Here is a 72,089-nt window from a genome sequence, read left to right as displayed (position 1 = left end):
TAGAAGAGGAAGAACTGGTACTTACTGAGCACTCATTGCATGTTAGGCACTTTGCATGGATTATCTTATTCAGTCATTTAAATAATCTTCTGAGGCAGGCACTAATATTCCCCAGATTTTCAGATGAGAGACTCAGGCCTAGAGAGGTTAGATAATGTCCCCAGTGTCACACACCCAGGAGGACGGGGCTGGAATTGGGCCTGGATGGTGTCACTTGTTCTAGTGGTCCACAGCTCCACAGGCTGCCAGCGTATGCCTGGGTCACGTTAGAGTGATACTGGACCAATGCACAGCTGGTAACAGATAGACATTTTTAACTTCTAGACTATACCAAAAAGGGAAAGGCTTGGTACCTGGAACCCTCAGCTAACAGGAGTTTTATTCACTCAGTATTTTTTTGAAAAGAGAAATATTCCCACAGTGCTAGGAAGCCATGTTAGAATCCACATGAGGCTGACTGTAGTATGGGTTTATCTTTCCATTTCACAGTGCCGTGTCTCCAAAGTGTGCAGGCGTCCCTTGAGAATGACACCCTGGTTCCTAAGTGACAGATGAAGATACTGAGGGTAAAGTTACATCAGTTCATTTCTATAAGTGTGTGTCCAGCCCCTTCTACCCCAGGCACATTATTATATTGCTGCACTGGAGACTCAGAGGAGAACTTGGGTAGATCACCTTGCAGTTGGGAGAGACAGACGGCAAACTAGTGGGCAAATAAAATAATTTCACTTCATGATAATTTCTCTGAAGGAAATAAGGTGATATGATCAAAAGTGGTCTGGGTGAAGGGACTATTTAAGACTGGGTTTTCAGAGAAGGTCTCCAGGAGACCAAGTTCCAAGGATCAACCCAGATGCTCCTGCTGGCTTGGAGCTTTCTCTGGACTGCACAGGCTGCCTTGTTCAGATCCACCAAAGCCACCTCCTGACCCTAAGAGCTGACAGTTACAATAGGTGCTGGGGTCCTCTTACCAATAATACTTGCCGTGACAACCAGGCAGATTTAATTTCTAAGGCAAAGTAAATACTATAATAGTCAAATGGAACTCAGTAGTAATGAGGAGGAGCCTATATGATACAAACAGTAGAACATATTGACTTATCTTTAATGACTCTCTAGCTCCCCAAACCAGGAAGGCCTTCAAAAACATCTTAAAGCTCAGACATTGACTAGGAGAAGGCATGACAATTTTATCTGAAAGATAGTCTTGGAGGCTAAAAAGACCCAATGACAGTATAGTGCTTCCTAAGCAGAGATGGGGCCCTGGAGAGAATCCCTATGACAAAGGTCCACACGAGTGGTCCCCAGTGGGAGTGGATCTGCTGAGGAACCAAGGAAGGGACAGTTGGATCCTTGAAGGCTCATGGGGTCTGCTTGAAGAGTAAGGAAGGAGATGAGTTAATGATTTCGGATATTAGTTCCCTCTGTGGTGTTCAGTGCCAATGGGATATGTCCTTTGTGAGTGAATGAATGAACGAATGATTGAATGAGTGAGTGAATTCCTGGCAAGATGCCTTGTTTGGCTTGAGAGAAATTCTGATTTTGGTGGAGATGAGCTCTGTGGGCTGGAGTGAATACCGAAGGAGGCATTGACCTGTGTGAAAACCTCAGGGGTTGTTGATGAGGAAATTAGGGGCCAGATGTGTTTGTGGGAGGTTCAGGCAAGTGCCTTCTCTGTGGATGAGTTTCCGGAGCATTTACGTCCTGGAAGAGCCATCATTTCCTTGGGACTAGAAAGCTTCCAGAAGGACCCAGTCTCAGAGGTGGGAGCCCTTGGCCCAGCCTGCTTGAGGGCTGGGGGTCGGCTGTGCAAGGGTGGGGCCACTGGCTGGGCTGGACCTAAAGGCTCATCCCGGGCAAGGGTCCTCTTCCTCCTCGTGGGATCGGAGCCTGGTAAATCCCCCCTTCAGCGCAAGAGGGCGCTGTCCTTTCCGCAGGTAACGTGCACCTGCCCAGCTACAGGTGGGGAGATGCTGAATCTGAAGACCCTTCCGGGACTTAAAATTTTACGTATGTTGCATTTAAAAGGCTGTGCTGAGTTCGCAGGCTTGTAGTGCTGTGGAACATGGAGAAAGGACACTGTGTCTCCGGGCTGGCACGTGAGAAGTTTTCCTTACAAGGGGGGAGGCTGAGCATAGTGATGTGACCCTTGGACACTGCTCCTGGGATCTGCTTTCAAGGGGACCATACCCACCTGCTTAGGGTCATTCCAGGCTTGGAAACACCTGGGAGGAGGAAGTCCAACCCCGCCACCCACGTGAGCCCCAATTATCACATTACCTGCTGCTGCCTGATGGCCCTGAAAGGAGGTGGCAGGTGCTAGGACAAGCATAGACCTCCAGGAGGCCTGTTTTGGGCCCACAGCTCCAGCAAGGCCTCACCTCCATCTCCCATCTAGAGTGGGACTCATCGCTTTGTCCAGAAGGTGTTCTTTGCTATACGGGTCTCTCTGTGCCTGATTTGGAGGAGCTTCACAAATGGATCACGCTCATGCCCCCTGCCCCACCCACAGCCAGAAACTGAGGTGGAAAGTTCTCTCATCCTGTCACTGCCCACCGTTCCTCCCTCCTCCAGTCCCCCTACTCCTAGTGCCTCCCCATCAAACCATCTATCTCTAAGTTCCCTCTGTTCATGGTGTTGCTGCTGAGACAGTCAAGGATGCGTCACTTCACACAGACAATGCTCTAGGGTGTCAACACATCCAGGCTCCTCTGCACTGTGGTCCTGGCTCCTTTCTCTGGCCTTTTACCTCACAGTCTCCTTGCCTTGGGAATGGTCTTTCCCCAGGTCATGGTGGGCTTATGAAGTTGTCCCTGCTGGCCCTCCTCTGAGCCACTCCAGGTCCAGCCTGCCCTGCAGGGTCTGACTTTGTTCCCCCTTCCTCCTCCGAGCTATTACTGATAAGCATTACTCTGAAATCTTATAGTTGGTTCTAGTGTGATATTAATTTAACCCTTAACATGTACTGTCTTATCTCCTTCCTTAAATAGAACCCTCTTGAGACCAGGGGTTAATTATCTCATCTTTAAGTCATCAGCCAATTACACATAAGACACATCCATGTGTGTGGAAAAAAAAAAAAAAAAAGACACTAATGAATCTGACAATCACCAAGAAAGAAAAAATTTGTCCCAGAAAGTTGTAATTTAATGAACTAGGATCCATATTAAGAAGTTAGGACCATTTGTAGAAGGGAGGAAATAATGAAAGAAGAACAGAAAGTAATAAAACAAACAATTACGCTAGAGAGGATAATGTAATCAAAGTTGTTTGGAAAAGACTAATAAAAATGATGCATTTCGGGAAAGATTGAGCAAGAGATAAGTGGGAAGCTCTTGGTGGTTCTTAAGCCAAATGCCATCCAGATGTTGGGCTGAATTTATGAAAACATTCCAGTCTGAACCTGCTGATTCATTAACATTTACTTAGCACTCCTGTCCAGACCTCTCCTCCCACTGCACTAGGGTCTTAGGCCCCCAAATCCAGTGTGCTGAGGTAGAGGAGGAGGAAACTGTAGGAGTGGAGCACATGAAGCTCCTGCAATCAGAGATCCTCAGCAACTTGGAAGATAGAGATGCCATTCCTGAGTCCCTAAAGGACCACAGGTCATTAGAGATCAGAGAAGAGCCAAACAAAACTCAAGCGAGGAGAGAAACTCAACCCCACTCTTGGAGACAAACGTGTGGCATTTGAGGAGGTGACTGGCTGAAACTCAGCTTGAGGACAGCACTGCCTTTGAAAGAAGAAACCAAGAGCAGCTTTACAAAGCCTGCCACTGAGCTGAGAGAGTTAGCCCAACTTGCTGAGCCATTGCAGCAGAATTTCAAAGCTTGGCTTTATAAATAAATAACTTACATTAGAGAGACATGTGCAAGCTTTATGGAGCATTTATTTTGAAGCATCTCCATTATGAAGCATAATGGAGATGCTTCTTAGTTTGTTACAAAAAGAAAGAAAGAGAGAAAGCAAGCAAGCTAACAAGCATTATCAGGAAATATAAAGACCCTAGCAAGGCACTTGGAAGTGGGCAACATGTGAGAGAGAAACTTTCACTGACGCCCTTGCCCTCCCCTTGTCTACCCAGCCAAGGAGACCCTGCAGGACCACCCCCGTGGGCACAGAAGAAAGACTATTTGGGGCGTTCAGCACTAACGAGGGCCAGTCCTCTTCATGGCTGTCTTTCAGCTGGAACTAGGACATCTTGCAATTCATCAAACATCTGCTGGGAACCTGATGTATGTCAGGTATTGGGCTGGGATCTAGGGATGCTGGATGAATTAGATATAAGTCCTGTCCTTGAGGAACCCACAGTCTATCTAGGAAGACAGTCACCTGAACACAAACGTAGCGGCCAGTGTGATAACAGGCACAAGGTACAGAGGTCCTTTTGAGGTGAGTGAATGACGGAGTAAATGAATGAATAGAGATGCTAGCTTTCTAGTTTTAAGTTCTCTGGCTGTCCTCTGCTACCAAAGGCATATTGGATAAGAGGAGCATAATAATTATCGCCCACAACACTTTTAAGAATGAAAGGGAGACCTGTGAATAATTGCACAAGGGCAAGAGTGAGCCAGGACTGTCCTACGTAAACTGGGGTAAATGGTAATTCTAATTATGGGAAAGTGAAAATACAAGGAATCATAACATGTGAAGAATATTTATTCCTCTTCCACTTATTCTTTTTGTTTTAATTGAAACATTTTGTGGTAAACCATACATAACATAAAATTTACCATCTTAGCCATAGTTAAGTGTACAGTTCAGTAGTGTTAAATACATTTACATTTTGGGGCATACAATCTCCAAAACTTGTTTAATCTTGCAAAACTGAAACTGCAAACCCATGAAACAGCAACTCCCCATTCCTCCCTCCCTCAGCCCCAGGGAACCACCATTCTACCTTCTGTCTCTATGTATTTGGCTACTCTGGGTACCTGCCATCATACAGTATTATTAATTTTTGTGACTGGGCTTATTTAACTTAGCACAGTGTCCTCAAGTTTCTTCTATTTATTTTTGATAAGTATTACCACAATGTCAAATTCACACTTGCAATGGCATCACTGAGAACTAAAACTACATGTTATGACATCGTTGCTATTTTCAACTGACTAGATTTAGTTTTAGCGTTCTTTATTTTTGTTTTATTTGCATTGGGTCAGCTACATTTCAGGCATACTTAGATGCTTGGTGTGAAGGTTCTACTGTGAGAAAACACAGGTTGTGCAAAGCTTCAAGTGTGTCATGCCTGGCACCTATTCGGAGAATGGCCAGGCCAATGCTTGCTGGGGCTGGCATGCTGGGCCTATCGACATGCTATTTCTTCTATGGTACCTAGTCCACGGGAGATTTTGTTGGTTCAGAGATTCTTGAATTTAGGACTCATGGCTATGTTATCAGTCTGTGTAATCCTCAACTTTCTTATGGAATGTATGACTTTTATTTGAAAGTATGTTGTTTCAAAGAGCAAATTACAGAGCAGCATATGTATTATGTAGATAGGAAGATAGATGGAGAGATATAGATAGATATAATGACTGAGCATGCATTAAAAGTCTGCAAAGCTACAATCCAAACTATAAAAGTACCTAACTCGAGGGAATGCATTTTTTAAACTCAATATGATGTTATACTGTATTTATTAATAATTCTATATTTTTAATGAAAAGTCTTCACAAGGCAGGCATTTGGACTCCAGGATATACACTTATCCTTGAAGTCATTCATTCATCTATCCATTTACTTATCCAATCAGCCAACAAATGCTGCATGCCAAGGACTATTCTAGATATCAAGATGTAGCAGAAACAACACAGACATAAACCCTTACTCTGGAAGAATTTATGTTTAAAAAAGGAAACAGGGGAAGAGAGTAAACAAGCAAGAAAACAATAGAATAAGTCTGAGAGAGAGAAAAGCTATAAAGACAATAAAATAGTTTAACGTGGTATAGAGTGGCTGGAGGTGGGATGTGGGGAAAGGATCCTTTGGTTAGTGTTAAGAGAGAACCTTCTGAAGACATAATTGCAGAAGAAGCTCTCGGAGAACTGGACAGAGAACATTCCAAGTAAGCAAAATGGCAAGTTTAATGTTTAGGTTGCTGGGGTAACATAAGCCAAGATAGAAAGGTTGCCATGGGCCAGAACAAGGAGGGGAGAAGATTGTGAATAATAAATAGATCACTGATGGGGATTAAGATTGTCTGGAGATTTATGAGAAAGGCAAGAACTGGCTGGTTAAACATCCAAATTAGGGCCTTTTAGTGGATGGTGCCTGAGGCCTTGGGGTGGCTCAAGGAGATGTCAGCTTCATGGTCCTCCAACGCCAAAACTGAAACCACTAGGAGTTCGTGGACATTTTACAAAAGACTTTAGTGTTTTTAGAGCAGTTAAAGCTTCACAGCAAAACTGAGAGAAAAGTACAGATGTTTCCCATCTATATACACCCCCCCAGATGCATAGCCTCTCCCAGTGTCAGCATCCCTACCCAGAATGGTACATTTCTTACCACTGATGAACCTACATTGATATGTAGTAATCACCCAAAGTCCATAGTTTAGATAGGATTCACTCTTGGTGCTATATATTTTATGGGTTTGGAAAACTGTATAATGATATGCATCCATCATTACTGTATCACACAGGAGTTTTCACTGCCCTAAAAATCCTCTGTGCTCTGCCTATTTATTCTCCCCAGCCCCAACCCCTGGCAGCCACGGATCTTTTTACAAGTCTCCTGTCCAGAGTCCTTACCCTGGAGTTTCAGGGCCCACTTTTAGGTCCCCGCAACGATAAGTGGGCACAACAAGTGATGCTTACAGGGAATTGATGGATCAGGTGACCGTAAGAAAAACACGGTCCAGATTATGCAGAAAGAGCTGTTTGGAGCCAATATCAAGGCCTAGGAAACCACATGACTGTCAAACCAGGTGTTTAAATTTAATGAACATAAACTGCAACCTAATAGCCCTCAAGTTCCCTGCAGGCAATTTTCCTTCTAATTACCCACCAGCCTGCGTGTGCTCCAGGCCTCTCCACAGCCCTCACGTGGCATGTGTTTCTAGTATATGTTACTCTGTATTTCTTAGATTAGTTGCTTTTGCTTAGGATGTTGACCTTGGGGCAATTTTAAATTGCTGTCTTGTAATATGATCACATAAGAACATCTGGGAAATATTTTAAGTTTTTAATTGATAGTGGTTATGCACATAAGTTAATACATTCGAACCAAGATTCCTGTTCCTGTTTGCATTCCATTTATATCTTCCATCAACCAAGGAACACTGGATCTGAGACGTTTCCCCTAAGCAAGGGAGAAAGGACACGGCTTCAAGGAAGGAATCAAGCCTGGCTAACACTTAAAGAAGGGAATGGTACCTGAGATTGCCAATTTCTGCTTTTCTTAAAGGGTACACAGAGGAAATGTTATAATCTCGAATAAAACAAAATGTGTACACACACACACACACACACACACACCAGTACCAATAGCTTCCACAAGGGAATGCCATGCTTCAAAAAGGAGGATTTCTGAACCTCAGACCAGACACCACCCAATTTTTCAATCATCGTCTCTCTTGCCCTCCCAAGACTGAGCTGTGAGAGCTAAGATTTGCTTACATCCATGGACCCAGCTCAGTACTATTGCAATAATCATGGCCCTGCCACACAAGAGCCAATGCAGAGAGCTCTGAGACCTGGGAAGGGGCAAGCGGCCTTGGGGCATGGAAAACTTGGAGGATTCTTGTATTGTTTTATTTTTATTGAGAATTAATTGACATACAAAGAGCCCAAACATCACCTAGAGCCTCTCCCAGAGGTGCTGCTGGGCTAGCTCTGTCAGTATCTACCAAAAGTATCCACCCATGAGATGCTCCTAAAATTATAATGTACACTAATAAGGAATAACAAGATCACACTTACCTTAAAATAGGAGAACAAATTTGTAAATTTTTGGATTCTATAATAGAACCAAAAAAGCACATCAATTAAAAATACTCTTTCATGGTATACTTTCTGGGGGGGTTGATTTTATAAGCATAATATTCCCTTATCCTTGCTGTAAATCTTCTTCTCCCAGATCCTGAGAGGCAGTCCACACGGTGAAGGTCTGGGGACAGACAAGAGTGGCCCTGGTCCATCTTGTTTCCCTGCAGGACACAGAAGCCAGGCCACCTGCCCCACTGTGAGAGCGTGCCCCGTGCACATCCCTAGGCCTCTGGAGAGCTCCCCAACAGACTCACCCTCACCCCCTCACCTCCCTTGTGGAAATACTGATCCCAGAACTCACCTTGAGGCCACAGGTGGTCACTGTCCTCAGTGGCCTCCCTCGTTCCTGGTGCTGGAGAGAGGGACAGGAAGGTAAGTGAGAATCCTGGGACCTAGAAGGGACAGAAGAAATGAAGGAGGGTCCCATCCTAGACTTCGGCTGCCTGTTTCTTAAAGTAGCTTAAATTAAACACACTTCACACCATGAGATTTTTTTCAATATATATTGTTAACTTTTACTTTAAGATAATGGTTAGGTTCACATGCAGTTGTGGGAAACAATACTGAGAGATCCCCCAGTTTCCCCCACTGGTGACATCTTACATAACTGTAGTACAATGTCACAACGAGAAAATGGACATTGATCCAACCAGCGACTTCACTCAGGTTTCACCAGCTTCACACGCACTCATTTGTGTGTGTATCTCTTTGTGTTTAGCTCTATGCAATTTTTCACGTGTGGAATCGTGACCACCACCACAAAGTACCGAGCAGTTTCCTCACCACAAGGGGCCCTTGTGGTACTCTTTCATAACCATTCCCATCTTAGCAAGGTGAGTGCCAGAGCAGATGTGAGACATGGGAGGTACTGAGTGTGACTGTAATGATACAAACAGTGTCAGCAAATGACATTTCCTCTCCTTCCCCCAAGAGGAAGCGTCAGAGTGGAAGAAGCCTGCCTACCGCTCAACATCAACCAGCAAAGAGGGCACAGATGAGAGAGGAAACAGGTTTTTCAGCATATTCCCCTGTTAGAGTCTTTGCTGTGCTACATTCTGTCCTTTGTTTGGGGGAAAGTCATATAACTTCCCAGGCTGTGCCCATGCCTCTGGAGAGGGGAGAAGGGCTGCACCCCTGCACAGAGCTCGGGGCTCAGTGGGCACTCACTCTGCAGGCCAGGCAGCTCAGGGGGCCACCCTGTCTCAGCAGATAGCTTTTGAGCCTCAGACCCACCCCGCTCACAGGATATTATGAGGACTCATGGAGCACATGTTGCCAAAATCACAGATTACTTTGGATCAACCGCTCATCGGAGAGAAGGACCAGCCAGTGGTCATTTGTTCCTGGTGGCAGATGGCTTCACTTGTGTGCATTTCCCATCGACCCAAGTCTTCCCCACCAAACTGAGGCCGGAGACCTCAGAGGAGGAAGTGCAGGGCAATAGGCCCGGGTGATGGAACATTCTCCCTGGACCTCTTCAATGTGGATTTGGGAGAACTGTTCCCAGAGCCCCAGCGCCTTGATGCTCAGATCCCAATACTCAGCTGGCCCCTTGTGCCTCACAGACCCATTGTGATGTCCAGATGCCTTCACCAGCATATCCCAGGCTTGGCACTGCTACAACAGGGAAACATACCAGAAACCTCCGTCCCTGGCTTCACAGGTCCTGCAAAGGTGTCAGACATTTGGTTTTCACAAGTGCATTCAAGGATTGCGTCTCTGAATCTCAGGGATAATGCCAGAAAGTGACATTGCTGCCACAGTCCAAGACTCAGATGTGAGTTACTTTTCACACCTACCAACCCATGGAGGAGTTAAAAGAATCATTCCTCACTTGGGTGAGTGAGGCCCTTGTCAGGTCTGCAAACACTCGCCCATGGGGTATCCAATCCAGTCCAAGTCACTTAATTTAGAGATGCTTATTCCTGCCTCAAATTGTCTTACAGTGTCAGGTGCCTAGTGGTGCCTTTAAAACTCTTTGGAAGCAAACAGACTCTTTGGAACAAGAATCACACTCACCTGGGGCCGAAAGTGGCTGTGGGTGAAGAAGACACCACCTGCTAGGTCATTCAGCTCTTACTTCTGCCACGAGTTCACTGATGGCTTCCCTGGTGCCAGATTTGCTTTAGTCACACCCTCTGCTAGCTCGTGGCCTTTCGGAATCTCCTAGTATTGTATTCTGGTCACCAGGCATATCTGTGACCTTCCAACACCGGATCTGCAGCTTGCTTTGTTACCTGACTCTGTGGGATGATGGCAAAGCACAGCTGTCTCGTTGTAGTTCAGTGACATAGAGGAACGCCAGGAGGCTACAAGGAGAAGCAGGTTTCTTTCCCTTTTTGTTTTGAGAGATAAGCTGTCACCGTGCAAGGCAGTGACATAGGTGCCCTGGATGGCTCTCTCCTTTCCACTAGATCAATTTCCAAGCAGAGCTGTTTCACTTGTGGGCTCTTTGGATGAGATTATCTTTGTTAGATGTCTGCATATGGATGTGGACCTGAGTCACACTGACCCCATATCCAATAGAGATTGTAGTCCACATTCCTCCAGAATTCCACCATCCAATATGGCAGCCACTAGCCACATGTGGCTGCAAATATTTAAATTTGAATTAGTTAACAGCATAAAATTAAAAATTTAGTCACACTAGACAGATTTCAAATGTTCCATAGCCACATATGGCTAGTGACTTCCATATTGGGCACTGCAGATTTAGAACATTTCATCGCCGCAGTCCCTTTGAACAGCACTGTTCTAGAAAGTTCTAAATAAAGAGAAAGCATGGTCCCCTTGCCTTGAACGGTTTTCATTTGAGGTCTGAGAGAAAAGAGGTTTGTGCTGCTTGGCCTTTGAGTCCTGCTTTCTCTGTTAATGGCTTTCTTACCAGTTTCCACTACTATCTGAGGGCCTAGTCTGTGTTGCACGTGGAGACCCATGTCCCACACATTGGTCGCTCAGGTGCTGGTTACAGTCACAGATGCTGCACTTACTCCTCCAGAGCTGCTGGCTGGGATTTCTGGAGAGGGACCCATGAATCTGCCCATTTAAAAGGAGCCTTGGGGTATAAAGAGGTCGGTAGCAGTGAGCCCAGCTCCTGAGTCAACATTAGGCAACTCTGTTCCAGGAAGAGAAAATTCAGAGCAGAGACGCCACCTGCGCACCTAAGCAGGGATACTCCATTCCAAATGCGAAGCTATCATTTCCCCTAGAAAAAATAACTGCTAAATTTTGCTGTTTCCGCAGAGAACGCTCCATGCGTCCCACCCCTAGCCTAAATCATCAGGCCCCCTGCAGTGTTTGTAACTGGGCCCTGGGACCCAAGAACACCTTGGCTTCCCTGTCAGCTAGTCCTCTCCCTCGATCCTGGGCTAGCAGCTTCCTGCTAGGGCTTAGGCCTGTGTTCTCTTTCTTCTTCTGACATCATCACGATGACAGGATGGTCTGAGCAGCTGCCGGCCTTCAGGCTGGACCCATGAAACGTCTTTGGCTTCACGCTCTGCAGGCCCAGCGCTTCCTCCCAGTCATCTCTGGAGCACAGGTGCCAGGCCAGCCTTTTCTCCTTCGTTTTCCCAAAGCAGGGTCCTGACTCTGGGCACCATCTCCTGGTCCATCATCTTGAAACTTGCCCTTGGTCTCTGACTCCACATCCTTCCTCGGCTCCCATCTAACACTGATCCTAGTTTATTTACATGCACTGAGAACGCAGTGGGGACCAGGCTCTGTTCTAAGCTATTTCCATACGTTCACTCAGTCTTCATGGCATCCCAACCGGGCAAGTGCTGACACAGTCCACATTTTGCAGATGAGGAAACTGAGGCAGAGAGAAGTTAAGCAAATTACCCCAAATTACACAGGTAATTAATGATGGAAACAGGTTTCAAACCCAGTGAATTGAACTTTGGCCCAAATTACATTAACCAATTGTGGTATGGCCTTTTAATGATTACCGATTGCTTTGAAAGTTTTTTCAAAATTATGACCAAAATATACACTTTTTCTTTCTCCCACTGACAACATGAGTCAAAGCTTTAAGAGAAAAATAAATGAGACAGAGAATTTTGTTGCCATCCAATTGCATGTCATTTTAATTCTCTCCAACTCAGGGCAGGGGTCCTGAGGACAGCCCCATGCGGGAGAGGCATGACGTTGGTTGGAATTCAGGGCAGGATTCCAAGGTAGCAGCCTGATTGCTCCCTGGGTGTGCCTACTTGGCCCAGAAACAAACAGAAGCAGGTTCTAGTTGGAAGTTTCTCACCTCCTGCCTGAGAGTTCTCCCCAGGACTCTCCCACTTGCCCCAGGCCCAGCGGGGACCAGGCTGAGATGCAGGTGAGGCCCGTGGCTGCTGCACAGTGGGGACGTGTGCTTCTCTGAGACTGAGGAAGAGAACTCTGCTCACCCTCGGCATCCTATGGGACACAGAGCGGCGCTCGAGAGGAAGAGATGGCCGACTCGGAAGCCCGCACATCCAACAGTGCCTGGATGTACCCAGGGAGAGGCTTCCAGAGCAAGAGCTGCCAAGTTCAGAGGCAGGCTGGATAGAGCAGAGACACCTTCTCGAAGGCATGGGCTGGACAGAGCGGAGAAACCTCCAAGGCCTGGGCTAGAAGTGGGCCTGATGCAGTGCAGAGCCTGGAGGAGAGGAAACAGGCCAGTGGGGTTGGGATTTGGGCCTCTCAAATCCTGCCTACGTGTCTGTGTGCCGTGGGAGGAGAGTTCTAAGGGCCATTGTGATTCCAGCTGCGAGATGCAGGCTGGCCTCAGAAAATTGAATGCAGAAAGTGGGATGCCGTGCAGACACTCAGAGCCAAGGCTCAGTGGGCCTCTCCTGGCTAGAGGCATCCTCTCTCTGGGTGCCGGAAGCTGAGCCATGTTCCACTGCAGTGATGTAAGAAGGGACAACCAGGCTTTCTCTCTCCTCTTAGCTACTACTGCCTAGTCCCTTGGGCTTGTGACTTTGACTCCATCTTCTGACCGGAGTGACGGGGATGCGTCAACAGCACATATCCCTCCCAACACCCCACTTTATCCTGGGTATCAGATGAGGTAGTGGTCGGGGGAGTACCCAGGGAGCTGGCGGCAGGGCCCAGCACGTGTGCATCCCTCTGCCTACCTATGAGGGCAGGAAGAACAGAACATGGGCTGCAGGGACCGGAAGATTTTAGAGCCGTCTCTTCATTTAAACACTGGAGGCCGGGCAATTTTCCATCAGGCGAGTCAAGTAATTGAGTTCAGGTTAGATTAAATCCAGACACATCCCATGTTTAGTGCCAATTACTCACTGCCAGCAGTGAGGGGTGAGGGGTCTGCACTGTGTCAAGCCGAGCCTTCTGGACTGACTGTTCCTTGAGCTCAAGGTGAACTGACCTGAAATTATACAAGTCGAGGCCCTGGCTTTGTTTCACCTGGAACTGGAACTTAGCTTGATCTGCTGCAGCCCAGGCAGATGGCTTATTCTCTCCGTGTTTACCATGGAGGACGGGGCACTCAGGACCCTCTTTCCCACCTCGCTCCAGACTGGGCGGGCAGCGGATTCCCATGGGTGACAAAGAGGGGAGGAACTGCAGCCCACCCTGCCCTTTCATTCATCAGAGCATGAGATGCAGGCTGGGCATGCCTCCCATGGACCCCTGTATTCTGCATCACGGCCCAGAGTGGTGCAGCTCATGAGGGCAGGCGGGCAGTCAGGAAGAAGATATGCTGTGATTTGTCGTCTAAGTTCACAGCTTGGGAGGAAGACAACCTAGATTTAAGAGCCTGGCTTTCCACCGTGAAATGGCTTAAATCAAGCCATGGCTTTAAGCCAGGGCCTGGGTAGCTCCAGATGCACCCTCTTTGGAGGAACTCTGCTTTCACACAGCCCCAGCTCACTGCCGAGGCTGGAAGCTACATGCAGGGAAAAGGCCACCGAGAGGAAAGCAAGGAGTCCAGAGGAAGGGCACATGGGTTGGTGAGCCTGGTACTCAGAGTGAAACAAAATATTAATCCAAACTAAGGAGAATGCTGGGGAGAACCTTGGAAACAGCAGAACCCTGGGAAATGGAACCTGGGGTTTGGCAATGTGGCTTTTCACCCCCCTGCAGAAGAGGGGAGGCATCCGGTGGTGAGCACAGTGTAATTGTGAGCCTCTGGCTGGAGTGACAAAGGCTGGGATGAGAGCTCTGTCTTTGAGGATAGAAAGCAGTTTGGCTGGGATATTTTTTTTTCTCATTTTTCAATGCAACATTTTCCCACTGTTTTTAATTGCTCTTTTAGTGAATAAAGGCTGTGTATTAGTTATTTATAGCTGTGTAATAAGTTACCTTAAAATAGAGAATCTCCAAACAGCAAACTAGTGTTGTATGTGTATAACGCATGTTTTGAGGGTCCGGAATCTGGGAGCAGCTCAGTTGGGTGGTTTGGGCTCAGGATCTGCAGAAGGATTGGAGCTAAGACATTGGTCAGGGCCGCTGTCATCTGAAGGCTGGACTGGGGCTGGCGGATCTGCTTCTAAGATCGTCCCCACCGCCCACCCACCAACCATGGGTATGGGATGCAGGACTTGGTTCCTTGCTGACTGCTAACAGAAGACCTCATTTCTACCTGGTGACTTTTCCAAAAAGCTGCTCGGCCTTTTGGCAAGTCACTGTATGGCAGTGGACTTTCTCCAAAGTGGGAGATCCCAGAGAGAGAGGAAGAAAGACAAGCAGGAATCCACAGGGCTTTTTGTCACTCAGTGTGTCAGGCAGAATTCTGTAACGGCCCCTTAGATTCTGCCCCCTGGCGCACATGTGTAATACCCTCCTTTTGAAAGGAAGCAGGACTCATGTAAATATGATGGGATCTCGCTCCCATGATGATTATATGGCAGCAGGAATATTGTGATTAAGATCCCTAACAAGTTGACCGAGTTAATCAGAAGGGAGATTATCCTCGGTAGGCCTGATCTAATGAGATGTTCAACCAGGGATTTGAAGGAGCGAACTGCCTTATTGTGGAGGGCCCCATGTGTCAAGACCCCAAGAACAGCCTCTAGGAGCTGAGAGTGGTCCCCAGCCAACAGTCAGCAAGATTATGGGGACCTCAGTCCCTACAACCACAAGGAACTGAATTCTGCCAACAACTTGCATGAGCTCGGAAGAGGACCCCGAGCCTCAGATGAGATCTCAGTCCTGGCCACCCCTGATTTCAACCTTGTGAGCCTCTGAGCAGAAGACTCTGTCACACTGTACCGGGACTTCTGATCTCTAGATCTGTGAGATAATAAATGTGCATTAAGACAAGTTCATGGTAATTTGTTATGCGGCAATAAAAAACGAATATACTTGTTCTCTGAAATTGCACCCCAGCACTTCTGCCTTCTCTCTACTTGCCAGGAGGCAGTCACTGAGTCCACACACTCAGGGGAGGGGTTTGCTGTTTGAAGGGAGTGCCCAAGTATTTGTGGACATATTTCAAACCACTGTAGACTCACAGCAAGTGCAAGTGGGGGCATGTTGATACACCCAACACAGGTGAACACTGGCCAGTGCTTTGAACATCCTGAGTGAACTCCTGGGGGACTTTACAGGCTTAGGTAAGGCAAGTGAGAGTTTTCTGTTAGGAAGTGACAATCCCAGCTGTGATGTGGGTGGTTGGTGCTTACTTTTTTCCGTTTTGATATTCCCTGGTGAGCAGTCTGTGGAGTAATTGTGCAGAATTGGGATGAGGATGGAGAGTTCCTGTCGTTAATTTGAAAGTTACAATATGTTAATCAGCCCCAGTCTGAACCTTGCTGAATTTGGGGAGTGTTAGTACAGCACCTTTCCCAGATGGGACAGGGTTAGGACTAGAGAAGGGTTCAAACGACAGCCCACAGGCAAAATCTTTTGGGACTCTTTGAGCAGGACAAAGTCAACTGTCTCCAAAGCTATATTGCATTTCTCTGCTCTAAAATAACTCGTGGCTTCGGATGAAATAGTCTTTGACGCTTGCCATCATGTCATTCCTTGAAGCCTGCCATCATGTCAGTCCTTGAACCCATTGGAAGTTTTCTGAATTTGCTTGGACCATTAGAGATCACGCAGTAGAAACATGTATGCTGCCTGAGGATTTCTGAATTACAAAATTTTAATTTTTAATTACAGAATTTCTTACTATATGGCTACATAGATGAAATGAAAAACAAAAACCTTTGCATTGTAGTTTCTCCCCCTTAATCCTTTCTTTTCTGTGTTCCTAAGGACTAAATACCTCTGAGGCTTCTGAAGTCTGGGTTAAAATGGTAACTGCAGTGAATGGTGGTCTGGGTGGGGGACAGCCGCCCAGAAAACCATCATTGTTATGAACAGACAGGGGCCACATGCTTGAGGCTTTATCTTCCCAAGAAACAGAGAAGAAGGAAAAAAAAAAAACTGGATAATTTAAGAACATGTCAGCAATCTGGCTAAAGTGAAAGAAGTCAGAAAGCCACATGAGTTTATAAATAAGCCACAGGTCCTAGCTGGATTTAGTAAAAATCTCTGAGGGCTTTGCCTATTCACAACAGCTCCCAGTTTGGATTCTCTTCATTTTAGCCGTGGCAGGTACCTGTGTGGGACTGGGTGGGTGGGCACGGGAGCACTGGCAGACCGCCATGGGGTGGGGAGGGGTGGTCAGGATGGAGGCCCCAGAGGGCTCAGTCAGGGGGAAGCAGGACCACCTCCTGGGCTGCGTCCCCACCTGTTATCATCAGGCGGTGATGGTGATGGTAGCAAATATGATAGTCATGCCTCGCAAGAGGAGAGGGCTGGGGGACAGGGAATGCACTGGAGGGACTGTATACCTTTAATTTCTGAATCCCAGCCCAGAGGGGGCCATTCCTGCTGGGTGCATCCACCCTTCAGATCTTGGTGCAGAAAGGGAGCGACAGTCCTCAGCAACGCCCTGTTTTGCCTATTGTGCGTCTAAATATCTTTATGCATTTGAGACCCAGGAAACAGGAGGAGGAAATCATCTTGGATCATGGGGTGACTGTCTTCTGTCGGAAGAGAGTTTCTCCCTACGTAAATGCATTGACCTATGATCGTTGCCACTTTCTCAGGCTGGATGGAGGAAGGTAGGAAGTGCCCATTGAGTCTCTGGGGCTTCCTGAACCCACGGGGAAACAGAGTGGAGAGTGAGGACTTGCCTCAGATTGTTCCACTTACAGCAGGTGCCAGCACGACCAGCCTGCCCACCATGCTCCTCTCCTGGTGCCCGGCTGCTCAATCCCCTGAACGTGTTAAGAGTTTAGCTTTAATATACGTACATTTTACCATTTAATTCTTGCAAAATCATAAAACATAGAGATTATTTTTGTCCTTCTTTAAAAAAGCTACCTGTCTTGTCCCAGGACAGAGGGCTAGTAAGTGGAGGAACCAGGACTTGAGCCCAGTGTTTCTGCATCACACCGCCATGCCCTCACACCCACGCGCTCCCCCAAATATGGCTGCTGCCCTTTGGCCCAAGGAATCCCCGGGGCCAGACCTAGCACACAGAGTTTTGAATTGGCCTAGCAGACACACACAAGGATCAGGGTGGTGTGAGAGACTTAAGTCTACACAACTCAGCACTTGGCAAAGAGAAACACACTTTGCCTGGGTGTGACTCACTGCTGACTTGTTTATTTGGGGAGAGTTATTTGTGTGGGCTGTGCTTTTGACACCCTTTCGATATCTAACATCTGGCATCTGTTCCAGCTCCATGAATAGCGTGGGTGTGTGTAGCGGGGTGAATGGTGGCCCCGAAAGATATGTCCACACCCTAAACCCCAGGACCTGTGAATATCACCCTATATGGAAAAAGATGTGATTAAGTTAGTGACCTTGTGAGGAGGAGCATATCCTGGGTTATCTGAGTGGACCCTTTATAAGAGAGGGAGTTTGACACAGACCTACACAGAGGAGAAGGTCCCATGAAGATGGTAGCAGATTGGAGTGATGTGGCCACAGCTCAGGAATGCTAAGGCAGCCGCCAGAAGCTGGAAGGAGCAAGGAAGAATTCTCCCAGGGGGGCTTTGCAGGGAATAGGGATGGCCCTGCTGACATCTTGATTTCAGACTCCTGGCATCCAGAACTATGAGAGAATGAATTTTGGTTGTTTGAAGCTACCGAGTTTGTGGTAATTTGTTACAGTGACCACAGGAAATGTGGGTAAAGACCCCTTCCCCAAGGACTGCTCCACCCGTACTTAAACTGCCCCGGGGAGGGGAGGGTCCTGGCTCGCCACTGCTTGACTGCACCTGGACAATGAACCATTGCTCAGGCCAGCTCTGAGGTCACCCCTGGCCCCGTGTGACATCAAGTCACCTATCCAGACACACGAAGGTGTCATGGGGGTGCTACCCAGCACTGTGTACCCAGGCGTGAGGCTTACAGGGAGACTGAGAGAATGGGATCCTTCTTAACATACTGTCCTCCAACTCTGTTTTTAAATTAACACTATATCTGGGACTTCTTTCATTCTAACACCGGAAAAGCCGTCTTTGCAGGGCTAAGTGGTATCTCATTGCAGGAACCCAGAAGAAAGGCAGAGAGGCAAGGTTTGGGCGAAAGTTAGTGTTAAAGGTTAGGATTAGGGCTTCCCTGGTGGTGCAGTGGTTGAGAGTGCGCCTGCCGATGCAGGGGACACGGGTTCGTGCCCCGGTCCTGGAAGATCCCACATGCCGCGGAGCGGCTGGGCCCGTGAGCCATGGCTGCTGAGCCTGCGCGTCCGGAGCCTGTGCTCCGCAACGGGAGAGGCCACAACAGTGAGAGGCCCACGTACCGCAAAAAAAAAAAAAGGTTAGGATTAGGATTTAAAGCTAGTGTAGAAATACAAAAATTGGCCTAAAATATCAGAATGAAAGCCTTCTGTCCAAGGAAACTGAAAAGAAAGTAGGAAACTAAAAAGAAAGTAGAAAACTGAAGAGAAATGCTGATGTAATCAATATGGCAATGAACTGAAAACCAAGGTGATTAAGGAACCAAAACCTCAGGCCACATAGGAAAAGCAGGTACCAGGGAGGATATCAGGTGATAGGCCTGAAAAAGGCTTTCAGGAAATGAGTATTCAGAAATTCACAGAGAAAAGAAGGGATTAGGGAGAGAATTTGAAACAATCCTCACCCCTGAGGTGTGTCTGTGCCCACACACACAGCCCAGGGGGGGAATGGGAGCCCTGAGGTTTTAGCACCAGAATTGTACGTGAGCTCAGGCGTCCTGAGACCAGGTGGGTTATGTCTATAGAGAACACTTGCAATGGCAGAGGCAGGGCCGAGAGAGCCGGAGCCTGCCTGTCATTGCAGGAAGGTGGCGGTGACTTCGTGAAGGTCCTGGAGCAGGGAGCTTCCTGGAGGAGCCCCTGAAACACTTCCTCCACCAGCCGTGCTCTCCACGGAGAGCCTCCCCAGCAGTGGCCCTGCCCCTGAACCTGATGGGAGTGGGCTCAGTGGTGGCCTGTGAGGAGCTCAGGTGTGCTGCTTGGCTTCTGAGAGCCCCAGCTACCGTGGGCCCCTCCTGACCCTCCCTGGGGAAAATCTTGTTTTTAGATCTTCTGCCCTTGCATCATTGCTCCACAGGGCTGGACATGACTCTCCTTAATGTCTGTGGCGCCTTGAAAGCACCTTCTCAACACATCTGGGTCCACATGACAACGGAGCAGCTTTGTGGAATCTTAGGCTGCTTTCCTCCTCCAAAGGTCTCCAAGAACCAGGACTGGGGATGGCTGTACCCTTCGAATCTGCTCATATGGTGAGTAAAGCAGATAACTATTCTCATCTTTTTTCCATTTTTTGTATTGTTTAATCTTTATGGTGATGTCTTCTAAAAATAATCAAAACATTATAGATAAAAATGTGAATTATTCACCCAAATTGCTTACCTTCTCCCTTAGTTTTACTTTCTCCCCATTCAAGCATGTGTATTTCATCAGAACAGGGATGTGATAAGGCAGGGGAAAAAGACAGCAGGGTTTTTCTGGACTTGGTTACGAGGTCCAGTGGAAGCAGCTGAGTGGAACTGAATGGAAGCATCTTGGTGAACCGTCTGGGTAGCAGGAAGAGTTAAAAGTACTCCATTATCACATATGGGGAGGGTGGAAAGCTACCATGCCCTTCCCCCGCTCCCAGAACCATCAGCATTGGGGTATAATCTTTCAGATCGTGATACGATGCATAACCTGTTTTATGCAGATAATGTTTACTCTACATATTTTATTGCAATTTAGTTTTTCACTTAAGATCCTGTTGAATCTTTCCATGTCAATCCGTATAGAACCATCTTGGTCTTTCCAATGAATATCAGTTATTATTAATCCAGTTCTCTGTTGTAGCATAATTTATTGATTGAGTCACCTCTCATTGGAAAGTTGGGTTTTTGCAACATACCCGTGTGCATGTTTCTGTATAATAAATTCGTAAAACTGAAATTTTTGGTCAAAGCCTAGAGTATATTTTATTTGAACAGACTTGATGATATTTCCCTCCATAAAATTTGCACCAGTTTATAGCCCCACTGATAGTATATAAGAAAGTCTCAGACTGGCCTCTTCAGAATTTCAGAAACCCAGTATCAAGACAGAAAGTTGCCCAGAGCACACAAGGCCATCAAGATATTAGGACAACTCATTTAATGGGGGCTTTTCCTAAGGGCACTATAGGAGTTCAGGACTGAATGGAGAAGAGTAAAGGGTGGAGGGATTGAGTGAATCGGGCCAGAAACCTTTAGTTAGCTGCCGTGACAGAAGGAAAATATACATTCAGCTAAGTTAATTAAACCAAGCTGTATTATTTTTCTTGGCATCCTTTGCTTCCCTCTTACAACTAATCTTTCTGGAAGGCAGCCTTCATTCTGGCCCTGGCAGGAAACTGATACCTCACCTAGGAATCGGGAATAGATCCCCTTTTTCTCCTTGATGTTGGATTCACCCAACAGATTCTTTGGTATTTTTGTAACTGTTTCTTAATTTCATTTCACACGTGCTAAAGAAGTTTTTGACTTTTTCATGTGTCTTCTATTAAAGTGATTTATGGAAAACATGCTGAGCTGTGGCTTTTGGAAACAACACCGCCTGCCTCATAAAACCATATCCAAGAGCATGTGGGTGAGAGAAATGGCAGGGCTTCCAAGGGCTGGCAAAGTGCGTCCTCAGAGAGGGTCCTTGTGAGCAACACTGGGATCCCTCTTTGTGGACGATGGAGTGTTGGTGAAGCAACAGCAAAAGATGTTTATTCTCACCCTCCACTGAGGCTTGAGAATTCTTTTCTATGTACCTGCCACCCCATCAAGAACCAGTAACAGAAAGTCTTGCAGTTTGTGCTTTGTACATACTACCTGGATTGACCAGCTTGTTTCCCTATTTTCTTCCACGAACATCTGTCAGTGATCAATAGAACGTGCTCAGTACAACTGAGGAGCCTGGGCCAGGAAAGCCATGTAAGCCCAGGATTCTCCTACTCAGCCAGCACGTGCAGCTCCTGCCTGGCTGGGCTATGAGGTCCCATAGAAAGTTCTCTGGGTCTTGTGTCCAAGTGATCTAAGCTGTGGCGCCTCTTCTCTAGGCAAAGCTGGATGGGAGGGTGGGAGGGGTAGGAGGAGAGGGGGTGGTGAGGTGAAAGAGGGCATGGTTAACAGTGCCCTGAGCTGCCATCTGGAGAAACGGGAAGAGAGGACAACTGAGTTTAGTAATCAAGAGGTTACTCAGATTTGCCCAAGAGTGGCCTCTGGGAATGGTTGAAGCAGGAGCCAGATGTGCAGAAATCTTGCAGCAGATAAGGGGCCAGATCTGTATTCTGTATTGTTAAGGACTTCACTCTATTAAAGAACATGAAGATGGGACAGTGTTTGGAGTCAAACAGAAAAGGGTCTCCACCTGGACTCCACGACTGATTATATGTGTTATGACATATACAGGCACACCTCATTACCTGCATTTCGCTTTATTGCGTTTTTTACAAATTGAAGGTTTGTGGTAACCCTCCGTGGACCAAATCTATTGACATCATTTTTCCAACAGCATTTGCTCATTTTGTGTCTCTGTGTTATATTTTGGTAATTCTAGCAATACTTCAGACTTTTTCATCAGTATTATTATATTTGTTATGGTGATCTGTGATCTGTGATCTTTGGTGTTACTACTATGACTTGCTAAAGGCTCAGGTGACGGTTACCATTTTTTAGCAATATAGTATCTTTTAATTAAACTATGTACGTTGTTTTTTTAGACATAATGTTATTGCACATTTAATAGACTATAGTAGAGTGTAAACATAATTTTTAAATGCCCTGGGAAACCAAAAAATGTGACTCACTTTATTGCAATATTCATTTTTTGTGGTGTCTGGAACCTTACCTACAGTATCTCCAAGGTATGTCTCTATATATGTATATGTATATACATGCATGTGTGATATACAATATATGCATGCATGTATATGTATATACACATATGTGATACATATATATATGCTATATGTAAAATGTAAAGATATACATGTTCCAAAGTGTACATAAATGTATATATAAGCAACCACACGTTTTTAATCTTCCCCCACCTCCTTTCTGCTGTAGTTGTAGTGAGTCCTTGCAGGTGTGTGTATGTGTGTTGAGATCCGGGAGGAGGGTGGGGGAAAGAGCAGAAAGAAAAGCCCTGCTTCCCGTTCAGTGTGGTCCTGCTCCCGTGATGTTGGGGGCTACCTGACACCCAAAGGCGACCACCAGGAAAAGCACCTGTTGCCCTCACTGACACTCAAATGCAGTGACATAGCCTCAGCTTTCACTGGTCTCTCAGACAAAGGAAGAATAGAAGGAGAGTCATTGAGACGTGTTGATACAATCAAGATTTTTCTCAAGCAAGCCCAGGGCTGACTTGTGTCTTGGAGGAGCTGACTCCTTCACAGCACATTAAAAAAGTCAGCTATATCTCTGCTCTGTACCACAGGCAGCCAGGAAGTCCGAGAAGGCCGTCCATGGGCTGCTTCCGTTCCCAGAGCCACGTCTCCCACCGTGCTCCTGGCAGCCTGGCCTTGTGTGCTGCTGGCCCGCACAGCCTCCAGAGGAGGTCTGCCTTCCTGGCGCCTTTGATTCTGGTAAGGCTCTCTGTTCAGCTGCTCTGACGGTGATAACACATCACTAAAAACAAAGGAAGCATGCTTGTCTCTTGAAGCAGTCGCATTCCAAAGGGAAGTTTCCAAGCTTCCGGGGGAGCCTTTGTTTCATCGGTGGGCCTGGGTGACTCAGGTCTGTGATGGTCCCCACCCAGCCTGGGGGAGCAGGCAGGGCTAGGAGGGAGATGCCTGCCTCTTAACCTCAGCTCTGCTACCAAGCTACCCTGTCACTTGATGCTCGTTTTTTTTCCAGATGTTAAGTGTTCCCACCTGTAAAATCAGGGCACTGGGCTGAAGCACATTTCTCCTGTGATCATTTGTCTTTCGGGGCAGTGGTTGTCAAAGTTAGTGGGCAAGTGTTGGTCACCTGGGCCCATCCCCAGAGCTTTGATTCTGTTCATCCAAGTAGGGCTTGAGAACCTTACATTTAACAAGTTCCCAGGTCAGGCTGATGGTGTTTGTCAGGAACATACTTTGAGAACCAGCTCCAGGGCAATAATATACATTTATGGAAAAGTAGACTTTTTCATATGGATCCGAAGTTCAGGCCTGGTATCCTTAATTGATTTGGGGCAGTTTCCTGTAGATTTTACATGTTAAAGTGTAAACTATCCAGAGAGTGGCATAATGAGTTCTGTTAATATATGTCTTTTCTTCACCTTTATAAGTAGCCTGAAACTGAATATGGTATTAACTAGACCCATGATTAATGGGCTTTTCCATAAGTTGGCCTGGGGCTATGTTCTAACAATGGGAAGGTAAGCAATAGTTATCCAATCCTGAACACCCTGTGGCAAGTTTCTGACATACAGTTTAAAAGTGTAGATAAGAATAAATTGTATTTTTTAAATTCTAAGTTATTGTCCTTAACTTTGTCAAAGCAAATCACGATTATATCTAGATTTTGAGTATTTGAGGTAATCTGGGTGCATATTCAGTGCTTAGTGTAAACTTTATCTTATTTGATCTTTATGCCAACCCAGTGAGGGAAATTCTATTATTCTAGCCTATTAGGATCCTCGGTGAAGTACACTGAGGGTGTAGAGGATCAATCGCTTGTTCCAGCTCAAGCAGCTATGAAGCGATAAAGATGTTAATCCTAAAGTTGTCAGACTGTGGATTCGTTTTCAAAGTGCGTCCCTGGCCAGAAGGGTCAGCGTCACTTGAAAATTTGTTAGAAAAGCAAATATTCAAGCCTCACCCCAGCCCTTTGGAATCAGAACTCTGGAGCCAGCAGTCTATTCCAACAAGCCCTCCAGGTGAGGTTGACGTATGCTGAAGTTTGAGAATTGCTGTTCAGGAAATCAAGCCTTTAACCACTGTACAACCCACTTTCTCAAACACACATTCTGTGGGAAATCAAATCATGATTAGTCCTGGTGCTTAATGAGCCATTAAGTGTCTGTATCCATGAGCAGATTGAAATTAAAGGCTGAGCCTCTCATCCTGGGTATGGGCTTCTGGAATCCACCCAAATAGGTCAAAAAAACGTTCTTTCCTTTGTGCCCTGCCAACCACACACAGACTTTCCGCAGAGCTGTTGGCTTTCTGCTCTTTCTGCCTTTGCCAGTGTAGATAAGATCCACATCCCCTTAGTCTATTTTAATTTATAAATATTTTAGAACCAGTCTATAACTTGGCTGTCATACAGAGCAAGCAATCTGAGAAGGGGGAAAAAGAGTGATTAAAGATAAATCTTCATTGTTGAATTCTTCAGTGAAGGCAACTTGATTAATTGATAAAACAAATAATAGCAAAATGGATACTGAAAAAATAAATTCAGGGGGCTGATGCAGAAATTAATTTGGAACCCAGTTTCAAGAGACAAATGTGAGGGAAAATTAGATGAGGATGGTGAACTACACCTACTCTCATTCTCATCTCCAATTCCAAATCCTGAAAAGTTACAGAAAAGGTATTTTATAAAATCAATATTAGAGCCAGAAAACGAACAAACAAAAAATACATTTCTATAATGGATCAGAAACTATGAGGAATCCTTAAAAGACAGAAAGTGAATGGGATCATTTTGAAGAAGGGAACTATAAGCCAAATTCACACAGAAAAGGACTTTTGCAAAAGGTGGATGCAGCCCACCCGGTGTTTGAAGCCCCAAAGGTGGTGAGTCAGGAGCCGGAAGGGAATCTGGGGAGACCGACAGGGTGATTGGCTGGGCACAAAAGGAGCAGCTGGGGGTGCAGACCCTCCCCTCTCCCCACCCTGCTGCTTCTGTCAATTAGGAGAGGGTGTGAGTTGAGTACCTGAGCCCAAGAGTCAGGGTAGTGACCTGAATGTCTGGAAACACCCAAGAGGCGCTGGGAAGCTCCTCACCCAGGAGAATAATGAGGAGTAATGAGTGGAACCCTTGGCCTATTGGTTCATCCCAAGCCTCTGCTGCTGGGTCACAGCAACTAGTCCCAGCATAGAGGAATGCCAGATTCAAAGATGAGCGATACCAAGAGTTACCAAGCAGCTGAGGAAGCCCAGGACCAGCAAGAGAGGAGCCAACATCTGCAAACAAGATGTGCGAGATTCTGTGTTGGGATAATTCAAGTTCTCAGAGAGAGCCAAGACACTGTTGATCCCCATGAAACAAGCATAGGCTGCTATTATAAAGAAATGATCACGATTCTTTAAAAAATGTATGTATGTATGTATATACACATATACATACACAAAGCTATTATTGTAAAAAAACTTACTATATACTCAATATACTGCATGGTAAAACATACATAACTAAAGAAAAATCAAGCTAAGAAATTTTTCCTGAGCATAAAACAAAGGAAGAGTTGGGTATAATAATTTAAAAGTCAAGAAATGTGAATAGATGTCAAAGTTCTAAAATTTATTGGCAAAGTTCTAGAAGGTACGAATGTGAGAAGTATAGGAGAGGGAATATTAAAAATAAATACAAAATTTTCCAAAGCTTAAGGGAAAAAGATGAACACTTAGAAGAGTCCACTGAGCGCCAAGCTATAAAGTAAAAGTAACTTAAAAAGAATTTGTGATAAATTTGATGACATCAAAATTGAAAGTTCTTATATGCTGAGACAGTGTAATCATTGTTAAAAGACAAACCGTAGACTGGAAGAAAGTGTTTATAAAATGTATCATCTCCAGAATATATAAAGTACTTTTCTGTCATCAATGAGAAAGCAAATAGTCAAAAACTAGGCAAAAGCTGAAAGCAGTTCACAGGAAAGGGAAGCCAGATTGACAACAAACATAAAAAGCTGTGTAGCCTCCTCCATGACCAAGGACACGCAAGTTAAAACAGCAAGGAAACCGTTGGTTTGCTCATCATATTTATAAAAATTGAAAAGGAATGTGGGTATTATTGGTGAAAGTATCAATCGGCAAATCCTCTTGAGGAACTTTTTGGCATTATCTGTTAAATTTTAAATGTACGTTTCTTATCTTGACATTTCTAAATCTAGGTAGCCATTTTAGAGAAACACTGTGTATCCATCAAGATGTTCATTGCCGTATTGTTTAAGGTAGGATAAAAAGGAAGCACTTCAAATGTCCACCAAAAGAAGTGCCACATGGAATTGGGGTGTATTTTATGGAATTGGGGTGTATTTTATGGAATTGGGGTGTATTTTCACTACGCACTGCAATGCAGCAGTTTAAAATTAGGTACTTCTGCATGTTCTGATCTGGAAATACCTCTAAGGCATAAGTGAAAAGAGAATTTGAAGAAAGTGTGTGATATAATACTATATATGTTAAGAAAACTACATATTTTTGTCTGTGAAAATATGTATAAAACGATAAACATTAAACTGATAACCCTTGAGGAGGAGGGCCAGGATTAGAAGTAAAATCCAGGACAGTGGTGTCAAAGGGGACTTTGACTTGGCGTGTGGTTTGCAATATTTCAGAATGGAAAGTTAAAAACAGTCCATTCATGTATTCATATAATCACTAAAAAAAGAAGGTAGAAATTATGAGAGAGAAATCAGAGACAGTAGGATAGATCCAAGAGCACTGATCTATTTGCTCACAGGAGCAGGGCTGAGCCGGTGCCTGCGAGGGTCCTCAGAGAGGAGGAGCGGCACTCAAGTCTCCTGGCCCTACCTGGGCCATGACCAGCGTCTTGCTCTGCAGCTCCCCTGCTCCACCAGGAGCAGAGACGCAGGTTTCCCTGCATCGACCGGCATCTGCACTCCCTTGGAGTGCTGCCCCCCTGCAGCTGGCTTCAGAGAGGATATGGGGGCACCCAAAGACTGCCCTCTGTTTTACTGGACCGCGAATCAGACACACCAGCCTGTCTCAAGTGCCCCTCGGTTCGGCGAAGGCCAGATTCCTGATGGCTTGAGGTTCATGAACCAGAAACACAGCATAGGAAAGCACACCTGCCAAAAGTAATGCTGAAGACTAAGAGTAGAAGGGAAATCCTTTTCCTGAACGCCTCATGGGCACACCTTGCCTTTCACCTGGCCCCCTATCGCCCAGGGAGAAAGTGAGTCTTTCCACACCTCCCTCCTGCACTGAGTCTCCGGCCCACCCAAATCGTTTCCAGGACTGTCCCCAAGGCCACCCTTTGTGACCCTGCATGTGCCATCTTTGTAATAATTGACAGGAGGAAATCTCACAACCCTCAGGACATAAAGGAGTCCACCCCTAACCCATGGGACCTTGATGTAGGGCCTGGGGTCCCTGGGACAATTTTTTGGAACACCACTACTCACTTGCATGCATCTCCCCCAGACTGTGGGCTTCTGTTCACCACATCTGAGAGGATGCCTCCTGCTGGGCCAGGGAGGATAGACGGGCTGAGTGGGTTCCAGTCCTCTTGGCCTGGTCCCCACCAGGACCTGCACGGGGTGAAGAGAAATTGCTTCTTCCAGTGCAAGATTAGATGCACAGGGCCCACATACCACACCCAAGTGCACACACACACGACCTCCTACACAGACTCACTTGCACCAGCCACACACTATACGCACCACAGGTGCTACACATGTCCAGTAAACCAGACACGTACATTATACACTAACACACACACACAAGACACATGCCACACACCTGTCACACACACCACCGCAGACGTGCTACATATACCTATCACACTATACACAGACACAAAGTACGTTACACACAAATACCCACAACATACACATACTACATCACACATGTATTACACCACATACGCACTCACACACACACACACCACGTACACATATGCCAAACACATCAAACGCAGTACTCTAGGCATGTGGAACACACATCACAGGTGCACACACACAACTTGCTCTATTGATAAGCATCACATGTCACAGATCACATAAACTACACACAACTCAAACACATACAGAAATACCTTGCCACACAGAAATGCCACACATGCCATACCCACTACAGGCATTTGCATAGCACACACGCCACAAACACACCACACATCTACACACATGCACTGCATACACATATCACACACATACACAAACCATATGCACACCAGAAAGTACACACACCAGGCACCCAACACATACCACAGACACCACAAACACATTCACATGCACATAGCACACACACTTCTAAAAACAAGTAGCTTTCATAAATAGCTCAGTCTACATGCACATCAATTAAAAGAACAAAACAGTTCTAAAAGAAACACAGTATTGGAATGTGTTCACCCCCTTTTATGTTATCATGTGTTTGGCTCATCGTTTTTCATTCCCAAATAGGTTCTCTGTGACAAAGGCAAAGACACACTGAACTAATTTTCCCTCAAACAAGGGCAAATTCAAACTTCTCGCCAGCTGCCTTGCCAACTGTGGGACATCCAGATCTGATATGGGAAGAAGGGAGGGAGAGAAATACAAGATGTCTTTCTCTTCTAAAGCCTGTTTCATGGAAACGATTTCACTTTTTACAATTACAGTGAAATATAAGATCAAGGTTGTTTTCGTGTAATGTTTTGTTTTACAAAACTGAATTGTACAGTTACAAACTGAATTGTAACCACTGGAAAATATAAATTGGATGTATAACTTGCCAACTTCTGAACAAGCAAAAGGAAAAAAATATTATTGGGTCAACACACTGAAAGTAAAGAAGATAAAACAGAAATACTAGAGACAAGATAAATTTAGAAGATGAAATAAGAATATGACCCAATCGATCAGTTATCAGAATACATTCAAAAAAATACATAAGCTAAACTTCCCTACTCAAAGCCCAAGTAGCTCAGAGTGCTTCAAAAGGCAAAACCTAGATGTTCCTAAAGAGAAATGAACAGAAAGATTGATACTTTGACACTTAGGAGATGGGTAAGGATCTAGCAGACATATTTTATATAGAAAAAAAGTATAAAGATAGTAAATGGGGAAAATTATGTTTATTGATAAAATATACAATCAAAAATTAAGACATTGTGGTCATGAAATTTGCATTTGAAATACTGGTTTCAGAAGAAACTATGCAAAATGTAAAACATGTAAGGAAATGAATGTTTGGTATCAAAAAGTTTTAACACATCGCACAGAATTTTGCAGATCACGGTACTTCCCTGGTGGCACAGTGGTTAAGAATCCACCTGCCAATGCAGGGGACACGGATTCGAGCCCTGGTCTGGGAAGATCACACATGCTGCGGAGCAACTAAGCCCGTGCGCCACAACTACTGAGTCTGCACTCTAGAGCCTGCGAGCCACAACTACTGAGCCCACATGCCACAACTACTGAAGTCCGCGCACCTAGAGCCCATGCTCTGCAACAAGAGAAGCCACTGCAATGAGAAGTCCATGCACCGCAACGAAGAGTAGCCACACTTGCCGCAACTAGAGAAAGCCTGCGCGCAGCAACGAGGACCCAATGCAGCCATAAACAAACAAACAAAAACACACATAAATATTAAAAAAAGGAATTTTGCAGATCAAGGAGATAAAAAATGAAGACATAGAGGGACTGATGGTATAATTAACAAACTTGCCATACTAGCTACAGAGGAAATTTTTATAAGCCACAAAGAGATAAAACACATTCTTTAAAAATATTAACATGTTAATGAAATATTTATAAATAATGATCATGAACTAGGCCCAAAAGCTTTTGTAAGTTCTACTTTAAATAAAGTAGAAATTTTCAAGCCTTATTCTTTGACCACAGTGTAATAAAATTAGAAAGTAATGGCCAAAAAAATATCAGTATTTAATCACATGGAAATTGTAAAACTACTCTTTCTATCAAAGAACCCCAACCCCAAGAAGGGAGGGCTTTTAAAAATGCAAATTACTGTCCACCCTCCTTCAGATTCCATATAAATAATACAAGTCACAGATGATTTTATCAGACCTTGATGAGATACTTAAATGTAACGCTATTTTAAAGATTCCAAAACATAGAATGTTTTTTAAAATTGTCTTAACTGGTTATATAAGGCTAGTATCACACTGAAGCCTGAACTTAATAAAAATAAAAAGCATCTATAGAAAAAATGCACTTATGAATATAGATATAACATTTATTAATGAGATATTTTCACATTAAACCTGGGAACACATTCAAATAACAAAGTAACATGAACTAGCCAGATTTATTCCAAGGAATATGGGAATAGTTTATCAGCATGAAGTATGTTAATATAATTTATATTTTAAAAATTATATTTGCTAAAGGAGAAAATCCACCCCCCAATCTCATTTATTGCTTAAGTGACAGATAATAACTGCTATTGATAATAATTCAATAACTGCTCCTGTGTTCTCCCCACATTATGGAGAATATTTGTCACAAATACCCTGCCTGTGTTATACTTAGCTGTGAAACAGAGGGATCTGTGGGTAAAGTAAAATAAGGATGTCCCCACTCGGTATTATGTCTCAGCATTGCTGTGGAGCCACATTTTAGCTACTCCCAGAAGGAAGGAGACATAAATAAATTACATAAATATTGGAAAGGAAGAAACAAAATGTTTATTATATTTAATGAGACTATCATAATTCTCTGTAATCTGCAAATATAACAAAACGCCAGTCAACCTCCCAACGTGTGTATGTGTATTCCAGAGTTTTTACCTGGAAGCAACAGAAGTGCTGAGTCAGAGAGGTTCCCCTAACAGGTGTCACCATCTCTCATCATGATGTGATGCCCACAAGAAGTGCCACAGAAGCACATGGGATGAGGTACATGTGTAAAGATGTCTCTTTAAATCTATGGAAAAAGGAAGGATTAGCCAGGGGACGTGTTGTGACAGGCTACTAATCATTTCAGGGGAAAATATTGTTAAATTCATACCTCAGACTGAAATGAATTCCAGATGGGCTAAATATTTTAAAGTTAGAAAAAAAAAAAAAGGAGAAACCATAAAGGCAATAGAAGAAAATATAGAGTGAAAAGTTGTATGAAAATTTAGATAGCGAAAGTTCTTTCTAAGCACGTAACCAAAATCTGACATATTCTAAGGAAAAGATTAATACATGTTAATACATAAAAATTTTAAATGTGCTTTGAAATAAAACAACCATCTGCCAGATATAAAGTCAAGAGATAAGGAAAATTTGTAAGAGGGTGTGGGCAGGAAAGGACTTGTCAAATGCGTATAAAAGGATTAATATAGCTATTATATAAAAAGGTCTTATAAAACATTAAGAAAAAGGTAAACAACTGTTTTTAAAAGCAGAGAGAATACAAAAAGGCAATTCAGAGAGAATATAATGAAATGCAAATGATCAATAAATGTGAAAAAGCCTTAGTGAGATATTTATAGCCCCAGATCAGCATAGATTTAAAAAGATCTTAAATGTTAACAAGGACCGTAGCTGTTCGTGCTCATAAACTGCTGCTAGAAATAGTGTTACAGCCTACCTGCAGGGCAAGGGCAGGAATTCAAAGCACACTCCTGCTGACGCTAGGGACTCCAGCTTCAGGAGCCTGTTCTAAAGAAATAATTCAGGGACCCATCGTGATGCTTTTTTTAATTTGACTAAAAAAGAAAAGGACAAATTTTAAATGTCTATCGATATAGTATCAAGGAAATTGTGTAACCTCTGTTCTACAAAATATTATAAAGAAATTGACATATGATCTATATTTACTAACATAAAGACCTACCCATAATGGCTATTAAGTAAAAAATATGATTAAAGAATAGTATGGGGCTTCCCTGGTGGCGCAGTGGTTAAGAGTCCGCCTGCCGATGCAGAGGACACGGGTTCGTGCCCCGGTCCGGGAAGATCCCACATGCCGCGGAGCGGCTGGGCCCGTGAGCCATGGCTGCTGAGCCTGCGCGTCCTGAGCCTGTGCTCCGCAACGGGAGAGGCCACAACAGTGAGAGGCCCGCGTACCGCAAAAAAAAAAGAATAGTATGTATAATAGAACGAAAATAAGGTGTGTGTGGGTCTGTCTAGAAAAGCATGACCCCAAATACCTTCAGTGTTTAAGTGATCGGACACTCCTATTGATTTTGGGAAACACTCGTGTAATATGAAATGAGAAGACAAATTGGTTATAGAATATCATCTCTAGCCCCCCACAGCCTCAAAATTCTCGCTATATATACAACGTGGATTTTAAAATTACAAGAAAAATCACTAAAATATTAACTGAATTTTTTGCTGCATGGTATGGTTTAGAAAAAGTGTTGTTTCCTCCTTTGAAATTTGTATTTCCTCAGTTTTCCAAGGTGGGCACGTGCCATAATCCAAGGAAGATGTTAGAACAGAGGGAGAAGGGAGAGAGCAGAGAGTCAGAGTGGGTCTTTCTTGGCACCAGTACAGGCGGCCATCCCCCACAGTCCAACTCCGGGTCGGGAGTCCGGAGCAAAGAGGGCAGGTGCACTGAGCCTGCACAGGCTGGCACAGATCTGATGGCCCAGGCCAGGAATGCATATGCCGGGAGGACTGACCCAAACTTTGGATCTTTTCCCAGAGAAGCGCTGGTACCTAGGAGAGAATTCCTGTTAACAATCCGACTCTGAAAGGCCCGGCTCCCGTAGACATGTGAGCGCTCAGGGTAAAAGCTTTCAGCTGATGACTACCGAGGTGTCTTTAATCCATCCCCAAAGATGACTTTCTGTGCCACATTACACAACGGAGAATTAAAATTCCTTACTGAAATGTCGTGGACACAGGCTCTGCTCATATGGTGGGGCTTTGCTAAAGTCATTTCTCTCCATGGTCCACCCTTGGATGTCTACTCCCCAGCTCCGGGAAGGGTGGCAGGCAGAGTTCTTCCTGAGTGAGAGGCTATCGGCAGGCCTGTCTGCCCCCGCAGCTGCTTGCCCACTTCCTTCCATGAACACATGCCTGCCTGACCTCACCTGCCTGAGTCTGTCTGGAGTTCCTGGAAGATTCCTGGTGTTGGGTAAAATAAGGCCATTCAACCTTGCCAGAGGTAAAGAGAGTAAGTAATGTAGAGATAAGTTTGGACGTGAAGGAACTCATCAAGAAGCAGAGTTCTTGAGTCCCCACGCTGTTCCCATGGCATGTGGTGTAACTTCTGTCTCGGCATTTTAACTGCAGGCTGTGGATCCTTGTGTTGATAGCGTGTCCCCAGACACACTGAGTTCCTGGGTGGCAAGGGCTTTGTGTGCAGCACAGCCCCCTGCACAGAGCTTCATTCATCTTTTGAGCCTAAACTTGTCCATTGAATGAATGAATATATAAATACATAAACAAATAAAGAGAGGTGCTTTTAGATCCAGAGATTACAATGCAAATCGATTATTACTGTTCCTGTTGTTATTACTGGCTCACCTCAGCAGATATTTATCTGGTTACTTTTTGCTTGAACAGAAGATGCCTAATTACCAGAAACTAAATGATTCAGCACTGGGCCAGACTTATTGACAGACATGCCTTCGGACTTGAGCCTATGATCTGTTCCCCGGAATTACATGTGGTCAATGGTTCTGATTCTCCAGAGCTGGTTTACTGACTTGTACTTCTTTGCTTGAGATGCAGCTAAACTGACTGCCCATTACTATTGGAGTTAAGATCCCTGTGGCCAGGGTCTTCTGGGTTATGATGGTCGTGATGACACTAGGAATGTGTATGTGTGTTTGCATTCTATCCTAGAGAAAGAGCAGCAAACGAGTGGCCAAGTCACTCAAGCCACCTGCTTCCAGCTTCCCTGGACCTAATTAATCTCCTGTTGTCAGCAATCTGTTGGCCCTGAGCCATCTGCAGGGGAGGCTGGGGCCAGCTCAGTGAACCAGGCAGAGTGGGAAGCCAAGAGCCAGCACAGGAAGTCAAGACTTGAATAATGAAGAGGAGTCAAGTTGAGAGCCTGCAATGGTCCTAGACCTTTGGGCAGAGTGGCAAGTGGGTGGTGATCCTTGAGAGAAGAGCCAATCCCAAGATTTTTAGCAGCCCCAATAAGGAAATCTTAAGGTCTATGCCAAAGGAGGCCAAGACAGCATCAAAGTTTAAGACAGGATATCAGGGAATCTTTGCAGGAGGTGGGGAGCAGCAGCTGTGGAGATGCTCAGTGCTTCCATCTGAGGGCGCTGCAGGTCCTTCTAGATCAAAGCACTCAGTTCGTCTACAATGTAGTCTCTTAAATATTCTATTAATATAGGATATTAAGAGGAATCAAAACTTGCACCAGGACAAAAATACCCGTGTTGTCTGACACATGCTTGGCATTTTTCCAGCTCTCTCTATTTATTACTGTCACCAAGTAAATTGAAAAATTAAGAAATAGAGATATAGTAAATAACCAGATATTCTCTTCCCTAACCCCTACCATCTCCCCACTCTCATAAAAGCCAAAACCTCTCATGCTGTGAGGCTTAGAGGGTCTCTGATGAGGTGGTGGAAGAAAATTAATGGGTTCTCCACCGGAGCGATCGTTTGCAAAGAGTAGTGAATTGCTACAAGGAATTGGCTGGCTTCCTCGGGGGAGCAGAGAAAATCACTAGTGGAAATTAGCCTCGGTTCCCTTCTCAGGAGCTCCTGGTCTGGCCGCTGTAGTACGCTGATGCTGGACTTGCAGTTCGAGCAGGAGAGTGTCAGCTACATCACATTAATTGGGACGAGTAAATGCACAACCGACAGAAGATGGGGGGGCTGAGATGACTTGAAGAGTGGGGAGAGGGAGAAGAAAAGTAGAAGAAAGTGCCCAGAAATGAATACCCTCATTTTACAAAAGAGAAAGTGTGTCAAAAGTAACTGGAACTAGAGGTAAAGGGGGAGTGTGTTAAAGTTACAATTTAACAATAGAGATGCTAGAAATAACAACAATAATACAAATAATAATACAATTCTCTAACATTTCAAAGAGAGAGGAGGGAAGGGGTTGGTTGTAAGGGGGCCAAACCCCTCTGCATCTCCAGCAGAATGGGGAGCGATAAGTGGATAATGCATGCTATTTAGAGTTATGGGGAGATACTTCAGAACAATTACCAACAGAAAGAGTGAACAGTCTCTGTAGGCTGGTCTGGGCTATGGAGGCATCTGGTAAGAAACTGCCACTTTGTATTATAAGCCTTTTTTACTATTTGATTTATTACTATGAATGTATATTATTATAATTTTTAAAATGACATAGGACCAATTTACAGCATTTGACAGGCATGCTGAAAGGCAAGTTGTTGGCTATCTCCAGGAATTTTCTGACCTTGGGAGGGGGAGTCCCTCCAAGGTCAGCAAGGTCCTAAGACGTCAAAGCACCAGAATAAATAAAGTAAGAGACATGGTTAATATATCCTCTGAAATAGTTTCTTCTCTCAAAAAATATCCAGTGTCCTTTGCCTGCATCCGTAAAATAATATTACCAAAAAAGTACTGATTGCTAGATATTCTCACACTGGGTGGTGGCTCATAAAAGCCATGAGCCTATTAACCATTGTTGATGGGCGATGATAAAATCTTTTGTTGATATTTTAGCTATTTACTCAGCCTTTCCCATCATCCTCTCATCTGCCTCTGAGCCAGAACAGCACCCAGGGCTCATCCAGGGGGCAGTGCACAGAATATAACCTTCTGGCTTGAATTTGGTCAGCTCAGAAAAAACAGTGTGCCAGCCAAGTCCACGGGAGTGTGAGACATTACACTCCCATATCGTATTAACAATTGATACTTTGGTCATCTACCAACTTCTTGTGCTTCTGATTAACACGAGCTAAGTCTCACTCCCAACCCCGCCCCAAGCCCTGTACAAACGGGAGATATTTTTGGACCTCTAAGCAATTGTCCCCGTTAAGCTTCAGTGTCCTCTCTGATGTTTTACCTGTGCCCTCTCGTGTGAATAATTAACTCAATCCGTCATGAGGCTCTAAGGTAATTCAGTAATGCCTAGAAATAAGAAATAGAGAGTAAAGCCTTCAACACGGGAAAGGGCAGCAGAGTGACCGCCTTTGCTTTGGGCCTACCTAGCTGATTAAATCTTCATAACACAAACAAATAGAAGAGTCCTCTGCTAATTAAAAAACAAAAAAATCTTGAACTTACGAGCCCTCTTCATCTTTCCCAGTGAATCGTTGGCAGAAATCTTCCAAATTGTTTACATAATAATTTGTTTAAAAGTATAGTGTTGTAGCTGGGTGCTGTGTTTACTTTTTTTTCCCCGAAAATCAAGTGTTACAGTTGGGGTTGGCTGGTTATGATGGAAACCGTATGGACGATTTGGATTTTGATAAATGTCCCCCTCAGTCTGTAACCGACTCGCTTTGGAGGCCTGCCTTGGCTCCCCTTTCATTGGCTGTCATTACTCCTCCTCTGGTCCACTGTCTAGTTTCCAGGGCTCTGCCATCGGGAAGTTTAAGGGCAGAACATACGCAATCATGCAGCGCTGTCAGGTACAAACGGGCACTGTGGTGCTACTCATTTGGGAGCTGCTGGCTGCCTAGAGAAAGTGAAAACAGTCAGTTTGTCACAAGCAAAGGCTAATGAACTGTGGCCCTTTTGAATCATAAACAGTTTATCCACTGAAAACATCGTGTGGTTCAAAAAATCAGAGAACTTTTTAGAGGAATAATCCATGTGGTTTTGTGTGTGTGTGTGTGTGTGTGTGTGTGTGTGTGAGAGAGAGAGACACCCCGACCAAGTGAACTGGTCCTGGTGTGCATGGAGGAATTTCAGCTCTTCACCTCCCCATTCAGCCTCCTGACCCCAGATAAAGCCACCCTGACTCTCTTCCTGGTGCAGACTATTCCAAGCTTGGTGCTGAGGATTCTGGGTGATGCGGAGAAACCCCGCCTGCTTATTCAGTCCACAAATGAAAGCCTGAAGTCAGGCTGCCCGCTTTCATAAGCTGGACTCTCCCACAGGTTGGGGCATCAGCAGAAGTACCACCTTTGCTGCCCACTGGACACACGGTGAGGGAGGGTGGGCTAGGGGGCAGAGGGAAAAGGACACGTTTCATAAAGATGAAATGTGCCCCAGCAAGGGGCAGACGTCTCTGTAAAAACTTGGCTGCCTGATGTGACTGACACAGACCAGAGACTTGGCCCTGGGAGACTCAGTATGAGTCTCACTTCCCTTCATCCCTTTTTCCCTGTGGGGAAGGCACTTGAGATGGTGGGGTTTGCTAAACCGGTGGGATGCTGGTGTCTAATAGTGCAGTCCAGGTGTGACTCGACTGGGCTTACCCCCAGGGAAACCTGCAGAGGAATTTTCACATTAAGGTGTGTAAAAGTGAAAAGCCACTAAGGAAACCAGAGAGGGTGGCACCGAAAAGATGGTTTTTTTGCCTCTAGGGCTGATTGGCTTCTCTTCACCTCTTAGCACGAGAGAGATGTACACAGAGTCAGAGGGTTCATTTCTGAGCAGCTGATTCCCAGAGGTCCAGGGGGAGAAACCCCCTTTCCCCCACTGCCTGTAGGTGCCCATCGTGAGACCAGGAATGTGTGGATATGGAGGGGACCCAACTGGGGGCAGGGGGAGAAGGAAGGCAGGCCCGAAGAGAATGGTGTATGGAAAAAAAATCCAAAGTGGAAACGTGAGAAATGCAAGGACTGTGGCTTAGTAAGAGTTCCTGACATGCTGCACAGAGGAAGGGGCAAGAGTGGGTGGTCTGGAGTTGAGTGGCCACTGTCCCCTCCAGAGGGGCCCCAAGCTCTCCCATGGCCCCTCCCGGCCCACTTCAGCTATTGACCGCAGCTGCCTATGGCCTGCAGGCCTTTGCATTCATGCCAGCGCTAGAAACCCGTGGCCCCCTAACTCAGGTGAACAAGTTTCTTCACCCTGGGCCCTGCCTGCTTCATCAACTTCTCTCTGGACCCGGTGACCAGGCCCCTGCCAGCTGTTTTCACTTCGAATCCCATCACATCTCCTTACAACACCAGCCCGTGGTCCAGGCAGCCCGCGCACCGGTCATCAGTAAGCACGCCCTCTGCTGGCAATGGCTTCTTCTGCCTGGGCCAGCAAGGTGGCAGCCTTCCTCTAGACTCAACCCTAAAGGGCATACAAACCAGTCTGATGGTCCACCTCAGGCGTGAATCGAATCTGCTCGTGCCAAACACGGGAAGTAACTGTTCAGCCTCTGACTGAACACTTGCAGTGACGGGGAGTTCATCAGCAGTCCGTTCCACTGTTGTTAACTCCCACCATTGGAAATAGCTCCCTATGTTAAGCCGATATCTGCCCTTTAGCATTTGTTCCACTTCCCCTGACTCTGTCCTTTTAAGTCACCCTGAGCAAAAATAGTTCTGTTTCTCACAACAATCCTTCCGGAATTTGAACCCAACCATCACCTAACCCGAGTTCCTCCCCTCTTTCTAAACCTTCCTAAGTCCTTCAGCCGTCGGGCTGTGATGTGATCCCTCGATTCCAGACGCAATTCATTTCTCCAACCCTCTCTCACACAGTGGTGCCCAGAAGCCCACCTGACCCTGTAGGCAGGGTCTGACCAGTGCACGAGATGAGATGTCACCTCCCAGGGCTGACGGCTGGACTTGGGCACACAGTGGAGGTCACAGCAGTTGATGTGGCACAACCTTTGCACTTCTGACACACTTCGAGTTTATGTTCAACTTTTTATTTTTATACATGCTATTAATTAATCCCATCCATTAACTGAGCCAGCAAACATTTCATTCCTATTGAATAGTACACGCCAGGCAGTTGCTGTTACTGTTGCTCAGTCTTGGTGTTTCTTCACAATTTTTGTATCATCATTTGGGATGTGATTTATTTTTTTGATACCCAGTGTATCTGTAGTGCTTTCCAAAACAATTTAGTGAGTTTGGCAGGCAGCCTTTCTATCCTAGTGCCTCTGATTACCACAATCCATCTTAATATTTATTTAAGGAGACTCTGCACCTCCTAGAGAGCTCCCTTGGGTCCACATTCATCACTCCCCTTTGTGAGAGATTGTTCAATCAACTACCAAAGCTTTTATGAGGGGCCCATGAGGCTCTTGTTCTGTCATCCTTAGATCAAAAAGCTTCCACGTGTCACCTTGTCACACACCTCACAGAAATCCAGAGACGCCGAGCCCATCACATATCTCTACATGCAGCTAGTCATTGCCTTCGTGCTCCCCTGCCCTGCTGTGGGTTTCTGACATAACATCTGTTAAGTTGCCCTCGGTAGTTTCTAAGCCTATAGCTCAGCTCACACGGTCGGACACTAGATGAGGCTGCTACACACAGAGGCATGCTCTGTTCGGGCTCAAACTTCTGCTCTACATCCTAGACTCAGAAAGGAGGCTAAGACTCAAGCTTTGTCCCTGGGAGCATCCCCTGGGAGGGGGGCACTTTGTTTCTCTCTGTGCTTAGCAGTGCCTTGTCCTGGCTGAAATGTCTCAAGTCACGGGGCCTCCTCTGTGTCCCTGGGGAGGCTATTTTAGTCTAATAATAGATGGCACACTTAACAAAGACTTCCTGATATTACTCATAAATTGTCCTGCACTGATTTCATACTATTATGTCTTCTTACACCTTTTGTTCTTAATACAAATAACATCCATCTCTTCAGGGTATGCCCGAATATGTGTGCTATGTGTATGGTATGTATGACAAGGATCTTATAGAAGATAGCTACTGTTTTAGATTTATTTTATAATATATAGTACACACTGTATGCTAGACTATACTATATTTCATACTACCTACTAGACTATACTTATTATATACTGTATTACCTATTAATTGTATAATACATTAAACGTGAGAACTTGTATCTCTCCTTAAATTATCATAATATAAATGGAGTATAACCTTTAAAAATTGTGAATTACTATTGTATACCTGTAATTTATATAATAAATATTGTACATCAACTATACTTCAATAAAAACATAAATAAATAAAATAAAAAATGTGGAGTTGATGTCAGAGCCTAATATGAGCCTTTGGGAGGTGGAGGAATACGTGAGAACATGTGACTAGATGTCAGGGGTCCACTCTAACCTGCCGCGTGGTGTTGCGGCATCACTTCCTGTCTCTGGGCCTCAGTCTTCTTGCTCATGTGATGGATGGCTGGGACTGGATGATGTCAAACATCCCTTCCAAGTCTCCCACCACGTCCTGAGGTGATCACTCGCAATACAGACCCGCTGTCTGTGAGATCCCTACCTGGATGCTGTTACTACTAGTACTGGTAACAGTGATCGACACTCATTGACTATGCCTCTGTGACTTTGAATTCAGCAATGTTTTAAATCCTTATAACAGACTTAGGAGGTAGAGATGCTGTTCTCGTTTATAGATGAGAAAGACTGAGGTTCAGCATGCTCAGGTCACTTGCTCAAAGTGACACACCATCATGTGGCAGCTGGTGGGCCGGGTCCGCCTGAATCCGTCACGCTGCCTTGCCAGGCGTGGCGGTTCTAACTCAGTGGATACAGAGACGATCTAGAACTGTGCAGTCCAGTGTGGAAGTCACTAGCCGCATGTGGCTACAGAGCACTGGAAGCGTGGCCAGCTGAAATGCAGATGTGCTGTAAGTGTGAAATGCACACTGGGTTTTGTGTAAATGTAAAATATCTCAATAATTTTTTATATTGATCGTATGTTGAAATATTCTTTTGGATATATTGAGTTAAAGCAAATATATTATGAACATTCATTTCACTGTTGCTTTTTTCACTCTTCTGGATGCGGCTATAAGAAAACTGAAAATAACGGGTGTGGCTCCCATGTGTGGTTCACACATTTCTGGTGGACAGAGTGATGGAGAGCTTGCATCGAGAATCGAAGCTCCATTTTCTTGTTTGGCTTTTCAAGACAGGAAGGGCAAACGGGAATAAATGCCCAAAGAAATATTTCCAAAAACAGAAAGGGGCATTAGCCATATAACTTAGTTTCTTCTGTCCTTGGGCAGGGTTATTTCTCAAGCTACATTTCAGAAACTTCTAGGGAAAAAATATGCCATTTTATTAAGAACAAGAGGGAGAGAAAAGGGGGGAGGATGAAAATATTGAGTGAATGCTAACAAAATAAAAAGATTGAATATTTTTTTAAGCTCCCCGAGGCCTATCTTCACATTTACTTTATGAACGCACAGAGCTCTCAACGAGGGGACAGGAGTCCCTCCTCCACCCGGCACTGAGCCCCAACTCCTGCAGCAGCTCCCAGTCCTGGGGGCACGTGGCCCACCGCCTGCCCTATCTCCTCCACCCGGCAGCCAGCGGCCTTTCCCTTACAGCTCTGCAGGGCAATGATTCCCAGAGAACCCAGACGTCATTCAGCAACTTTATAGCAACCAGGGCCTGGCTGACGTTCCGACGTGGCCCCAGAGCTACCTGCATGTCCAACAGTTAAAGAGGAGTCAAAAGCCTCAGGCCCAGCACAGGGCTGAGGGCACAAGCACGGCATCCACAGCCCAGGGCAGAGTTTCTGCTGAAGCCTTGGTAAGATCCCTATGTCTGGGGTAAGCTGCGAAGGTTATAGAAATGGAAAGAAAAGCGTGATTCCTGGAGAGACTGTGCCTGGGACCACATCTGCACAAGGGCACCCTTTGAGCTACCATAGAAAACTAGACCCACTGTAAACCACTCCCCCCGTGTGTGGAAACTGCACTGAAGATATGAAGGTAGTTCTGGGGTCAGGGGGGTTTCCTAATAAATACAGTAATAGTACTGAAGTATGTATGACTACGAGGAAAGAGAGATGATTGGAGGAAATAGCTCCTCCTACAGATAGAACAATTCCACCCTGGTGCCTGAGAAAACTCAGCTTCGTTAGGGAGAAATAAGAAAGAGAGGCACTGATAATGCTTCCTCACCTCCTGAGGGCCAGGAGCAGGACCAGGGTGAGGCATACACAGGTGCTCAAGGTCAAGGTCATGCTGGGTGGAGGTCGGCTCCTGAGAGAGACCACCTTCTTTCAAAGTTGGGCCCTTGGTGGGTGGCCGGCTGGCTTCACCCTAGTGCTAGCCCTGATCAGGAGGTTTGGTAAGACCCATTAACATTAGCCTATTTAATTCGTACAAAAGCCTGTTGTTCAAAACCCTTATCCCCATTTTATAGATAGAAGACACTGAGGCTCAGGTTCAAAGTCACACAGTGAATAAGCTCATGCACATTCCTTGAACTGCACAGCTCACTGGATTTCATCTCTCCAATTTGCTTAGAATGATTTCTGAAGTTTTCTACCTTCAAACAACTCTGGAGGGCAGGTGGATGAATCTGGTCAGAGTCGTGACTCTGCTACTTACAAGTCGTCTGACTTTAGGTCAATTACTTTGTTTCTTGGTTTTAGATTGGGACAATGTGTTTTTAGGATGAAATGAGAAAATGCATATAAAATGCTCAGCAAAATGCCTGGCACATGGTGAAGTCAGTAAACACTGACTAATGCGTGTGTGTGCGTACATGTACAACAACGAACAGCAAAGGATCACTCATTCAGCAAAATGTTTTTATGCCCAGGTACCTCCAGCAAGTGACTGTCCTTGAGGAGCTCAAAATCTGGAGGAAGGACAGAAGAAAATAAAGCAGAGCAAATGAAGGACAGGACCTAGTCTTCCAGGCAGGTAGGGCACCCCAGGTAGCTGCATTACAGCCTGTGACCCTTTTTTGTTTGTTTTTTTTTTTGCGGTACACGGGCCTCTCACTGTTGTGGCCTCTCCCGTTGCGGAGCACAGGCTCCGGACGTGCAGGCTCAGCGGCCATGGCTCACGGGCCCAGCCGTTCCGCGGCATGTGGGATCTTCCCGGACCGGGGCACGAACCCATGTTCCCTGCATCGGCAGGCGGACTCCCAACTACTGCGCCACCAGGGAAGCCCAGCCTGTGACCCTTTTAAGAAGCTTGAGAGGGCTTTAGATGCCTGGCGTGGCAGAAGAGGGTAGGGGACAGGCAAGTTTGGACTGAGAAAGTCAGGACACCAGCTAACAAAGATGGTCATCACTGAGCTGTGAAATGAGCACCAAGGAAGACTTTCAATGGTAAGCTGTCAAGGTAACCTTTGGGTTCTGCAAAGTGTATTGGTCAGAGAAACTGTATCTTTGCCCTGAGGGCTTCCCCAGCCCAGGCGTGTGGTGCTTCTGCTCTCTGACTTAGAAAGCCTCTTCCACTGGGGAATGTTTGTCCAATCCTGGCATCATAAAGAAATCAGGGAACGCTGAGAGTGCGGGGTATGTCCCAGAACTTCCTTTTACCCATTTCGGGACATAATCATTGTCTCCTGCTGTATCTGATTCATACAGGGTGGGTTCTTTGTACCTCTCCCCACCCATCCACTTCCTACGTTTCCAAACATGTTGCTAAAAAAAATAAAGGGCTGCTCAGTTTGTGTTGGAATCCACTGCAAACCCACTTCTGAGATACTGCCCTAGAGCTGCCGGCTTGCATGATGCTGGAGAGTGAGAGGGGAGTTGGTCCACGTAGCATGAAAAGGGGCTCCCTAGCAGCCACAAGCAGAGAGAGAAGCTGGGGGCCCTTGGGATAGCACAGGTTTAGGAAGAAAAGACTACAGAGGGAGCTGGAGCTCCTTTAGATAGGGTCTCCTTAATTCAGATCCCCTGGCTCTCTTAATGCCTTGGGTGGCCATGGTGAAGGGGGAAATTGGCTTCTTCCTCTGGGAGTGGTGAGGAGAAGGGGGATAAAGGGGGCATGATTCCCAGCAAGATCATTATTCTTACTTCCATTTCTTGGGGTCCCGTGAGGCTCTGTTCCGTTCAAGATTACCCAGCTCACAGGTGACAGAAGTAGGGTTCCCATTCGATCTGTGCTGCCTCTGAAGTCCAGGCAACATCCAACACTACTTGTAGCCTCTCAACCATAAAACTAGCACCAATTTTCCCAGCTTTCTGCTCTTACTTTGAATCAATTCTCTATTTTCATTGCTTTAATGACATTAAGGAGAGGATACCTATGTAGCTCTCCCCTGCACCACCCACTTCCTTCTGTGATGAGACAAATAGGATTGGTTCTGAAAGTGCTCCTGAATGTTTCGTTCCTTCCTGCAGTAACTTGGCAGTTGCCCCTCCCACCAGCCCCAGCTCCTCCCAGCAGCCCTGGCTCCTCTAGGCATTCCCTCAGCTCTCTTTGCTTCTGGTGACTGCGGGCCTCTTCAGGACCTCTGACCTTTTCTTTAGATACCACTTTCTGGGATCATGGCCCCGAAAAGGGGGTGGAAACCTCTTTTCCTTTGCTGCTAATATCGTGTTTCCAGACCACCACCTCAAAAGGATGTAGGAGTTTAGCTGATCCTTAAAGGTTTGAGAGGGTAGGGGGAGGTGAAATGTCAGTAGCATGTAATAAAAAAAAATAAAACTAATGTATGCTAGCCCTGTGTTTCAAAGTAGTCAGCCACCCTGTGCCTCTGGGAATTTGTCACTGCACATCTCTCTTCTAAGTGGGCCATGTGGCTGTCCCTCCCTCCCACCCCGCTTTTTTTCTCCCCTCCTCTAAGATGTGTCCTCTCCTCTGTGGCCTTCCCCACCCCTGCATTCCCTTTGATTTTCTAGACAATGTCTTTTAACTATATCTTCCATTGTCCCTTTCCAAATAACATCTTGGGAGCCTCCTCTTTCATGTTACAACGGTGTACCGTACCAAAGTATTTTGCTAAGCAAAGACCATCTACTCTGTAGTGAAATTGCTCCACTAATTCAGGTTCAGAGGCCAAAGAAAATGAATTTGGGGTTTGTTTTGTTTTTACTGCACTGCACACTCACAGACACAAAGCAGTGCTTTACTTTGGACTATATCTGGTAAGGTCCAGGGTGAGAATACCATCCAATATGCGTCCCATTGTACATCCTATTGGTGCCTTCGTCCCCAGTGCTGACACAAGGGACATTACTAGCCCAGTTCTGGTGCACCAAGAATGGCCAGCAAGAGAAAGTAAGCCTCTCTATTCTCTGAAGCTGTTGGCTATTACTGCGCCAAGAACCCCGGACATTTTATTTTTGGTCATTGTTTGAAGAAGTCTTCCGGCTCCATCTTTCAAATGAGCCAGCTGTGAGTGTTGTGACTGCAGTGACACGCCCCTGACAACTTCCAGATTTCCTCTTGAAAATATGTTTCAATTATAATTTAAGTTTATAATTTCAGCACCAAATCACTTAGTAGAAAATGCTACATTTGGGTCCCATCATGGGTAATCACCCCAAAGAAAGGGCTTTATTCCAGGAAATACCGAGGTCAAGAAAGCTTTTGGTGAACCCAAGGCTCACGAAGTCAACCGACCCCTTAGGAGGGGCTGAGCAGCGTTCAGTCCCCTAAGACAACCTGGCTGGGAGGGACGAGACACTGCCTGCCCCCACTTCCCTTCCCCTGTACCCTGAGTCGGGTGCCCTGCGTCGTCCTGTGACAAAGAAGTGCTTCCACATCCCTTTCCTTCTGACACGTGGCCTCACTGCACACTGTAGAGGAAGCTGCGGTGAAGGGGTCACAGGCCCTTAGGGGCTGCAGTGAATGTTCCGTTCCTTCCTGCAGGTGTGCAGGGAAGCAAATCTCCAGGCTTTCTTATTATTTTATCGTTGTCCTATGCTCCCTCTGCCCCAAAGAACATTGCCTGTTCTAGGCATCCTTCTTCCCTGATGTCCTATTTCAGTTCATGCAGACATTGGTCACACGCATTTTGCACCCAGAATGTGAAAATCATAAATTGAGAGCACAGATCCAACTTGTTCGGCCATGAGGCAGGGGGCAAACCAGACCTCTCTATTTTCTACCTGACCAGTCTTCATCATCAACGTCATCACCCTCTGATGTGCACAGCACTATAAGGTTACCACACATTTTCACATCCATTCTTATCACTGGATAGTCACATACTTGGTTGGAAAGTAAAAGCAGAGGCAAGTTCCCTCATGAAAGGGTTCCATAAGTAAATCCTTACATTTATGATCAATAGATGGGTGTCAAGACCATTCAGTGGGGGAAAGCATAACCTCCTCAACAAATGGTGCTGGGACCACTGGATATCCTCACGCAAAAGAATGAAGTTGGACCCCTACCCTCATACTCCATAGAAAAATTGACTCAAAATAGATCAAAGATACAAATGTAAGAGCTAAAACTATAAAATTCTTAGAAGGAAACATAGGGTAAATCTGAATAACTTTGGATTTGTCAATGAATTTTTGGATACGATACCAAAAGCACATGCAAGAAAATTAAAAAGTTGTTAAATCAGCCTTCAATGAAATTAAAAACGTGTACATCAAAGGACACTATTAAGAAAGTGAGAAGACAGCCAATGCGGGAGAAAGTATCTAAAATATCTGTAAATCTTATATCAGATAAGGGTCTAGTATCCAGACATATAACCCAATTTAAAAAATGGGCAAAGAATTTAAATAGACATTTCTCCAAAGAAGATAAGCAAATTGCCAATGAGTACTTGAAAGGATGCTCAACAGCTTTAGGGAAATGCAAATCAAAACCACTTTATACCCACTAGGACAACTGTAATTAAAAAAAAAAACAGATAATAACAAGAGTTGACAAGGATGTAGAGAAATTGGAACTTTTATACATTGTTGGTAGGAATGTAAAATGGTGCAGTCACTTTGGAAAACAGTTTAGCAATTTCTGAAAAAGTTAAAAAGAGAATTACCATTTGACCCAGTAATTCCACTCCTGAGTATATGCCCAAGAAAATTTAAAACATATGTGCACACAAAGACTTGTCCTTGAACGTTCATAGTGACGTTATTCATAACAGCCAGAAAGTGGAAACAACCCAAGTGCCCATCAACTGATGAATGGATAAAAAAATGTGGTATATACAAAAATGGAATATTACTTGGCAATAAAAATGAAATACTGAAACATGCTACAATATGGATAACCTTGAAAACATGCTAAGTGAAAGAAGCCGGACATAGAAGACCACATATATATGATTCCTTTTACATGAAGTGTCCAGAATAGGCAAATCCATAGAGCCAGAAAATAGATTACCCTTGCCAAGGGTGGAGGTGTTTGAGGGTGGGGGTGGGGAGTGACTGTTAATGGGTATAGATTTTCTTTTGAGGTGATGCAATGTCCTGGAATTAGATAGTGGTGATGGTTGCACAACCTTGTGAATATACTAAAAACCATTCAATTGTATACTTTAAAAGGGTGAATTTTAATTTTCCCTTTAATCATTTATTGTTCCTCTTAGGTCTAGTTCTAGTTCCTCCCTAAGTTTGGGAAAATATGAAGCAAAAGAATGAATGTCAATTGTGGACTGATCCAAAACCAGGTGCAACTGGGATCATCCCTCCTGTCAAAGCAGCCATTCCTTTTAGGGTGGAAGTTTGGGGGTATCTGGCTGGCTGTGTGTGGTGGATCTGCATGGCAGTGGGCACAATTTCAGCTGTGCACCCAGGTAATGGTTAGTCATCACCATCTTGACTCCTTCTACAAAATACCAGGCATTTACATCAGCCCAAGAACATGAACTCTACATACCGCCCTGGTCTCCCCCTCCTTCTGAACAGTCCCTTCAAATTTTCCCCCTGTAGTATCCTGGAAGGTAATGTCACACGGACCTCTGATGCTAGGGGTGGATGGGGAGGGTAGAGGGGAGGAACCATAGGAATGAGAAAGGGCATGGGTTTCTGGATCCAGTCGCAGCTTTCCCACCAGCCCCCTGTGATGCTGGGTGAGCCAGTGAGTTCACCTGCCTGTAAAATTGCAATAATATTACTATTAGTAATACTTACCTTGGAAGAGTGTTGTGAAGATTAAAAAAAAAAAAAAAAAAAGAAAAATATAGAAAGGGCCCAGAGCTGTGCCCTGAGAAAAATCATCATTAATGTTGATGAGATAAGATTTAAAAACTGCTTTCCTCTCCAGATGCTCAAAATCCTTGTGAAAAGAATAGTTCATGGAAGGATTTTGAACAGCTTTTCGTTTTGAGGAAATGTATTGAAGGAAAACTAAGACGTTGTCCCCATTTTTATGAACAACTTTTTAAAATAATATGGGCAATCCCACCAAACCAATCCCTTTCATACCCTCTGAAAATACCCAGATTTTTTTTTTTTTTTTTTTCTGGTACGTGGACCTTTCACTGTTGTGGCCTCTCCCATTGCGGAGCACAGGCTCCGGACGCGCAGGCTCAGCGGCCATGGCTCACGGGCCCAGCTGCTCCGCAACATGTGGGATCCTCCCGGACCGGGGCACGAACCCGTGTCCCCTGCATCGGCAGGCGGACTCTCAACCACTGTGCCACCAGGGAAGCCCCCAGATTTTATTATTAAATATTTATTAATATTTACCATATTTGCTGAAATGCTCATATCAGAGATCATATACATGAGATGTAATCCTGTGTGTTTATAAAGCAGTTCTTACATAATTTTAAAGAATTTGAGACAGTTTACAGTACAAGCCCCTTTTACAATTCCAACGAATGATACAGTGAGGCTGGATTTTGACATGGCATTAACATTTTTAAAAGTACATGGGGTTCTCTTATACAATTAATACATATAGTGCATTCATAATTAACATTTTAGTGAGCTGCAGAGTAAAAAACAATTTTCCTTCCAGTCACTAGATCTAGTTTTCTCTGTGCCTGTAAGTAGCTGTGTGACTTCTGGCAAGACAATCTTCAGAGCTTTGATTCCATCATTGTAAAACTAGGCATATGAAAGAGTTCTGTGATGCCAAATACTGTAAGAATAAGAGTCACCACTTCATATTATTTCAAGGATTTCTAGTTGCTGTGTTCACTATCTTCTTGTCTTGAGACGTATTTTTCATCTCTGACATACACATACACACGGGTGTGTGTGTGTGTGTAATTTTATGAAATAATTTGATCTGGAGTACAGTTCCAGGGTACCCCAGTGCGGAGATCTCTGGATTTGCTATATCAAAAACTCTTATTCTCCGTTACTGGCTAGATGGCATTTAGCAAATGATTTAGCCTTCCTGAGCCCATAATGCAAATGCTCTATCTCCGCCCTTCTGCATATCTCTGCTCCATTCCAGACTTCCTGTTTCTCCAAGGACAGGGAACCAAAGACTGTTCATCTTGACCTTTGCCACAGTTGGACAAGGCCAGCACAACCCATACTGGTTTTTCGGTGAAACAGAAGTTTTCTTTCCTTTTTTTTTCTGGCCAGTTATTTTTTTCACCAATTGATATGCTCATATGGATTTTCTTCTTCGGCCGCTGATATGGCATATTACACTGATGACTTTTAAATGTTAAACCAGCCTTGCACACCTGAAATAAATCCCACTTAGTGGTGGTTTATAACTCATTTTATGCATTACTGGATTTGCTTTACTAATATTTATCTTTCAGTTATGAGCATTTTATTTTATTTTTTAAACATCTTTATTGGAGTATAATTGCTTTACAATGGTGTGTTAGTTTCTGCTGTATAACAAAGTGAATCAGCTATATGTATACATATACCCCATATCCCCTCCCTCTTGCACCTCCCTCCTACTTTGTTGAGGATTTTTGCATCAAAATTCATGAGATATTAGTTTGTAGTTTCCTAATTTTTTTGTACTGTCTTTGGTTTTTTAGGAGCTTTTAATTTATGAATTCAATTTATTCCACAAGTTATAGGGTTATTCGGGTTGAATATTTTATCCTCATTAAGTTTTGCTAGCTTGTGGTTTTTGAGGACTGGACCCATTTCTTAACCTGGACCCATTTCTTCTAAGTTATTGAATTTATGAGAGTAAAATTGCTCAAAGTACTTCCCTCTTATCCTTTTAATGGCTTCAGAATCTGTAGTGACATTCTCTGTTTCATAACTGATATTGATGAGATGTGTTTTCTCTCTTTTTTCTTGTTAGCCTTGCAAGAGTTTTATCGATTTTATTATTTTTTTGAAGAACCAGTTGTTTGTTTATTGATTTTCTTTAATTTATTTTCCTATTTTGAACTTTGTAAATTTCTGCTCTTCTTTATTTTCTTTCTTCTGCTTGTTTTTGGGCTTATTTTGCTCTTTTTTTTTTTTTTTCCAGTTACTTGAAGTAGAAGCATAAATTACTGATTTGAGAACTTTTCTCTTTTCTAAACTAAGAATTTAGGACAAGTTTCTCTCTAAGCACTGCATTAACTGCAGCCCACATAGTTTGATGTGTTATATTTTCATTTTGATTCAGCTCTATATACTTTTTACTTCTTTTGAGATTTCTCTTTGCCCCATGGGTTATTTACAACTGTGTTAACTTCTTTTTTTAAAAAAAAAACAAATTAAATTAATTAATTTTATTTTTGGCTGTGTTGAGTCTGTTGCTGCACATGGGCTTTCTCTAGTTGTGGCGAGCAGGGATTACTCTTCGTTGTGGTGCATGGACTTCTCATTGCGGTGGCTTCTCTTGTTGTGGAGCACAGGCTCTAGGGCATGTGAGCTTCAGTAGTTGTGGCACACAGGCTCAGTAGTTGTGGCTCGTGGACTCTAGAGTGCAGGCTCAGTAGTTGTGGCACATAGGCTTAGTTTCGTTGCAGCTTGTGGGATCTTCCCGGACCAGGGATCAAACCTGTGTCCCCTGCATTAACCACTGAGCCACCAGGGAAGTCCTGTGTTAACTTCTAAGTTGGAGATTTTCCTGTTGTCTTTCTGTTATTGATTTCTAGTTTGATTTCCATTATGGTCAGAAAACATACTTGGTATGATTCTAATTCTTTTAAATTTATTGAGGTTTGTTTATGACTCAGCATATGGTTCTATCTTGGTGAATGTTCCATGGGTGCTTGAAAATGATGTGTATTTGGCTGTTATTAAGTAGAATACTTATGTCAGTCAAATCCTGTTTGTTGACAGTAGTTGTGCAGTTCTTACATGCCTGCTGATTTTCTCTCTTGTCGTTCTATCAGTTGCTGAGAGTGAGGTGTTGAAGTCTCCAACTGTAATTGTGGACTTGCCTATTCACCTTTCAGCTCTATCAGTTTTTGCTTCATGTATTTGAGGCTCTGTTGTTTGGTGCAAGCACATTTAAGATCATTATGTCTTCATTGTGGTATACTTTTTTAATTGTTATGTGATGTCCCTTTTTGTCTCTCTTCTTTCCTCTGAAGTCTACTTTATGTGATATTAATGTAGCTGCTCCTGACTTCTGTTTTAATTAATGTTTTCATGGCATATCTTTATCCATTTTTTTACTTCAACCTACCTAGGTCATTGTATTTGATGTTTGTATTTGTCTATGTCTTGTACATAGTGTATTTTTGACCCTATTGTTAAATCCACTCTGTCAATTTCTCTCTTTTGATTGGCGTTTAGATCATTCACACTTAAGGCAATTATTGTTGTGGCAGGACCTAAGTTATCATTTTGTTGTTTTCCTCTATTTTTTATTCCTTTGTTTCTCTCTTCTTGCCTTCCTTTAGGTTACTTGAACAATATCTTAGGATCCCATCTTGATTTACTTGTAGTGACTTTCTTTATTTAATTGAGAGGAGCTGCCATCTAGATGTCATGAGCTTTTCTGTGGGAAAGGCTCATTCCAGGCACTGCATGTGACTAAGGCAAAAGCCACAGCACCCATGGCCCAGGTGTCTTGGGGTGGATCACCCATAACTGAGTTCAGGGCTTTTTCCACCCTTCAGCATGAGGAACCTTTGACAGAACTTAGTGTCTGCAGCAGTGGAGCCTCTGGATGACAATAATCACCAGGGCTGAGAAAGGATTTCTCACATTTATCATGGGAGGGAGATGCCAGATGGGGAAGATAGACTTTCCCACAGCTTGCAGGATGAGTGCTCCAAATTTAATCCTATAAAGCTGTGTTGGCCTTAGTTTGTACCCCAATCTAGTGAAAACTATTCTAGAAATGCCAATTCTATCTTTTCCTTAGCCAGAAATAGCGTCTAACTGCAACCTTCCATGTAGTGACATTTGGAATCCAGATTATCTGCCTTAGATGGTAGAGAAGGATGGAGACAACTTCAGCCACCCTACACGCCCGACAGGAGATGAAAGTGCATGTTCATAGTCCTGCGGCAAGCATTTTCCCCCAAGATGCTCAGAGCACTCACACTCTCAACCTCATTAGTCCTTAAGTTAAAGATCAAAGTCTTTATCCCTCTCGTATGAGTGGGAAGATTAAAGAACAACAGATACTTGCTCGAAGTCACATGCTAAGCCAGGAGTTGAATTAGGAGTTAAACTCCCTCCTTGGATATGTGAGATAATCAACTACACCAGCTGATATCTGCAATGCTGATTATTTCTGGTGCTTAATTTATAACCCAAACTGAGACTTCTGCCTTCTCAGAAAGGAGCATGTAGTCTGATTCAGGGAGACCTGACTCAGTCATGGTTTATTCAGCATGACATGGAATGTTGTGTGTGATGTATAGTGATTATAGTTTACCTCCTCCCAAAGCTTTGGGGACTTTCGCTGAGAGCTTTCCTTGGATTTATCCATTCATTACTTCCTTCACGCATTAAACAGTCTTTGTCAAATGCCACCAGAGCCCAAGAATACTCCTGACTATGGAGATATAAAACTGAAAGGTGAGGTAGGCAGCCAGGTAAACAGAGACTCAGAGATATACGATCGAAAAGGGAGCTATGAAAAGCCTGGAGATAGAAAAGAGAGCTGAAGAGAATTTTTCAGAAGTGGCTGGCCTTTATTCAGAATTGTGGCAGGCAGCCAAAAGGGCCAAAGCTGTTCTAAACAGAGAAGTGTTCCAGACAGAAGGAACAGCAAGTGCAAAGACACTGACTTGAGCGCTGATGTGCGTCCATGAAAGGCGAGGAATTCCGTGTGGCTGGAGACCGGGAAGGCAAGTATAGATTTATGGCAAATTAGACCAAGGAGAGAAGCAAGGGTCGGATGATGGAAGGCCCTAAGTCTCTGCCATTTCCCAAGCAGTGCGCTGGGTAGAAAGAGCACAGGCAGTGGAATCAGATCTAGTTTTCATACCAGCACTGCCTTGTGTAGGGGATTCCTTGCTTCCCCCTCCTTCCAGCCACCCAAACAGTTGTCCAAGGTGTCTAAGGCATTAGACAAAGAATGGATTTACAAAGCCATAAAAATACCAGGGCAATGTCATCTAATAGTTTGTGTGTATGTCTGGATTTAAAATCAGCCAAATGAGGCTTAAGCCACATTGCTCTGGTTATAGGATCTGGTGAAGCTTAAGAAACTGGCTGGGGACCAGGTCGTGCATAGTATTTGTTTGCCAGCATCTGCTTCCACGGTACCTGGAGCCACTTTCTTCAGCGTCAGATTTTCCACTCTCCCTCACCTTCCTCTCCACTTGGGGGTGTGTTCCCCGGGGCACAGCTCGGCGTTAGGAATGTTGACATATAGATCTCCAGACAGGTTAATTGTGTCCACCTCCGGTACTTGCCTTCACACGCTCCTCCTAAACTCCTCCCTGGGAGAGACGCTCCTGGGATCATTATCAGTCAAGACTGATGCCTTTTCTCTTCTCCCTCTTCTTTTTTATTCCTTTATATTTCCTCCAGAGGAGATGATTTATTGAGTACAGTAGTCAAAAGTGGAAAACATCTAATACTGTGTCTATTAAACCAAAACCAATGGACTTAGCATTCCATTTAGAAAGCTGTCTACACCTACGTTGCATAACAGCTGTGTTGACAGTCCTGGGATGAATGAGGAAAATGTTACAGAGATTTAAAATGTGTGACTAAGTGACTCAGTTCTTTGATGCTCCAGTCTCAGAAGAGGGCTACTTGGAAGACTTGGATTTTTCTAGAGCTGAATTCAGCAACAGCTGAGGGTGGTCACAGTTTTTCAGGTTTATTCAAGAACAGCCAGTCGATGCACACACACTACTTTGTACACACCTCACACCTAAGAATACACACATCACACAGACACACACCGCAAAACGTGTGCACGCATCTTCCAATTGCAAAAGGCCATTGCAAGTATTACCGTTAGGTACCACCCACTTGAGGAGCAAGTGGATCAACATTATAGCAGGTGTGAATATGTATACTTATATGATAGCCCAGGTACTCAGATAACTAACCCTTTGAGGCAGGCATTGTCCTCTTTATTCACAGGTAAGGAAACAAAGGCTCAGTGAGGCTAAGTTATTGGCTCAAAGTCACACAGCAAGGAACTTGAAGTTTATCTGATTACCAAGCACATTCTCTACCACTTCAGCAAACCAGACCACTTCAGCAAAACAGACAAGTGAGTCAAAGAAAAATATGAAGAGGCCCGATTTCCATAAAGAAGTATAATGATCTCTTCTACTTCCCATACCCATCACACATAAATTAATTCATCCATTTAACAAATATGAATATGCAGGGTCTACTGCCTGCTACACATTGCTCATTTTGAGAAGCCCATCCCAGCCAGAACCAAACGTACTGAGAAGCAGCTTCAGATCTAGGATTTTATTTCATTTGCATCTCACATGCCAAGAAGCAGAGATAATTTCGCAAGTCAGGTCATCCAAAGAATAAGAAATTAGAGGTATCTGGAAATGTCACTTCAACTGTTTCAACAGGGATATCCCTTCTCACTCCTGAGTAGGTGTGTCAGTGTCCTAGGGCTATCATGACAAATTACCACAAATTGGGCAGCTTAACACATCAGAAATTTCTTGTCTCACGATTCATGAGGACAGAGTCAGAAATCAAGGTGTCAGCAGAGCCACACTGCCTCCGAAGCCTCTAGGGGAAAATCCTTTCTTGCCCCTTTCAGGTTCTGATTGTTGCAGTCAATCCTTGGTGTCCCTTGGCTTGTGGCAGCAGCATTTCTGCTTCTGTCTTCACATGACCTTCTTATCTATAATACATGTATTTCTGCATGTCTACTCCTTTTCCTATAAGGACACAAGTCATATTTAGGGCTCACCCTAATCCAGGATAGCCTCATCTTAACCGTTACATCTGCAAAGGTCTCATCTCTAAATAAGGTCACAGTCTGAGGTTCAAGGTGGACATGTATTTGAGATGGGGTGGGGGTGGGGGACACTAATCAACCCACCATAGTAGGAAAGAAATGAGGGAAAACCTAGCTTGGCTTCTCATCTACCCCCTTGCTACCAACACGACTATCTACTAGTTCCCCAAATTTGTGTCTTGATGCTCCCTTTTCTGATCCTGTACCTCTTGACTTAAGAAAAATCTTAGTTGGAAAGTCCTTGGAGTCACTATCTTGCCCCATGAATCTAAACCCTTGGGCAAGTAATCTTACTTCAGACCTGGACACCCAGGACAATGGACCCGGTGCTCCAACACTCTTACTTAGCTAGGGGAGGGTGTCAACCCAGTGGTCAGCATGAATGAGATCTGGACCAGACTAGCATGGGGTTAATTTTCAGCTCTACTACCAACTAATGAGGTTTTAGGAAAGTCACTTTAGGAAAATCTCAGTTTCCTCATCTGTAGAATGGGTATGTATAACTCACAGGGTTACTGAGAGGATTAAATTAGGTAATAATTGAATGTTTTTAAATAGTAGCTTTAGTAATAGCGGTAAAGGGAAAGAATCACAAGACCCATGGGAAGGCTACAGTGAGCTCTGCTACCTGGTTTACTGGGAGGAATATGGCTGGGGTGAAAGGAAATCAGAACTCCCTCCCACGTTCAGATTACTCCAGAAATGGTAGGGTCTTCCCACTGGACCTGAGAGACCTATTTTACCTGAAGCAAGAGCTTGATTGAGAGAGAAGTGGAGGTGGGGAGAGAGATCTGAAGAGCTCAAAATGCTTAACAGCTCATCCTTGGCTGAGCTGAATACTGCTTCTCTGGAACTTCATGGAATTCCTCCGGGTTTTGCTTCCAACTATCAACTCCTCTCTCACTACCTGTCTCCTTTCCTGGTAAAAGAGTAAAACTAGGGCTTCCCTGGTGGCGCAGTGGTTGAGAGTCCGCCTGCCGATGCAGGGGACACGCGTTTGTGCCCCGGTCCGGGAGGATTCCACATACCGCGGAACGGCTGGGCCCGTGAGCCATGGCCGCTGAGCCTGCGCGTCCGGAGCCTGTGCTCCGCAATGGGATAGGCCGCAACAGTGAGAAGCCCGCGTACCGCAAAAAAAAAAAAAAAGGAAGAGGCTTCAGTTTCCTTGACGCCTCTGGGAATTGCCTGGTTACCCTCCCCTCTACACGGACCATCATCTCCAGCCCCATTTAAAACATCTGTTCTCATTTTTAGTTCCAGGAATCTGTTCTTCTGCATCATAGCTGGACCCTTCCCTTCTTTACCATCTCTGTGATGGGCAGATGGTTCAAATGTTTAAACCTGCTCAGCCTGGCCTGAGCATCTGTGGCCTCTCAGACCCAGGTTTCCAGAGCTCCTCCTGCATAAGAAACAAAGTTTCAACCCACAGTCTCCCCAGAATTCTAACTCTAAGCTTTGTTCATGGGAAGTCCTAGGGGTGAGAGCCCAGTTACAAGCCAGTGCTGCTGTTTCCATTGGGAAGTGGTCCAGCTTGAGCAAAAAATTCAATTTGGGGATACCCAGACCCAAATGTTGAATTTCACTCCATATCAAGTCTCATTTCTCAGCTGCACTGAGGAGCACCTTCATCAGAGGTGAGAGGACCTTGCTTCAACCTGGGGCCCAGAGCCATGGTTAAGGCAAGTTAACACGTCTCCCTCTGTCCCCCGGTACTAGGCTTGGTTACATCTCATCCTCTGCTGTGTTTCCTTCTCGACTGAGCAGAGACACAGCATTCACAGTAGTTCTGCCTCTCCTCTTACCAGGTGATGTGTTGGATGTATGACGTTTTGCTACTCATCTGATCCGTCAATTCTTTTTTTAAATTTAAATTTTATTGAAGTATGATTGATTTACAATGTTGTGTTAATTTCTGCTATACAGCAAAGTGACTCAGTTACACATATATCGGTTATAGATATATCTATATATCTATATATATACATTCTTTTTCATATTTTTTCTGTTATGGTTTATCACAGGATACTGAATATAGTTCCCTGTGCTATACAGTAGGACCTTGTTGTTTATCCATTCTATATATAATAGTTTGCATCTATTAACCCCAAACTCTTTGTCTGTGAGTCTGTTTCTGTTTTGTAGATGTGTTCATTTGTGTCATATTTTAGATTCCATATATAAGTGTTATCATATGGTATTCGTCTTTCTCTTTCTGACTTACTTTGCTTAGTATAATAATCTCTAGGTTCATCCATGTTGCTGCAAATGGCAAAATTTCATTCTTTTTTATGGCTGAGTAGTATTCCAATGTATATATATATATACCACATCTTCTTTATCCATTCATCTGTCAATGGACATTTAGGTTGTTTCCATGTCTTGGCTATTGTAAATAGTGCTGCTATGAACATAGGGGTGCATGTATCTTTTCAAATTGTAGTTTTATCTGAGTATATGCCCAGGAGTGGGATTGCTGTGATCCATTGATTCTTGACACAGCAGGGACCTCAAACGAGACTCTTAAAACCAGACTCTTGGGTAAATCCCAGGTTTTGAGAAGTCAGGACCTCTACAAGAAGTGAGAGGAACTATGAGAGGACGGGGTCTTCTAGGGGCAGAGAGTTGGCCCAGCAACAGTCAGGAAGTAGAAATGTGATGGCATGGTGTGGGGGGGCAGACATGATTGGATCACAGAGAGATTTCTCTCTTAGCTGGAGTCTGAAATTTATGCAAGTGAATAAGTAGAAAATAAGGTCTGAAAGATAAGCCAGGGTCCTTTTTTGGAGGTCTGAGAAATTGGTACTTCTATCTATTGAGAACGAAAACCATAATCATTTTCAGAGCAAAGTAGAGGAATCACTGGGATTTATTTTAATATCAATACTTATTGAGCTACCCAGGCTACAGGAAATAGGCACCCTTTTACTGCCTTACAGAGTCACTCGATCATAGGAAAGTGACCACACGCACCTCTATAGGAGCATCGGCTTGTCTACACCTTGGGAAGACCTAGTTGCTGACAAAGAGTTCACTGTCCTTGAGCCAGACTCCTGGTGTGTGCACTTTGCCTCTTTCCTCTCTCACAGCCCATGTCTTTGCTCCACCTTCCGTTATTTATTTTATATTTTTAATGACTCACAGGCACAGATTGCTAAGTACCCATGGAACCTGACACTCCTGAAGTGTTCTCAAGCTCCAGAGAAGTGAGCAAGTCACAGAGACCCACCCACACAGCCCTTGGAGCAGTCTGGAGTGCAGTGTGCACGGGGCCCTAAAGCCACTCACTTCCCTTCTAGGAATGACCCTAAAGAACCCGCTCCCAACCAAGGACACACGATGATTTGTGCGTGGTGCTGTTCATAGCAGCAGTGTTTATAGGAAGAGAAGGGTTAGATAAATTACGGCCCATTGTATAATGAAATGGTAAGCATGCTCTCAGATGCATTTTTTTCTAAGAAACTTGAATAATGTGGGGAAAATGGGGAATTCCCTGGTGGTGCATTGGTTAGGACTCCTCACTTCCAGTGCAGGGCGCACGGGTCCGATCCCTGGTGGGGGAACTAAGATCCCACACGCCATGGTGCAGCCAAAAAAACAAAATGTGGGGAAAATGTTTCTGTTAAAATAATAAGTGAAAATCAAATCTCTGCATATATATATATATATATAAAACTATAAGTAAATAATAAGTGAAAATCAAATATATATATATATTTTTTTTTTTTTTTTTTTTTTTTTTTTTTTTTTTTGTGCATGGGGGTCCCCCTGCATCGGCAGGCGGACTCTCAACCACTGCGCCACCAGGGAAGCCCTCAAATATATTTTATGTTTATCTATCTATCTATCTAAAACTTTATATAAATGATGCCCCCCAGCTTTGTTAACTATGTATGTAAATGTATGCATCTATAAAAGACCAGAAGAAGATATGTTTAGATGTTAACATGTATTTGTCCAAGTGTGGAAATTTAGAGTTTTTATTTTCCTCTTTATACTTATCTATATTTTCAAGAGTTCCTACAGTTGAACTCATATTAATTCCATAACTAAACACAAAAGGTGTTACTTAAAAAGAAGAATAAAGTACTATACTTAACAGCTGTTTCTTGAATACTCATTATATGCCTGGTACTGGTCTGTTCTAAGTGAAGAAATAGAGAAGGAGAAAGGGGGAAAAAAGGAAAACAAAGCCCAACTTTCTTCCGAAAGGAAAAAAACACCCCCTCACGTCCTGCACTGTGTGGGTGGATCACAGGCTGGGCTGGAGAGAAAGACATGCTTCCTGCTGCAGAAGCTGAGCTCAGGTGCTTGAGACCAGGTCGGCCCACACCCCGGGAGCATTTCAAAGTGAGGAGCTGGGACTTCCCTGGTGGCGCAGTGGTTAAAAATCCGCCTGCCAATGCAGGGGACACGGGTTCGAGCCCTGGTCCGGGAAGATCCCACATGCTGGGGAGAAACTAAGCCTGTTCGCCACAACCACTGAGCCTGCACTCTAGAGACTGCAAGCCACAACTACTGAGCCCACGTGCCACAACTACAGAAGCCCACGGGCCTAGAGCCTGTGCTCTGCAACAAGAGAAACCACCGCAATGAGAAGCCCACGCACCGCAACAAAGTATAGGCCCCGCTCGCTGCAACTAGAGAAAGCCCGCACACAGCAACGAAGACCCAACGCAGCCAAAAATAAATAAATGAATCAACGAATCAATAAAGTGAGGGGCCGTTCTAGTCTGCAGGGTCCTAGCAGGCACCCAGCTGGGAGGCAGACCTCTGATTCCAGGCCCAGCCCTGCCCCTGCATCTGGGTGTCAGGGAGCCTTTCCCTAATCCTCCAAGTCCCCTCTGTCCCTTCAAGTTGCCACAAATGAAGACCCCAAGACACTCTGTCTTGCAGCTGTGAGATTCTCCTAGATAACACAGGCTTGCATCCTTCCTTGACGCATGCACGCCTTTCTCCCAGATCCAGCTGTCCAGTACAGATGTCCTCACAGCCCAGGTTACAGTCCAGGTCTAGACGTCATGGAGGCAAGAAGGCCAAAGTTCAGGAAAGGTGGATTTGCTTTCTTCTTGCTCAGCTATAAACGATGCTGTTCTGAATAATAAACTGGGGATAGTTACTTTCAAACCCCCTTAGATCCCCAGCATCACCACCTGCTTGATTTCCCAGGGGTGTAAGGCGATCCACTAAGGCTCCAATCACTTCCACGTGCCTGCTGAGCAGGGCCTTCTCCTTTCTGGCTTTGTTTTGTCTTCTTCCTCTCTGTCTCTTTACAGATTCTTTTGTAGAGACTACATTCTGTGCCTTTTGCAATGATGCATATTGGGGGTAAAGCGTCTGTCCCATCTGTGTGGTCTCTGAAAGTGCACATAGAATGAGCCACAGCGTCCACATTCCACAGGCTCCACCCCACACTGAAGCCCAGCATCACGTTTCAGGCACAGGGCAAAGGAGCCACTCTCCTCTGTCCCTTTGCCCGGCCCTTGGATTACCTAGAAGACGAAAATCAGCACTGCCACCTGCTTCCCTAATGAGGCCACGAGAAGGATCAATTGCACTTTCCCAGGTAAAAGAGCTCTGAGATTTTCGAGGTCTTGTGCAGGGGTAGCCATAGTTATTTTTAGCTGGGAGATGGTCGTGACTCATAGGATACAATTAGAGACTGATTCCCTGCAAAATCCTGTGGCCCGGACCACAGCTGTGGTGAAAGCGGGCTGCAGTGAGGCCAGCGTGACCACGGAGTAGAGGGACGGAGCTGGGAGGAGAGGAGGATGGACGTGGAGGGAACACTGAGGGGAGGGATGCAGGTGGCTGCGTGCAGGTGCACCAGCCCGAGCTCCCAGCCTGGGACACACAGAGCCTGCCAGCACTGGGCAAGCTCAGGGGGCCCCATCCTGTAGGAGTGTGTGTTTGTAAACTCTTAGTTTGAAGGTTTCCCATTTAAATTCCAGTTGAGAGTGGAACACAAACTTCAAGAGTGTAACTGTGGTTGTGAGAGGGCTGGTGGGTGTGAATTTCAGTGGGTCACGCCTGGTCTGTGTCCTTGAAAAGATCATGTAATCTCCCAGTGCCTCAGTTTCCTCATTTGCAGTGTAACAAGGGAAGCAGCCTCACTGGGTTCTAGTCTGCTCACACACATTAATACATGGGAGCCCCCTCACCGAGGGGTCTGGCACAGAATAAATGTTAGCTGTTATTACAGGGATGCCTATAATTTAAATTTAGATCAGTCCACGATCTACAGCTACAGTCTGAGAGCCTTCAACTCTCACGTTCCTAAAATGAGTGCCTCTGCCTGCACATCACAGGTGGGCACAGAGCAGGTGATCAAAAATCAACCAGGAAGTGCCAGAGGCATCTCGTGGGCACTGTGCCCGGCCACTATAGATGCAGGGAGGAGTCAGAGACCCGCACACTCATCAAGCCCCAGGCCAGCAGGGGCTTCAAACAACGCCTGTGGGGAAGCAAGACATAAGGCGGGCAGAGCAGGTAGGCCCAGAGGTCACCTGGCTCGGTGTTCAGGGGACTCCAGCCACCCGCCACAGATTTGCAACTGGAAGTGCAACCTCCCAGCTCCACCCCTGCCCCTGTGTGACCTGCCCAGGCCGTTGACTTTCTCTGGACCCCACTTCTCAGGCTGAGATGAGGACCAGCTTTCTGAGCACTGTTGGTCTAACCGACCAAGCACTGTCACCTTAGGGGGGTGGGGGCTGGGCTTGCTTCCTGCACTCAAGCCTTTGGAGAGAATGAGACACATTCACAGTTAAGCCTCCTGCCACATAACCAAGCCCAAAGCAGAGGACAGCGGATGCAGAGGGCCAGGCACAAATGATGGAGAAACCTTCCCAGTCAGCTCTGGTGGACAAATCTGGAATGGTTTTCTGCATTCAAGCTGAGCCTTTATCATGGATCTGATATTAAAACTGCAAGTTAAAAGGGGGAGGGTGAGAGGCACTCCAGGAACGAGGGAAGGAAGAGTCTGGAACATAATCAGGGAATATTTATTAGTTCCTCTGCATATATGAACACTGAATTATGCTAGGTATATGCAAAGATGAGTAAGCAAGGAGCTCCTACTAGGCGGGCGGAGACACTTGGGAGAACAATGGGATGAAGGATGCGATAGACGTGCGGGGAGCCCCACCAGCGGAGATTTAGGGCTGGGGAACCAACGGCTCTGGTCTGCTCAGGACTGTCCCAGTTTTAGCATCCACAGTCTCACGTTGTAGAAAACCCCTCAATCCCCTTCAACCCAGGGCAATTACTTCCCTACTTGGGGCTTGGTGATTTGGGCTGAACTGAACTGTGTCCCCCAAAATTCATATGTTGAAGTCCTAACCCCCTATACCTCAGAATGTGGCTGAATTTAGAAATAAGGCCTTTAAAGAGGTAAGTTAAAAGAAGGTTCCTAGGGTGGGCCCTAATTCAACATGACCAGTGTCCTTATAAGGAACAGAGGTTGGGACAGAGACATGTACGTACAGAGGAAAGACCTTGTGAAGACCCAGGGAGAAGGTGGTCATCTGCAAGCCAGGGAGAGGGACCTGGAACAAACCTTTCCCTCACGGCCCTCAGAAGGAATCAACCCTGCCCACACCTTGACCTCCGTCTTTCCAGCCTCCAGAACTGTGAGAGAATAAATACCTGTTGTAGCAGCCCCCCAGACGGTGGTATTTTATTATGGCTGCCCTGGCAGACAAATACACTGGGTGAGAGGTAGGCTTGAAACAAGATGGGGGTCATTCATTCAAGGGGTCCAGCATGTGAGAAGACACACAAGTGGCAGTGACATTGTGGTTTAGTAAAACACCAAAATAGGTGGTCAGGCCAGAGACACGGCCAGGACTCCAATAGTTAAAGCCACATGTGCCAAACTAAGGAGTTTGGGAATTGTCCTCAAGGACGAGGGGATGCCGGGAGGTGAAGTGGGGCCTGAGACATCTGATCAGGTTGGAGTTTTAGCCAGTTTCTCTGCTGGGTAGAGTAGGAAGCAAGTGGGCTCGGAGAGACCCAGCGGAGACACCCAGCACAGCTGATGGAGCGGCTCAGAATCCCGCTGTTCACTTTCACCTTCGTCTCTTACTGACACGTGTCTTCAGCACGTTCCTCCTGGCCTACAGCCCTCAGTTTCCCCAGAAGTAAACAATTCCCAAAACGCAGGCCCCCAGGAGAGCTAACACAATCATTTTCAGGCCAGAACTCTTCCAGGTGGTACCAAATCTCACTCGGGTATGGAGTCCTGGAGAGCAGGTCCCCCCACTTTTGCTTCTGTGGCTTCTGCTGAAACATTGGTCAGTGAGCAGGTCTGCGGGCTCAAGTCAGAGCCAGGCGACTGCCAGAGATGAAGCTAATCGCAGTGCACTGAAGACCAGGCTCGGCCACATGTGCTGAAAGTCCACTCGGAAATGTCTGTCCAGGCCTCAACAAGTCCCTAAAAACCAGTTGACCACACACGGATGGGTGACTGGACCACTGGGCACTGGAGGGCTAATTTAATGTTTTAAATGTAAAGCTTTTAATGTTTTAATGTTTCAGTATTTCAAATCTGCAAACTTGGCAGATTTACCAAAATATTTATTAAAGTCTCTAGCGATTTACATTTGACGGATTGGCAGGGCCTAAGAGAGCTGTAGGAGTCTGGGCTGTGGGGCCTCCATATTCTGCTGATACTGCCAGCCCCTCCCTCTCTGAGTCAGGCAGTCCAGGGGGGTCCATGTGCTGATTGCCTTTGCCTGTCCTCCATCAGAGAATTCCTTTACGTCCCGGTGCCTTCCAGGATCCCTACAGCAGCACAAGTGAAACATCCCTTAAAACATCAATAAGCTGATAAAATCATCACATCCAGTAAGATTGCCAAAGTCTCAATAAAGAATCAAAAGAAACAAGTTGTTGATAAATCTGTTTATTTATATGGTCACTGAATTAGTCATTTTGCCAATTGATTTGTGACTTAATTGGCTTTCATTGAATTGGCAGTGCAGCTGGGGACAGCCCAGAAAAAGAGACAATGAAATCTGCAACACTCCAGTGGGGAACCGGGCCTTGAGCAGGGAGGGAGAGGGAGGCACCAGGAATGGATGTGGCCTCGGAGCTGAGGGGCATGTGCGGATGGGGGAGGAAGGGGCAAGAAACACTGATTCTGCGGCACCTCTCTGAGTCTGCATAGCCTTGACTATGATTTCCCGTAAGGAAAAAAAAAAAAAAAAAAAAACGTGAAGAACTGTCTTCCCTTTTTTTTCTCATTTGATCCTCACACAAGTCTTTTAATTCCATTTGCAGAAGATTAAACAAGCCTAGAGATGTGGTTTACCAAGATTAGTTAAGACTTTACAGAACTTAAAGCTCAAACCCAATTTTTTAGAGTCTAAGATCCATGTTCTTGTCTGTTTCACAGGTGAGCTCTCAGTAAAGGATAGACAGATCCAGAGGATGGACCACTATGGTCTCAGTGCTTTGCACATGGTAGGTGCACAGAAAATGTGTCCTTAATAAATGAATACTGATGATGACAATAGTAATTAAAATAGCTAACATATATTGAGTTTGCAGGAATTATTTAATTTTCAACCATATGTGATAGTTCATATTATTAAACCCATTCTGCAACAGCATGATGGAACCAACAGACCTTGTAATGAAGCAAGAAGAAAACGCTGGACCAAGCAATGCTTTCCCCCAGGAAAACTGCAGAGAGTAGCTTGATTGTGTAACAGGAAACCGCGTCTGTAATCCAACCCCCGGGTCCTCAGTTTATACTCAGGTTCCTGGGCCACGTGGTTCAAATATTTAGAGAAATTCTAAATAGCCCAACTGTGCCTGTTAACTATTTGTCCTTAGAGGGGATGCTGTGGGGAAGGGACCACAATCCTCACCAGTTTCCAAGTCCCAGGGCTTTGCCTGTCCCGGTGCCTCGCCCATCACTTCTGCCCCATCCTCCACTCCTCCTGCACTTGTACGATTGTGCAGGACCTCTTTCCTGGAGACAAGTATCTGCTTTCTCATTTCAGCCTGCCCAACACACCACAACCAGGGCAATCTGCTTTAAGAGGATCTTAGATCACAGTACTCTCTTGCTCAAAACTGCTGCGGGATCCCCCAGGACCTGGGAGCAGAGGGTCTCAAACAAGAGCCTGCCTCAGAGCTCGCTGGGCCCCCTCCCCAGAGTGTCTCATTGAGTAGGTCTGGGGCGGGACTGAGAGTTTGTATTTCTTGTAAGTTCCCAGGTGGTGCTCTGCTGCCCATGCTGCTGGTCCAGGGATCACATTTTGAGAAGCACAGCTTTCAATAAAAGCCAAAGGCCTCAACCTGGCATCCCAGCCCTTTTTCATCGTCAGGTGGCAGTCCTCGTGTCCTGCATCTACTTCCATGGAATGTCTTAGGCACATTCAGCTGTTAACAGTTAGGGCTGCCGTGTGTGTTCCTGCCTCTGCATATCCACTCATCCTGTGTCTCTGACAGAAATGCCTGTGCCTCTCCACCTTCCCCACCATTCCCCCAGCTTCTCTGCACATCTGTATCTTACACAGATCCTTCCCCCCTCTGCTCCAAGCCACCTGCTTCAGGAAGCCTTGCCTTACTTCTCTGAGCAGGACAGGTTCATTCCTTCTTTGCTCTTAGAATAATTTATCGGCTCCTTTCTTCTAGTACTTATCAATTTCAACCTCAATTTCTGGTCCTATACATCTGTGTTTTACGTGCCCTACTAGAATGTGGGCTCACATAGAGGCAGGGTATAGCTGAGCTCGTTCAGGTCTCCTCTCTGCTGCTTACTAGCTGTGTGAACCACCACTTACCTCAGCCTCTCCAGATCTTAGTTTCCTCATCTGTAAAAGGAGAGGAGCAATAACCTGTGATGGTTCTTAGCATGTCTGAAAGTGCTTTGATACTCCTTCCCTTAAATATGGCCTGACCTCAGTGATGCTCGCAGCTGATAGAATGCAGTGGAAGTGATGCTACGTGATTCCAAAGTGAGGTCACAAGAAGCTGGCCAGCTTCTGCCTGGTTCTCTTGGGCTGTTCCCTCTCAGCACCCAGTCACTCTCCATGAAGGACCAATGCAGACGTTCCAGCTGACGGTCCCAGTGGAGGTTCCGTGACAGCCTCAGCAGCCAGACCTGTGAGCGAGTGAGCCTCCGGTGACTTCGGCCGTCACTGCCACCTGAGACACGTCCATGGAGCACTGCCAGCTGAGCTGAGTCCACCCAGAACCACGGGGATGGATAACGAAATGATTGTTCCTGCCGCACGCCACTAGATCTGGGGGTGATTGGTTCAGCAACAACGGATAACTACTCTACATGCTTATATGAAAAGTTAAATGAGACAATGAAAGAGTTTGAGTACAAACTTATACAGTAAGCACACTGAGAGGAGGCATCTTGTGGTGCATGCACTCGGCCATCCCCTCAACCCGACCCATATTAAAATTTTCGGTTCTGCCTATATGCCCTCTTCCAAGTTGTCTACTCTGTCACACAGATTAGACCCATGGTACACAAGCCACGGTCTTCTCCCAAAGCTCAGAGCAAGGCAGCTGTTCTCTCGACAGTTGGTCCTACCCAAGACCCAGGACAAATGTGACCTTGACCATCCCCTCTTGTCTCCAGTAAGGAAATGCATTCGGAGGCTGTGTGATGATGCCAGGGCTCTTGGCACAGACACCATCTTCAATCTGTACTTCGTCTGGCTCCTTAGATAATTATTGGGAAACTTTACCCTGTGTCTTATCCTAGTTCTCAAGGGGCCATTGTGGATTTTATAGTGGGCAGGCTGTAAGACATGGACCCACATTCCTTGACATGCTTCCTGTTGAGAGGTGGTCTACACGCCCTCCCCCTGAATCTGGGCTTAACCAACAGAGCATGGAGCAGTGACGCTCTGTGACTGCTGGGGCTCAGCCAGGAAAGGCCCAGATGCTTCAGCCTTCCGATTAGGTCTCTCGGGATTGTCCGTCTTGAGCCCCTAGGTGGTAGGGTTCTCTAGAGAAACAGAACTAATAGAAACAGAACAAATAAACAGAACTAATAACATGTTTTAAGGAATTATCTCACCTGATTGTGGAGCCTGGCAAATCCAAAATCGGCAGGGTAGGTGGATAGGCAGGCTGAAGACCCAGGGAAGAGTTGATGTTACAGTCTTGAGTTCCAGGGAAGTCTGGAGGCAGAATTCCCTCTTTGGGAGAGGTTAGTCTTTTTCTCTTAAGGCCTTCACCTGATTGGATGAGGCCCACCCACATTATGGAGGATGATCTGCTTTATTCAAAGTCCTGATTTAAATGTTAATCTCACCTAAGAAAAAACAAAACCAAAACCACAATAAAACAAAACAAAACAAAAAAAACGCTTCACAGTGACATACAGACAGTGTTTAACCAAATATCTAGGTACTATGGCCGTGTCAAGTTGACACATAAAATTAACCATCACAAGCCCTTTCGCTTGGAATCCAAGAAAGGCTACATGGAAAGGCAAGGCCTTCGTGCTGTGGTTGGCAAGTCACAGTGGAGCCTAACCTGCCGGCTGTCTAGCCCAGGTGCCAAACATTGAGAGAAGGCACCTCCAGATGACTTCAGTTCAGCCCTCAGCTGTGAGCATCACTCCTGGCCATTCAGTTCTTTCCAGCTGAGGCCCCCAAGTGCATGGAGGGGAGACCAGTCACCCCCTTCTTCCCTGTTCAAACTCATGAGCCACAGACTCCATGAGCACAGTGAAGTGGTGGTCAAGTGTCTTTATGTCACTGTGTTTGGGATGGTTTGGTAGACAGTAATACATAACTGAACTACTCACATCTTTAGGAGAAATATTCCTACGTAGTCCTGAAACATTGCTGAGGGAGGATTTTGTTGGCATGGCTGAAGGCCTATAGCTCCCCAAACAGTATTCATTACACCAAATACTAAGACTTCTCACCTCTTCCTGTCTCATCTTTCTTTGTTTTTCTTCCCCAGAAACATAGCCTTCTCTGAACCAGCTCAAGAAATCTCAATTTTAAAGGGTTAACTCCCGAGTTCCCCTCATTTCATCTTCTCGTGTTCCACTGAACCCTCAACAAAAGAAGTCTATAGGATGGATCCGTTAAAAGCTTTAAAAGGAATCCAGTTATATATAGGCTCTGGAATTTATATTTGATAAATTACTTAGCTGAGGCTGCATTGGGGGTTACTCTATTAATAAAAAGAAAAAAACCCATCATAATTACTGGAGTTAGTGAGTGATTCTTTCCATCTACAGGGGCTCTCTTGTGAATTTCACAGTTTCCCTTGAGCTGGCTGCGAGCCACTTGTAATGAAGGACACTGAGAACGTACACAAATAATAAGATTGCTTTGGAGGGAAATGCATTTCTTTAGGGAGGGAAGAGAAAGGAACAGACTATTTGTTTCCCAGACTCCACCGCCCAGCCCAGACCGGTGTAAAGAGCCATGCCCAGTTTTGTTGAGGGGTGGGAACAAGGGGATAGAAAATCTGGCTCTCCACATCCCGCCTGCAGAAGGACTCTAGGCTCATCCTTTCTCTTTAAACTTTTCTGAGCAAGAATGTTTGGAAAAATGTCATTAGAACCTTGGTGTATCTCTAAGATATGGAAATGGGATTGCAGTGGGCAGCATGGGGCATCCTTTCCACATGGGGTGTAAATGAGTCACAATCCAGCTGAGAGAGGCAAGGATGACTGTCAAATGGATTAGATGAAGGGGAATCCTTCATTCCACCTTTTCCCCTGAGGGAGCGGGGAGTCTCAGAGTCCTGCTTTCTAGTCCAAACTCAGCTCTTGGTGCCATTTCTGAAAAGGCACCTAAAAAACTTGAACAGTACGGAAGAGATCCATGGCAATAGTGAAGGAATTAAAAGACACGTCCCAAAGGAAAGAAGGGGACATAATGCAAGTTAGTCCTCAACAAGACCTGTCGCCCAGGTCTCTCTCCTCACCTGCAGACTAGGGGAAGAAGGGTTGAGGTGCCGAAAGGGCATTTGATACGTTGGTCCACTATAGAAGTTCTGATCAAGACTTTGACCGCGTGTAGATGGGAGGAATTTCAACTGCCTTGGATGAAAGAACCAAGATCCAAAGTTAACCTACCAACCCAGAAATATGTACACAATTTAGCAAGCCCTACTGCAGAGAAAAAGACGGGTGAGAACTTGAAAGCCTTGGACATGCAGCAATCTTGCATCTTAGGGCTGCCTTGAAGGTTACTGAGATCTTGGGGCATGTAGATCAGCTGCAGCCTTCCGAATGCACGCACACTTCTCCTCTGCACTGCTCAGGGACCAGCCCTTTCACCCCACATTTTGGAGACTGTCGGTCTGAAAAGGCAGAGCCCCAGGGCAGAGGGCAGGACAGCTGTGGGTGCATGGGCCGTTAAGAGTGCCTCCACAGGGTGCCAGCTACATGTGAACCTGGACGTGGCAGCTGCCCAGATCTAGCTTCCCAACCTGACCTGCCACATCTCATTTCTTAGTTAAACTAGCGTAGCTTCAGGGCATAACTTTTCTTGCATTTAACTTTCTGTACTTTCTTCCAAGGTGGGGCTTGGAAGCATCAAACTAACATAGATTCCTCTGAATTTCCTGTACTTTGTTAAATTGTCCCTGGGGCTCTTTGGGGGAAGAATCCCATGACTTTTTTTTAGGGGGTGGGGGGACTCTGAAAGGATAAAAAATTACATGTCCTATACTTTTTAAAAATTTAAAAATTAATCAATCTGTTCTTACATTCAGATTCATACCAACCACTCATCCCACCCAAAAAGTGGCTTCTTAATACAGGGTCACCTGGAACTTGACAGAACACAAGACGTGCTTTCGAATTTCAATAAACTGGGGAAAGAGAGAACTTGGATTTCAGGGACTTGAAGGAAATGACAGGAATCTGCCACAAACTCTTAATTAGTGTACCGCATATTGAAGCTCACGATTATTTTTAATGACCTCGAGTAATGAGTCCAAAGTTTAAAAACACCAAAATTACTTAATTGGCAATAAAGTCAGAGTGCGTATTGGAAGAGCAATTATTTATTTCTGCTCTGGAATTCTTTTGAAAGGGTTTGGACGTACTGACTTCCCTGGGTGCAAGCTGGTCAGATGGAGTTCCCCGGTGACGATGTCTCTTTAAGGGGCGTTCATAGTGAGCTCTGAGGAATAGCCCCCCTTTTAGTCCGGTTGCTAGGAGGAGGCAGCAGGAACAGCTGGGAGGTCTCCTGCAGTTTGACCACTAGAGGGTGGATATTCCTTTCTGCCCCAAGGCCCGGGAGAGAGAGACACCATGGTGCTGCCAGGACATACTTCCCCAAGAGGCTACATCAGTACAAGAGGGCTAGGTACTGGCTACAGAGGAAAGTCACATGGAAGTACCTCCAAAAGGAGATGTCATGTGTTATATGATCTTGGCCCTCCACAATGCGTGGGGTTTGAATATGTTGAGAAACGACCCTTTAGGCAGGGGAAAGAACAAAGGTAAGCATGTGGGGAAGGAGCTCAGAGGAGCCAAACTGGAAGACCTCCAGGGGGCATCCTCCTGGAAAGGGGGCGGGGCGCAGACTGGGAAGGTCTGGAACGTCAGAGGGAAGGACTTACTATTATGTTCTCCAGCGTTGGGGAGCACTAAGTGAGAACTCAAGAGAGCAATGTAGTGATCAGCTGTGGAGTCACCGCAGGCTCCCTGCTTTAACCTGGTGAGCTGTGTCACCTCTAAGCTCAGTTTTCCTCTTATTTATTTATGTATGTATTTATTTATTTTTTAATTGAAATATAGTTGACCTACAAGAATATGTTAGTTTCAGGTATACTACATGATGATTTGACATTTGCATACATTATGAAATGATCACCAACATAAGGCTAGTTACCATCTATCCCCATACAAAGTTACAATATTATTAACCATATTTCTTATGCTGTGTATTACATCCCTGTAACTTATTTATTATATAACTGGATGTTTTTACCTCTTAATCCCCTTCACCTATTTTATCCGCTCCTCCATTCCCCTCCCCTCTGGCAAGCACCCCTTTGTTCTCTGTATCTATGAGTCTGTTTTTGTTTTGATTTGTTTGTTTTGTTTTTTAGAATGTAAGTGAAATTCCATGGTATTTGTCTTTCTCTGTCTGATTTATTTCATTAGCATAGTATCCTCTGGGTCCATCCATATTGCCACATATTGCAATATTTTATTTCTATGGATGAATAATATTCCAAGGTGTATATACACATACATATATATATATATATGTATGTATGTATGTATGTGTATATACACACCACATCTTCTCTATCCATTTGTCTATTGATGGACAATTAGTTTGCTTCCACATCTTGGCAATTGTAAAGCTACAATGAACACCGGAGTTCATTTCTCTTTTCAGATTAGTGTTTTTGTTTTCTTTGGGTAAATACACAGAAGTGAAATTGTTGGATCATATGGCAGTTCTATTTTCAGGTTTTTGAGAACCCTCTGTACTGTTTTCCATAGTGTCTGTACCAATTGACAATCCCACTAATATTGCATGAGGGTTTCAGTTTTCCTCTTGTACAGGGATGGGGGGAGAAATAGGGGTACCTGCGTAACGTGGTGACTTTGATGAGCAGGTTGATACCATGTATGTGAGATGCTTAGCACAGGGCCAGGCACACAGTAGGACATATGTGTACGTGTCAAATATTAAACCTTGGCTTGAGAAAGATTTAGCTCGCCAAATGCATTGGAATGGAGGAAAACTGAAGAGGGGGACAAATGAAGATGCTACCGCATAGTACTGTTTGAAGAAGAAGACGAGTTGGGGAGGCAGAGAGGGGACAGGGAGGGTGGCAGGGGTGGGGTTCACTGAGCTTCACAAGGGTGGATGGTGGTGTCCGTTATCAATTTATTTACTCAGTGAACAGCCATTGATCACCTGCTTCATGCAA

This window comes from Neophocaena asiaeorientalis, unplaced genomic scaffold (genome assembly GCF_003031525.2).
Source record: "Neophocaena asiaeorientalis asiaeorientalis breed wild unplaced genomic scaffold, Neophocaena_asiaeorientalis_V1.1 scaffold202, whole genome shotgun sequence".
NCBI classification, from domain to species: Eukaryota; Metazoa; Chordata; class Mammalia; order Artiodactyla; family Phocoenidae; genus Neophocaena; species Neophocaena asiaeorientalis.
The sequence above is the reverse complement of the archived record's forward strand: the minus strand, read 5'-3'. Positions refer to the sequence as shown.